The following is a 72,089-nucleotide window of genomic DNA, read 5'->3' as shown; positions in this document are numbered from 1 at the left end:
GGCTACCCACGGTCTCTTCTTCCTCCTCGCTCATCCTAAACTGTCTGTCCACATTCAGTCCTGATGTGCTGCTTATGATCTCTGCCTTAATGCCAGCAAGACAGAGATCATCCTCATTGGGACACCCACTCCCACTTTCCAACTCTCACTCTGGCCCACCTCCACTGGACCTGTGCCCCCACCCACCAGTGAGGCAAAAGATCTAGGGGTTATCTTCGACTCTACTCTCTCCTTCTCTTCTCACATCTCAAACATGTCCAAAAAATGTCAGTACCAGCTGCACCTCCTCAGAGGTATTCTACTTTTTCTCACCTTCCCTCAGATGCTCACTGTATCGAGAGCCCTGGTCCTTTCCAAAATGGTCTACTGTAAGAGTCTCTTTCTCAATCTTCCTACTTCTTCTCTTCGGCCTCTCCAACTTACCCAGAACAGAACCACAGGACTTAGCCTTGGCGGCAAGCCCAGGGACAGCATCTCTCTGGTGCAGAATTCACTGCACTGGCTCCCTGTGGCAGCAAGGATCAAGTTCAAGTCCTGCTGCATAGTCCACAAAGCTTTCTGGTGCCCAGCCCCTACTACCTACAACACTTTCTTCCCAAATATTCTCCTTCTAGAGCCCTCCGCTCAGCCTCCTCCAACTCTCTGAGGGTGAGCTGTTTTTCCAAACATAGATTTGGGGATAGATCATTATCCTCTGCCGGTGCCTCCATCTGGAACAGCCTCCCTGCCTCTCTCTGTTTTGAACCGGAACTCGTTAAGTACCGTAAACTCCTTAAGGCCTTCCTTTTCTCTTGCTCTTTCATTCTCCCTCTCCCCTGCTAACCTCCTCTCTACTTGATTTTTCCCCTCCTTCTTTCTCTTCCCCAACCTGCTCAGCTCGCTGACTGGTCTCCTGGTGCACCCCCAGTGCCCCACAGGTCCCAGGCTCCCCCGTCAGTCCTGCACTTGCCTCCGGGCCTCTGCACTTTGCTTGGCACTACTGCATTATGCTCCATGAGAGGGGCAACCACTCTGCACTTAACTCTGGCCCCTTCTGGACTGGGCAAACTTGTCCTCCTCCCCCCTCCCTTGCACTTCCTGTCTCTACGCACTTGCACAACCTTGAATGTACTCGGCCTAGCAAGTCTGCCCGTCCGGTCCTCCCTCTGTCTCCCCTCCCTAGCCAGGCCTAATACTGCAGTTTATTGTACTGTACATTCATTTCCCTCTCCCCCTCCCTTCTCTCCTCACTCTTTGTCACACACTTTCACTAGTAGATATGCCTCTAGCTAGTATGCTAGTTATTGTTGTTTGATCATTCAGAATCTTCAAGGCCTAGGAATGACAATTGTAATCACTTGTTCCCTTCCCGCCTCGAAGAGATTTGAAGCACTTCACTTGTATATAAGCGCTTCACAAATGAACAATTACTATTACCCACAAAGTAAGGGAGAGAAGGCACTTCACAAGGTAGGTGCTTGAAGGGCTCTGAATTCCTTGCTTCCATTGTAAAAGGAAGAGAAGGGGAAACAGTGGAAAAAGAACATTGCAAGATGGATTGGTAAGTGCATACAGTTCTGCTGCACCGTAGCACATAAACCACTCCCGTACAAGCTGAAAGCATGCTCCAGTGGCAGGCTAGGGGCAATTTTTGATTTTACTGCAAATGTATAATTAGATGCAATATGTAAAGCATCAACATGGATCTCAGAACACACATTCAGACAACAGTTTGTGGATACACAAGAAAGGGCTTGTTCTCAGGTGGGCTAAACTGCCCTAAAACATTTGTTTTTAGCTGTACCTTCAGATTACCTGTCACATTATTCTGAAATTGCTTGCTAGACCATGCAAAACATGTGACTCTAAGCAGATATACAAGCCTCAGAATCAAAAAAGACTTTCAAGCTTCAGTAAGAAGATTGGAATTGCACGCATCCACTCAGTCTCCCTACTTAAAAAGCACAGTAGAAAATGCAACAACACACATGCAATACATGAATGCTTCACATCAGTAAATAAATTACCTGAGGAGGTTGGCGCGTGAAGGATCCCATTAAACGTAGGATAGGGATAGTGTGACCAGAATACCGCTGTTGACCCGCCTTTTTGCAGTTTGAAAAAACAAGATGTGTCCTTTTCTGGTTTGGGATAAATCTGTCTAGTAGTTCTTTTAATATTCGATGGAGAAGGCTTTGCTCCTTGCTGCTGAAAAACGTTTGTATATCTCTGATGGTGATCTGCGGCAGAGCAGCTGAGAGGCCTTTCAGAAATGCTTGATGCTAGCCATTCCTGCGATAATACCAGGGGTATTCTAAAACGAAAAGTGGTCAAAATCCTATTTGGAGGAGGAAAATGAATGTATTCACATCATGCTAAAGGTGGGGAGGGGTAAAGAGGACAATATGTGAACTAGTGGACTTTGGGGTGGGCTGGAGATCCCGTTGAAGGTGAAGCATTTCTGTCTTGTCGGGAGAATATCAGGGGAATGGGGGCGCTGTTGAGCAGCCGCCAATATGACTGCTTAAGCTTTGAGCTCCGTGCCCAGTAATCCTACATCGAATCGCATCGGCGGCGAAACGCCAATACCTGCTGTGGAAATACACTTTATATGTAGCGCTGATTGCGGGCTACATCTATATCCAATCTGGGGGAAAATCGGATCATCAGAGCCAGATTGCAGAGTCCTGACATCCGAGCCGTGTGGAAGGAGGGGAGCCTGGCCGGGCTGGGCCACGCTCTGCCCTGCGGTGCGACTCCCTTCCTGACGACGTGGCTTGCGGGCCTGCCATGGCGGGCCCAGCTGCGGGGCCGGAGCTGAGCCCTCCCTTCCTTCCTTCGCCCTGGAAACACTGCAGCTGCTTGACGGGACCCCCTCGCCGCCGGGGGGACGGGGGTGCGCTCTCCTGGCTGAGCTCCGCGCGAGGCCTTACCTGGCGCTGGCTCCCCTGGGGTCCTCCTGCGGGCTGGGCCAGCCCCGGTGCTGCGGGGGGTGGTCGCCTCTGGGCCGCAAATTCACTGTGCCCCTCGTGGCTGCGGGTGCCGCTGCCGCCGCGAACGCGGAGGGGCTCGCCCTGCGGCCCCGGGACGCTTCAGTCTGGAAATCGAGGTGAGGAGCTGGGGGGTTGCTGATACATGTATATAAGCCACAACCATCGGGCGCGCGGCCCCCAGCTCCTGCGCCTACCTACTGGGACGGCATCTTGTCCCTGCATCCCCACCGCAAGCTGCTGAGCTCCCGCAACCACCCTGCCACACAATGCAGCCCTCGCCCTCTGCTGGGCCCTGCACGGGAAACATAGCCCACGTGGCTGTGCCTAACAAGCAAGCATAAACATACTTATAAAGGGGGACTCCCCCCCCGGCACTGCCACAGTTGGAGTGTGGGCACCAACGGTCACCCATACCACAGCATCACCAGTCTGGGGGGGCTCTGTTCCTGATCCTCGTGCCTGGCCCCCCCTGATACGGAGAATCATACCATCTGATTTGCGGGGCTGGTGCTGTACCCGCCACTGGTTGCTGCACCCTGACACCTTAGGCCCACTTGGCCCACCTCTTGGGGGTGATTTGATCTGGTGTCCTCCTTCTGCCATGCTTGGGGGGGCCCCGGGGTCTCTCGCTGTTTTGCGGCGCTGTGCGCTGTTCCTTGCTCCCAGCCTAGCGACCCCCGCTTGTGCACCTGAGAAGAACTCCAACTGAAGGTATCCTGATGCTCTTGCTCTCCTCCACAGGGTCTGGCCCCATGCCACCTTAATCTGCTGCCCCCCCTAGCCTACCAGACTCTGTCCCTGAATCGTGGCAGCGACAGCTTCCTATATCTACACATAATACCATCTACCCTCGTAATTCCAAAGACGGGCGACCAAGACAGGGGCAATGGACAAGTTTACCAAGCTTGCGCCCAGGCTGGAGCAGGGTGCCACCACTTCTAACGACACCGACATGGAGGCCCAATGGACCCCCTGCAGCCTAACCTGGCGACAATGATGGAATCCATGGCAAAGAATTTCACCTCATTCCATGAGAAACTGGACAATATAAATGCAAACGTGGCCTCACTTAGGTCGAAATTAGACCAACATAGCACCAGGATCACCGAGGCTGAAACTAGAGTTGGGACAAATGAAGATAACATACTTACCCTACAAAATACTGTGTCTGTGTTAGTGCGTGACATGAAAAGCGTCAAGGCCAAGTGTGACGATCTAGAATCGAGGTCACACAGAAATAACATCTGTATTGTAGGGGCCCGGAGTCGGCGCTCAAGGGCCGCATGGAGCTGGCGGTCGAGACCCTTCTTAAAGATCTCCTTGGCGACTCTCTGCTTTCACCATTCTTCACAATCGAGCAAGCTCACCGATCACTCGCTCCCCGCCCCAAGCTGGGCGACTTCCCCAGGTCGATAATAGCGAAAGTCCTTAGCTATATAGACAGAGACCACATACTGCGATTGGCACGAGAAAAGGGCGAGCTAAGAATGGACTCTCAAGTCATCAGAATCTTCCCAGACTTTTCGGTGGGGGTTTAGGCGGAGCGCAAACAATTTAATGGGGTGAAGAAAATGCTTGGGGAACGGAAATTCGAATATGCAATGTTATTCCCGGCACGTCTGAAATTCACCTACCATAATAAACTATACTTTTTCACAGTCCCGGATGAAGCTGTCAAATTCATCTAATCACAGATCCTGCTGGAAGCACCGGTAAATGACTTGATGGACAATGACTGAGGTCTCCTTCATTTCATATGCAACAATTGAGACAACATCTCTCCTTGCCTGCTACCATCTGTCATTATTTCTGCAATGTAACACTGCACATTGTAACCTCAATGCTGCCCTAGAGGCGTCTTTCACGCCAAACTACTTGCTTAATTGGGTACACGGCATTAGCGATCCCCATTGCAATTGCACTACCAATTTCTTTGTTCTGTTTTCAGGTTTGCCCCCGTTGGGCAAATGGGTCAGAGTGGCCGGGTTTCATGCGGCACCCTGACACTCCTGTTACGGGTAAGGTAAATTGTGCGCTGCCAAGTTGGGGACGGCACGCTGATGGTCGCTTCACGGGAGGGTGTTATCACACTGCTAGCTTGTACCGGCGGTGAGGGTGGTGCAGTTGGGGAATGTTTTATAAAAATCGGCAGAAAGGAAATGACTGGTTTGAAAAGGGGGCATGATTGGGCCTTCGCAGCACAAGTAGTGGTAATCAGAGATGGATCCTTCTATTGGGATGTACCATAAATGGCCAGCATGTCTCCACGCCACCACAGCACACATGGTTGCAGACAGAGACAAATCCTCGTTTTGAGATGTCCCATAAAGTGGAAGCATGTCTATTAAAATGTTGACATGGAATGTTCGGGGATTGACACATTTCACAAAGTCCCGCAGGATCACAGCATATGCACAAAGACATGGGATTAAGGTACTCCTATTGCAGGAGACACATGCTCTGAAACTCCTGTCTGCCAACGTCGCACAGTCCTGGGGCCCCAATAGGTTCTATACCCAATTCTCCACCCAATCCAGGGGAGTCCTCACTCTCATCCACAAATCAGTGAAGTTTACGCTCCACACACCCCACATTGACACAGAGGGCAGGTATGTAATTCTCCACTGCACGCTGGCTAACGATGAATGCTTGCTAGTGAACCCATATGGCCCCAACACTGACTCCCCCGAATTTATAGATGCTGTGACCACCATCCTTATGAGATATGTGGAAGTTCGCATCATATGGGGGGAGACATGAATCTGATACTTGATAATGCCCTGGACAGAACAACTACCACCCGCAGGGTCACATCTCGAGCTGCCAAACGACTCCTTATGCACATGAATTCCCTAAACTTGCATGATGTATGGAGAACGATCCATCCCCAGGATAGAGATTACACTTTTTACTCAACAGTGCATGACAGCTCTTCAAGAATAGACATGTTTCTACTGTCGGGATGCCAGGCTGGTAGGGTGTCAGATGTCCAGATCCTTGCATGCACGCTCTCTAACCACGCTCCTGTGTTGCTACAGATCCATCTGGGTAATACTCTGGCCGCCCGCCCCGTCTGGCGCTTTAAATCTGAGGCTCTGTCTGATATTGTTTTTAAAGCTGAGATCCTAGCGGATATAAACATGTTCTTTGAGGTCAACAACTTGCAAGACACACCCGAGGGGACCCGCTGGGAGGCATTTAAAGTTTACATAAGAGGGATGTGCATCTCGAGGGAGGCCGGGTCCTCAAAACCATAAAGCAGGCCCTCAATAGCTCTGAAAATAAACTTAAAACTCTAGAGCAAGAGCATGCCTCCGCGCCAGATCCGGAAACTCTAGCCAAAATCAGAACGGAACTAGAACTTTTTGAATCTCATGCTCTGAGCGAGGTGCAATACTGCGCTCGCCCCGTGGCTGCCCAAAGGTATGGTGAGGGTGACAGGCCTGGAAGAACTCTGGCCAAGCTAGTGCGCGCGGAGAGAGGCAGGGCCCGTATAGATAGCATTGTAGACGAGAGCGGCCTATGGCACTGGTCTGACCAAGCCATCATTGACACCATCGCCAGTTTTTACGCCAAGCTATATGGCCCTCAGCCGGAACACACAGCCCAAGACGTAGATGACCTGCTAGAATGCATCCCCATGACCCTCATCTCCCAAAACACTAAGGAACAACTGGAAGCCCCATTCACCCTAGATGAGATTGTCCAGGTAATCTCAGACCTACCAAAGAACAAAGCCCCGGGTCCAGATGGACTCACATCTGAGTTCTACCAGGAGCACTTTGCCATTCTTGCTCCCATACTATACGGGGTCTGGACGGAATCACTCTGGTTAGCCACCCTCCCTCCTTCCCTCCGGGAAGCCCTAATCACCGTCCTCCCTAAACCAGGGAAACCCCCAGACGAATGTGGTTCATATAGGCCCCTATCACTTATCAACACGGATATGAAAATCTTTGCCAAAATAATAGCGAACAGGTTCCTTCCGTTCATGCCCCACCTGTTCCACGCAGACCAAAGTGGATTTGTTCCTGGCCGCTCTACTGCACTTAATATTCGCTGTCTATTCAATGTTATGTCCAGAATTGACCCTAAGGCAGACGCAGTGGCGGTCACGCTAGACGCCCAGAAGGCATTTGATATGGTTTCATGGCAATACCTATGGGCTGTGCTGGGAAAAATGGGAGTAGGGCCAAATATGATTTCCTATATAAAACTGCTATATACTGGCCCAATGGCCAGGGTACTGGTCAACTCCATTGTTTCCTCTCCCTTTGCGCTACACAGGGGTACCCGCCAAGGATGTCAATTCTCCCCCATCCATTTTGCGCTCGCCATTGAACCCAAGGCAGACCACATCAGGGATCGACACACTAGTAAAGGTATTCGATTACAGGATACGCCAGAAATCATCTCACTGTACGCGGATGATGTACTCCTATACATTAGAAACCCCTCCACATATCTAGACACGATCATCCGTGACATAACCAAAATAGGCATGTACTCTGGCTTCACCATTAACTACTCTAAATCTGAAATATTTCCCCTCACCGCGGCAACCCAACAACCGTCCTGTGAATTTCCCCTGCGCTGGTCCCCAGGGGGCATCAAGTACCTAGGGGTACAAATGTCACTAACCAAAACCTCCCTATTGAGAGATAACTACGAGACAACAGCTCAGCTCATCGAATCCAAGATGCTCAGATGGCGCAACCTCCCACTGTCCCTGGCGGGCAGACTGTCCCTGGTAAAAATGATAGCGGTCCCCAAGCTTCTTTATATTTTTGCCAATGTACCAGTGTGGCCCGGGAAACAATACTTCAAGAGGCTCCACTCAGTGTGTGCCCAATTTCTCTGGCATTCGGGTGCTGTCCGCAAGAAGTGGCAACATATGACCCTACCGTACGAGAAAGGGGGCTTCACAGCCCCAGACCTAACATTATACTGGATAGCAGCACAGGCCCAACATGCCACGCACTGGTACGCACACTCGAGCCCGCCCCCTCATGTCAAACTATAGAAACTGGCAGGCGATGGGATCAATATCGTGACCCTATTATTACACCGCACGTTCCAGACAGACGCCCCGGCAGACCCGGTAGCCGCCACGATTAGAGCATGGAATAAGATTTTGAACTCTAAACAAGAGCATCGTCCATATTATAAGTGGCTTCCCCTGCGGCAATTCCCAGGACTCTCCCCCACGCACGACCAGAATTTCCTGCTACACCGGGAAAACCTGGGATATCGAGCTCTAACTGATCTATACCCTGAAGGCAAATTCATCACCCCCCAGACGTGGCGGCCCGAACACTCCAACTTAGCGCTTGAGCTGCTACAGTACTTAAGGCTAAGAGCGGCAGGTCCGAGCAATGTGGCCCTCATACCCAGACGAGCCCCCTGACTCACCCGAACTGCAATACATAGCAAATTCTGCAGGTGGCAGGGGCATGGTATCCTCTCTGTATAGAATGCAGCTAGAAAAACTAGAGAATACATCCCTTAAACCACGAGAGGCATGGGCTAGGGAGCTGGAAATGGAAATCACTGATGAAATTTGGAACAAAATGTGTGCTCCCATGTGCAAAGTTTCCCTTAGCGCTCAATTTCGTTGCATACAGTATAAACTCCTCAACAGACTGTATTACACACCGCAAAGAGTGGCAAAATTTACACACACCCTGACTCAAACATGTCCGAAATGTAAATCTGAAGAAGCAGATCATAAACATATGTTTTGGTCCTGTAATGCGCTGAGTGTGTTTTTGACGGAGGTAGCGAACTCGCTCGCAGAGGTAATTGGGTCTCCAGTGGACCTTGATCCACTGGTTCTACTGTTTGGGATATGGGCTGGAGAAAATGCAAAGAAAATGTCAAGGTTTTTAAATGTAAGTACTATCGTCGCTAAAAGATGTAAATTACAATGTTGGAAGCGCCGCTCCCCCCCCCACCCTTGAGATGGGGTTGAAAGCCCTCACCTGGGTACAAATGTGTGAAGAAGAGTATATTGGATCCTTACCTATGTCATCCCGCCACAAAAATGTGTGGACCGAATTATGCAGCTATCTGAACAATAAACACAAGGTCGAGTGGAGTTCCACCCCCCCGCCGGGCCCGCCCGACACATCATAAATATGGAGCAACTCTCGCTCCCTCGTGTTGTCAATACTCCCTCCCCCCCATTTAGCCGATCCTGTGAAAATGTATGATGCAATGCCTAAATATGATGTTCTGGGTTCTGTTTATCTCTATGCAATATGTGCTATACCTGTCTTAACTTTCTGCCAATAAACAAAAGTTAAAAAAAAAAAAGAATATCAGGGGAATCCCGCAAGCTATATTACAGCTGTAACTTTGCTAGATGGGCTTTGAAAAGAAATTGCACCAAATGATATGATATGATGAGTCATTTATAACATAACGCGGCAGCACACAAGTATGAACCGAAGAGGGAAACACGGCCAAGGGCGAGGGTGCGGAGAACGCCATGGAAGAGAGTGAATCCAAGAAAAGAGGAGGGGGACACATGGTGAAGTGCAGTGCGGATGGGGGCACTCATTTTCGAGCGTTTTCACATTACTGCTTGAATCAGAAAATGTTATGTCACTGTGGGAATCTGCATACTCCTGAATGATTATTATGGTGATGGGAAGAGGGGGAAAAAGTAACTTGGACATCTTTTACAATTACAAAGTATGAGAGAAACCTGGTGCAAAGCATATGGTGTCGTCACCGTTTTGTTGCCTGTACTAATCCCAAATTGATGTATTTTCTCATTTCGGTCCGAGAAACAGAAACAGTTGACAACGTTTGTTGTTCTGTATAATTTAATGTCCCCTTGTATCCCAGGTACCCTTACCATACCACTAAAGTAGAGGGGACCTCAGAGTTCAGGTAGGTTAGCAGGTTTCTGCAGTTTCTGCGGTGCAGCCAAGTGTGACAGCCACAATATTTCCAGCAGCAAAAAGATGTACATTATGTGAATCAGACAAAATATCAACTGCCATAGAAACATAATTGATGAGTGAACAGAAGAAAGAATAGAATATCAAGAGAATTATAAGTACATTAATGCTGGCTGTTTTTGTCTGATTTTAAGGAAAATTTAAATTACTGCAAGAAGTAGTTTTGAGTGTCTACAGATTTACAGATATCAGAAATGGTGTACTTTTGATGACAGATGATCAAATGAAACGATCTCCCTTCATGGCAAGCATGCACATTGTTCAATGGAGTGTGCTCTTGTGAATCACAAAAATCATTAAAAGTACAAACATATATGCATGGAAGGTACTGAAATTACTGGTAGCTCGGGCTGTTTGGCTCCTACTTGCAGTTTAGTAGAGCCGGGTTAGCTTAGCACATCACCTGTAGCTACTCTTCGTTCTAAGACAAACAGTTCTCTTAAAAATATAAGCATGTGTCGTTATACCTGTGTTGCCAATTTCAGAGTTCCATATATTTGCATATTTACCACACTATTATGTGTGATGGTTTCATTTTTTAAACTACTGTATGTGGAATTATGTAATCTGATTAACAAATCGCCTTGTTTGTTTTGGCAATTGTCCATACTTCCAAGTCAGGTCTATATCATAGGAATACAACTTATCACATACCGATTGATTCATTTTGGATTTTTTTGTGCACAATTCTAAGAAATGTATTTGTATTCTGTATTTACCATTTAGTTCATATAGCACAAACTTAGCTAAGAGCAACAGAGCACTCTACAATTAATTTGGAATGAACAGAGATTGGAACGGGAGGTTATGCAGAGAAGGTTACGGGTTACATAAGACCTTGAATATTCCATACTAAAGGAAAGATCTATGCCTTGTGCAAGTAGCTCTAGGTGACCCTATGGGTTCCCTGAAGAGCTGGGTGTTGGTGGACTTTGCTTCAGTCTTGGTTTTCTCCTGCTGCCTCAAATTCCTTAACATGCAAATATCTTTGCAATTCAGACATCTCTTCCCGTTTGAGGTGAGATGCATAATGTTCTTCTTCAGTCAATCACATAAACTTCAGAGGCCCGGCTTCTGGATACAATTTGATTCACTGTTTGATAGAGTATTCCTCTTTTCCGACCGCATCTGGAGGAAGTCAATTTTCTTAGTCAAGTGTCAGTCTTTGGGGTGGACAATTCAGGAGCTCTGGACATGAAACTGGTAGTCATGGACAAAATGAATGAAAGAGATCAGGGGTATTTTTACTTGTACTAACGAAAAATATTGAGGTTTGCACCCAGTAACGATCAGAATGGATTACAAATCAGTGAACCTTTTTGTTATCCATTTTACAAGCAAGATTGAACCACGTGTCAATTTTCCTGATGGGGACACTGCTTAGCTTCATGATGCCACTGCATTTCCAGGAAGTCTATCACAATGTGTTGATTCTTCATCTGCCTTTTAAATGCCTGAGGTTTGTTATAGGGAAGACAAAGTAACGTAGACCAAGAAGAAAGCAAGAAATGTTTTGTCTTAGGTTCGTGGAACACAAGGGGACATGCTCATTTAACCAGACCTGGTGACGTGGATTTAGGTTTACTAGACATTATATGTCTACAAGAGACTTGGCTACAAGAGAAACCGTGCCTTGACGGCTTTGTAGTAGAAATATCTGCGGCATGCAAGGGCGTGTTAGGCCGCCCGTCATCAGGTCTGCTGACAGCAACAAAAATGGGAGTGGGCCTGGCAACACCGATAAAGTTACATGAATCGTATGAGATGCTAGTCACGCTGACCTCATGGACCGACCAATCTGAAGTACGGAAGAAGATGTACAGCAACCAAATCATCATAATAAATACATATTGGAATCCGCAAAAAATGACAACCAAAACTTATTGCGCCAAAATGGCAGAACTAATAGACTCGTTTGACGCAGAATATGAGAATGCTGTCATCATCGTGTGTGGAGACTTAAATACGGACTGTAGTGAGGGGAATAAAGTAACAAAATCGGAGAGACCACAAGGAGCAACCCGAGATAGAGGCATCACAGGGGGAGCACTGACCAAACCAAGAAACCTTCACAACATTGCAGCGCTATTCCCGAAGCAAAAGAATATTCCAACAAGGGAGAACTTGAACTGCAAAGCAACCCTGGATTATATTTATGTGTCAACCGAGTTCATACCTATGATCCAAGAGTATAAAGTCCACAGAACCACACACAGTGACCACAATCTTCTGACATGCAAATGGCGAGGAATACAAACACAGAACCACTCATACAAGTATAACCTCGAGTCAAATAACCAACAATCGAGAGTCTGTTTGTCGGAAGAAGATATTAAAAGGATAACAGAAAAATACATACTTCCAGATGTAACAAAGTCACAAGTGCCTGTAAACCGACCAAACTATCTACCGTTACTTATTCCATACAGAAAACCGGTGGGGAGTCAGCCGAGGAAAAAGTCAAGTCCAAAACTTGCCTACGATAAACTGGTGGTGGAAAAAAGAAAAGTGGTTAGGAGATTGAGAAGAATCGCAAAAAAAAAAAGTGATCTCCAGGAAGCCTGGGAAAAATGGCGTATAGAGGCTAAGAGATACAAACAGTGGCTAAAGCAACACAGACTACTTTTGTACCAACAAGATGCTGAAATTATGCTGAAATGTCTCAACACAAAGAAATCAAGCGACTTCTGGACAATAATTAAAGCAGTAAATCCGTCGAAACCAACAGAATTGGTAAACGCGGTTTCCGAGACAAGATGGAAAACATACCTAACGGTCCAATTCGAGCTTCCCAAAACACAAGTAACCAAAGACAAAGCCGAGTCTACAACCCCTTGGGTGGACATGGCTAAGGTTGCTGAAATTGCTGAAATTGAAAGGACCATCAACAACTTGAAATCATCGAGGGCCCCGGGCCCAGATGGCTTGGGCAGCAATAATAAGCAACATCTTCCCACACTGCACACAAACAAAAATGGTCCCAGAAACTTGGTTAAAGGCCATAATTGTACCGGTGTCAGGGATGGCACTCTATTAAGAGTGGCACAGGACACCCAGAAAGGGTTTGGGTGGTTGTGCCAAATAAAGTGGACAGATAAGAACACACACAGCGGAAAGGAAAGAGAACGAAGAGTAGGCAAGAGTAGCAAGGGAAAAGATACAGAATGAATACCCTCTTGGGGTGTATGCAGATATAGGAAAAGAGTATTCCACGAACCTTGGAAATACTCTAGCCTTCTGCAGAGTTTGCTATAACAGAGGCCCACGCTGATTGCTCATGACTTGGAACAGCAGCTCTGGGTGTCTGTAATGTAGAAACAGGACAAGGGAAGGGGCAGAGGTTGACTGATGGGAACCAACAGACAAGCTCTGTAGAAAAGCGTCTACAAACAGTACAAGAGAAGATACTACAGACAAATCCAGTAAATGAGGTGATAGCAAACTAGCAGAAGGAAATGAAAGGAAAGTCTTGTAACAGGATAGGATAGCAGAGGACAGTAAGGAACAAGGTTGAGAGCTCAGAGGAGCAGGAAAGCAATGATTAAGCCCACAGGGTTAGGACTGTAAGGTAGAACGCCCAGAGGAAAAGGGCTTAGGGCAGCAGAGTAAAGCAGACTGCACGGCAAGGATCCCGTAAGGGCCGGGCAGTAAGGAGTGAACCCTGAGGGACAGGGCCGATGAACGTAGAAGGTAGCAGAGGACTGTAGAGAGCTGCTAGGCCAAGAACCCAGCGGAAAAGGTAGGTAGTAGGCAGCGAAGCGGGATAAGCTGCAAAGTAGGAAGGCCCAGAGGACAAGGGCTGTAGGTAGCCAGAGAGAGGTAGGCTGCAGAGCAGGGAGCCCCAGAGGACAAGGGCTGAAGGCAGCCGGAGTGAGGCAGGCTGCAGGGCAGGGAGCCCAGAGGACAAGGGCTGAGGCAGGAAAGCAGCAGAGCGTGATCAGCTGCAATGTAGAGGGTACGCAGGGCAAGGGCGGAGGCTGGAAGGCAGCAGAGCGTGATCGGCTGCAATGTGGAGAGCCCGACAGGGCAAGGGCGGAGGCTGGAAGGCAGCAGAGCGTGATCGGCTGCAATGTGGAGAGCCTGGCAGGGCAAGGGCGAAGGCTGGAAGGCAGCAGAGCATGATCGGCTGCAATGTGGAGAGCCCGGCAGGGCAAGGGCGAAGGCTGGAAGGCAGCAGAGCGTGATCCGCTGCAATGTGGAGAGCCCGGCAGGGCAAGGGCGAAGGCTGGAAGGCAGCAGAGCGTGATCGGCTGCAATGTGGAGAGCAGGGCAAGGGCGAAGGCTGGAAGGCAGCAGAGCGTGATCCGCTGCAATGTGGAGAGCCCGGCAGGGCAAGAGCGGAGACTGGAAGGCAGCAGAGCGTGATCAGCTGCAGTGTGGAGAGCCCGGCAGGGCAAGGGCGAAGGCTGGAAGGCAGCAGAGCGTGATCGGCTGCAATGTGGAGAGCCCAGCAGGGCAAGGGCGAAGGCTGGAAGGCAGCAGAGCGTGATCCGCTGCAATGTGGAGAGCCCGGCAGGGCAAGGGCAAAGGCTGGAAGGCAGCAGAGTGTGATCCGCTGCAATGTGGAGAGCCCGGCAGGGCAAGGGCAGAGACTGGAAGGCAGCAGAGCGTGATCAGCTGCAGTGTGGAGAGCCCAGAGGAGCAGGGCTGTGAGGCAGGGAGCCTGGAAGGCTATGGCTGGAGGCAGCAGGGTGGAGCAAGCAACAAGGCAGGGTCCAAGCAGGAGTGAAGGTAAGCAGCATACAAGATCCGTAGGAAGATGCAAAAGGTGGAGGAAGACTCTCAGATGCAAGAGGCTGAGCCACTGCAGGCAGCAGCCTTTATACTGCCTAGCCCAGCACAGAGGCAGGCTAATTGGTTGCACCTGGCTAAACACAGCTACAGGCAATTGGCCACCTCCCTTTCTGTTCCTGGGCTGGTGGAAGCAGGGCAAGTCTCTAGGGCTTCTGGGTGGTGTAGTTCCATTGATAATCAATAGGAACAGCCAGGAATCAATGCTTGTAGCCAGGTGCATTATGGTATGCGTAGTTTGATGGAAATAATAATTAAGCAGCAAAGTCTCGCAAATGGGAAATAAAGTTTCCAAAGTAAATATAGATAGATCCAAGAGTCTGTTGTAAATAAATGATAAACATATAGTCAAAATTGAGCGTAAATGGATGCGCCCACGGCGCAGGCATGACAACCGGTTTATAAAAAAAGGTGGAAGAGAAGATCGGGGAAGTTACAGGCCCATAGCTCTGTTAGATGTTGTGGGCAAAATCTATGCAACGCAGCTGCTGGACCACTTTAGAATTTGGGCAAAACATGCACCCTGCTTCGACACCTTCCAGACAGGGTTCCAGAAAAATGGAAGCACGACAATAAACATACTAATGCTACATATTCTGAAAGCAAAAGCAAGAGAAGGAGCCCCTCGAGTCTACCTGGCTTTTGTAGACTTATCGAAAGCATTCGATAAAATTGACCGAGAAAAACTATGGTCTAAATTAAGCAAGTGGAAATGCCCAATGTCAATCATGGGCCCGATAAAAGCTTTACATGAAAATACGAAGATCAGGGTGAAACTGAGCAAACAAGGGATCTTGTCGGAAGAGATCACACTCCAACGAGGTATCAAACAAGGCTGTCCATTAGCCCCAGCCCTGTTCATAACTTATTTGGGGGACTATCAGAAAGAGGAGGAAAAAATAAGAGCTTTCCCCCCATAAATTGGCAATAGTTCCATCCTGGGACTGCTCTACGCAGACAACGCCATTAATATTGACCAAACCCCTATTGGTCTTCAATGAAAATTGACAAACTTGGCCAGCTACATGAGAACAAACAATTTGGAAATCAACACAACTAAAACAAAAGTGTTGGTTTTTGAGAAAACGGCAAAGAAGAGGCCGAAGCAGCTGACATGGCACTTGGAGGACTCAAAGTTGGAAGTAGTCGACAAGTTTAAATATCTAGGGGTGACCATGACCGGGTCATCTGTAGACAAAGCTATGCAAGATCAACTATGGGACAAAGTTAAAAGACTCTCAGTCCAAACAAGACAGGTCGACAAAAAATTTGGGAAATTCTCCATCGTTCCAGCGATAAAGTTTTACAAGGCTAAGGTGGTGCCATCTATTATATATGGCGTGGAAGCTTCTTTCAACATGCCAAAATCTATATGGCAAAAACTGCAGGGCCATGTGTGGAAGTCAGTAATAGGTCTACCTAAATCGACCTCTACGCCAGCAATAAGAAGGGAACTAGGCCTGGTCTCTCTCGCTTCTTCGGTTGAACAGAGCAAGATGAGACTCTACAGAAAAATCATAATGGCTGACTTGTTACCAATATATGCTGTGATCGCAGAAGAACTCAAAAACGGTACCTGTAAGGCATTCAACAATTGGGCGACAACAATCCAAGAAACTCTGAGGGAAATATCATGCTCTGAAGAAGATCTAAAAACAAAACTGGACCGAGTAAAAACTAAAATTGAACTTATGGATTGGATTCGGACAATTGATACTGCGAGGGCCAACAAGCTACTTACACATCTCCCTCTGACGTTCAACAAAGTGAAAATGCCATTAAATTACTGTACGAAATTCCCGAATAAAAAGATGCAAGGAACATTTTTGCAAGCCAGACTAAACCTCCTGATGACCCACCAAATCTTAGCAATTCGTACACCGAAGATGGACAATAGATGTCGATTATGTAAAGATAAAGAGGAAGTGGAAACACTGAAACATCTAGTCCTAAGATGCCCGAAGACACGGATAAACAGAGATAAATATCTTCAATCCTGCTTGCAAGGGGCGATTACGCTAGACGAAGAGGCGGTGTGGAACAGGTTAATCTCAGGAGAGACAACGAGATGGACCATTGCTACGGTGAAATTAATAGAGCTGGCTTTTGAAATGATTGCCAACTCACCGACCAACATATCTGCTTTAGAGGGGCTGCGATATCGACACCTCCAACCCATCTTTCTCTATTGGTAAACAGATAAGAGGGTACACAATCTAGAGATATAAGGATCAGATGACTCTAACTCAAGACTTTTCTCTCCACAAACCCAGCATTAGAGCGCTGAGGCGCATCTGAAGAAGAAAGAAGAAAGAAAGTTCTTGTAAAAATCGTTAAAATCTTTCCGATTAAAATTCAAGTAAAACAAAACAAAAAAAAACAAAGTTTTAGTTTGTTATACTTCCATCTAGGCTGTTAATAACTCCTTGTCTTGTAATTATTGTCTGGCTCCAATAATGCAATTACATGTCATCTGTTTTCATAAGTGCTTCATTTTGAAATGATCAGGGGGTGAGTATGTCTCTTGTCAACACAGTCAGAGACATTCAATGATTGTCCAATCCTTTACAGAAAAGTCAGCCATTAGTATGGCAATGGCGAGCTTTGCATGGGTAGATGGGTTCATCTACCACAGCTGGTTTCCTGGCTTAACTTAATTTATATGTAGCACTGAAAAGTGATGACTGGAAGGTTTGGATTGAATCAAAATCCACTGGCAAAGTTCTGGGCAACCCTCCATACCGTTGTTTTTCAACCTACCATGCCATGACAGAAAGGAAAAGACCATATGCAAATCAGACCTGGTCCCACCTCTAAAGGGGCAGTCTGGCCCCAACTATGAGGTAGAAAAAAGTAAAGGGCTGTAGTATTTGCTTCTTCACGTAAATTAACTTTTTCTTACTAATGTCAAGACAAATGTCCTTTTTGTCTTCTTTTTGGTTAACAATTAACCCTGTTTTATGTATGTTTTTAAACATGTTTTTTCAATTAACTGTTTTATAAATTCAAGTGTGATCATCTATAACTAGTTTCAGCAATTACTAGTTTCTGAATAGGTCTAGCCCCCCAAACACCTAAGAGAGGGGTAGCTCGGTGTCTATTCCTTTTTTGTCTTGATACCCAACTATGAGGTTACAGCATTCTGTATGAGAGCACAAGCAACCCCAGTCATATATCCGCATCATCAATGAGGTTTATCTTGGGTCTCTAAAAACAGAGGCTTGGAACCCAATTTTGGCATACATTTCACATTTGGTGTGACTAACAAAACTCTGACAAGTGATGGCTGGAAGGTTTTCAATGGATCAAAAACCACTGAAAAACCTTTTAGCAACCCTACAGAGCATAATTATTTTGGCTAGGCTTGTTCAAAACCCCAACAGGGTCAGTCCAGCCTGAACTGCTAGGCCACATTCTTTCTGCATGAGCGCACAAGATATGTTTAAGCAGTCTCATCAGTGAAGTGGAGCTTGGGTCTCAAGTACCAGCATACTTGAGACCGACCTTTGGGCATACCCATACCACGCAGACAGAAAAAGCCAGCATATTTCTCGGTCTGCTTATGTTTTCATACACATGACTTGTGACTTAGCAGCTCAGGCTGGACTACTCCCATTGGTGGGAGGATGCTGACAGGTTTGCCTCGGCCTTGTCTCCTTCTGCAGTGGTGCAGAGAAGCTAAAAAACAGGGGTGTGAAAAGTTACCCAGAGCTGCACGTCATTGATGAGGTTAAGTGAGTTAATGATACCATCAAATTGGGTACTTACCTTATTTTTTGTTTCGGGGGATCAGCTTTCAATTGGCAAGAGTCTCAGATTCAAAATCATAGAAGAAATCTTCAGGTGCATGAAATATGGTTCTGTTTTTATGTATAATTGAAAGTACAAAATACATTCTCAGTGTTTAAAGAATCTTGTGGTGGAGGGAATTGATTAACCAGTATTGATAAAAGGTTAATAACTTGTCACCAATCTACAAAAGATATTCGGAAAAAGAAAGGGGTAATCAGCTTTCCTTCTATGAGGTTAAGTAAGGCCATAACATATCTTGGTTTGCCTGTTTTTCTGTGCAGAGGGAACGTGGCAAAGCAATTCAGGATAGACTGCTCTTGTTCATTTGATCACCCATAGATATACCACTATTCAAGATCCTGTAACTGCTATCAATAGAAAGAAAGCAATGTACCAAAAATGGCAGAGAAGACATTGCAGCCGGAAAAATATTGACAGTGGCAAATATTAATTGATCGGAACAGTTCTAATGACTCCTGTGGGATTTGGAAAATTGTAATGGCCGGAAATCGGTTTCTAGTTTGATTGTGATGGGCTCTAAAGATAAAGGGGAATTTCAGATCTTTAGTGCTTTTGGTTATGAGCCACCAGAATCTTTGAAATTAATGTTGGATACTGTAGCTGGCTCTTTAGTCATACTATGAATAACATTGTTCTGATAATGAAAACAATCAAGGACTCGAGGGCTATAGAACATGATGGACTCTGTTAAGCTTTGTTAAAAAAGCAATTTGCTACATAAACTTTTTAAAGTTATTAGCTACTCAGCAATCCTGCACAAGAGCTGGGTGGAAAGCAATATTTTTTTTACATTTTTTTTTATTACATTTGTTATACGCCCAGACATCACGGCGTAGTTACAGACAATTCATAAGACTTACAAACTTAACAATTTATGGGCATAATGCAACATCCCCACATGGTTATAAGACAGAGTTACATAAATTACATTCTTGACAGTTATGGGCAGGAAATGGAAGGAGAAAGATGTATGGTCCAGCAGGTAGAAGAGCGTAGGGCTATAAGTAACTATGGACTTTTGGTGTTTTTAGAAATGGTTAATTAACCAAGTTTTCAGCGATTTTTAAATAGTTGGTGGGATTCTTCTTGTTTGATGTTAGTTGGGAGCGTGTTCCAGTGTTTTGGGGCTAGAACTTTGAAGCTGCTGGCCCCTGCTCTTGTGTTTTTGAATCTGGGGATAGCAAGGAGGCAGCTATTGCTTGATCCGAGTTGTCTGGTGGAGGCTTTGTAAGTAACAGTGTTGTTGAGATATTTTGGTGATTTGTTGGCAATGCATTTGTGTGTAATGCATAAGGTTTTGAAGATAATTCTTGCCTTAATGGGAAGCCAGTGATTGTTTTCCTGATGGTCAAGATATGCTCATTCTTTTTTTATTCCCAGTGTGGCTCGGAGTTCTTTATTCTGCATGAGTTGGATTTTGGACAGGTTGGCATTGGACGTACCTAGTAGCAGTACATTACAATAGTCCAACTTAGAGAGGACAAGGGCCCTTGCTAATGTGATGCAGTTTTTTGGTGTGAGGAATTTGCGACTTAATGAGATGAGCTTGGTGGTGTACGAGGTCGCTGAAGAGAGGGCATTGACTTGTTTGGTCATGGATAAATTGGTATAAGGTAAACAAACACCTAGAGTTTTGACCTGTTTGAGAACTGGGATCGTGGTGTCATCTATGGGGAAGGAAGAATAAGAAGGCTGAAGGGATTTTATTCTGGGGGCAGAACCAATTATGAGCAGCTCAGTTTTATCGTTGTTAAAACAGAGACTGTTGTGGGCCATCCAGTTTTGGATAAGAGCATATATTTGGTTGATAAGTAGGGTGTCTTGTTCATGGTTGCCTGATAGGGTGACAAGGATCTGGGTGTCGTCAGCGAAGTTGGTGTAAATGACACCCTTGGCATCCAGGGCTGCAAAGAGTAGCTTTGTGTATGCCTTGTAGAGGGTGGGGGAGTGGCAGGATCCTTGGGCAATCCCTATGGGGACTGGTATGGGGTCAGCAGAGGCTTTGCTGATGGATACTCTTGAGGTCCTGTCAGCTATGAAGGATTTGACCCAACTCGTAGCGTCCTTGGAGAAGTTGAAGTTATTGGAGAGGGTGGCACAGAGTTTGTCGTGGTCGACTAGGTCGATCGCGGCAGAGAGGTCTAAAAGCATTAGGAGACAAAGTTTGCCTTGCATCTCTGTTTGCGTCCATTTGTATTTTCGAATCGAGGAGGGCTGTTTCAGTGCTGTGGTTAGGGTGAAAGCCTGATTGTCGGTCACCCAGTAATTGATTTTGTTCAAGGTGGTCTTGGATTTGGGTGTATGCTATTTTTATCAATTATCTTCAGTAGGAAGGGGACCATTGTAATTGGGCAATAGTTAGTTGGAATGGAGGGGTCTAGTGTAGGCTTTTTTAGTAGAGGAGTTACCCAGGCTTCAGGCTTTTTTTATGCTGATGCGGACCGTATTGGAATTAAAGGAGGCATTGACAAAGTTGGTGATGAGAGTGGTTAGTGTGGGAGCGCGGAGTTTGACTAACTGAGGGGGGAAGTGATCTCCTTTGCAGTTGGATGCTTTTAGTTTGGCTATGGTGTCTAGTACCTCTTTTTGGGTGACAGGGGTGAAGTAGAAGGGAGTGGTGGGCTTGGTGGATGGAGCGTCCTCAAGAGTGGTGTTTTTTTTTTTTTTTTGGCCGCAATTTTATTTTGTAGTAGGAGAATTTTGGAGGCTAGTGCGTCTTGGATAGTGGTGCACCAGGTTTTGTTGGCATTGGCTGGAGGTACGGCTTGATAGGGGTTCTCTAGTTCTCTGAGTATGGAGAATAATTCCTTCGAATTGGAGGAGGCATTGGTGATTCTTTGGTTGAGAGCGTTCGCTTTATTGGTTATTATGGCTGCTTTGTAGATTTTGTTGGCGTTATTGAAGGCCTTTGCTGAGTCAGGGGTATTGATTTTTTTGTGGGTGTGTTCAAGCGCTCTCTTGGTGCGTCTTAAGGAAACTAGTTCCTCATTGAACCAGAAGCTTGTGCGTTTGTCGTTCTGCAGGTTTTAGTGATGACGGGTGCTAATGAGTCGATGATGTTTGTGAGGCAATTATTGTAATACTCTGCCAGGTCGGCAGGATGGTTACTGTCTGGGTTGGTAGCCACTAGCGACGCTTATAGGGCGGGGGAGAGGTTTTCAGCTGTTAGTTTTTTCATATTTCTGGTTTCATAGGTTTCTGGTTTGTTAGTAGCTGGATGGTCTAGGACACTATTATTCAGAGAGAAGCTAATAATGTGGTGATCAGACCAGTCTGTTGGTAGGACCGAGACGAGAGAGATTTGTGAGTTAAGTGAGAGGATCCAGTCCAATATTCTACCTTTGTCATGGGTAGGGGTGTTAACTAGTTGGACAAAACTCATGTCTTGCATGGCGGAGTAGAATGCCATTGCTGTATGATGAAGGGGGTCATTGAAGCCGAGGTTAAGATTACTGAGTATAATGCATTTGGTGTTCGGCTTGATAAGGGGGGCGAGAAGAAGAGGGATGTCCAAATCTGGATGAGTGTTTTTGTTTGGGGTTCTGTACACGACCAAGAGATTGGTAGTGGTTTTGGGGTTGGAGGTGTATTTGGCTAAAAGGAGTTTGTATCCTTGCGTAGTTTCAATGGGGCATGCTCTGATTTGAAATGAAGATTTGGCTATTAGGGCGACTCCGCCTCCTTGGGTATGGGTTCTGTCGGTCCTGAGAATGTTGAAGCCAGGGGGATGGCGATTGCTAGCAGAGGCCCTGCGCAGGGTGTAGCCAGGTTTCAGTGACTACTAAAATGTCGAGTTGTTGGTCAATGATGAGGTCATGGATTTCAATGGCGTGGGCTCCAAGTGACCGGGCATTGATGAGTGCGCAGTTGAGGTTAGGTAGGGGGGCAGGTGGAGAGGTATCCGGGCTGGCTCTAGATAGAGAGGTTTTGGTTTCATGGGGTTGTTTAGGAGGGGCTTTAGTGGGGCGTTTGTGTTGTTGGTTATTAGTTGTGGTATTAGTTGAGGTGGGAGGAAGGTTAGGTGAGGAGGGAGATTTGTTGAATTGTAGCGAGCTGGTCCGGGATCCGAGTCTATTGCTTCTGGCGAAACCTGAGATGGGTTTGGTTTTGTAGAAGGTCTCTTTGGTGGAGGTTGGGGGGAGGTGGCCTAGGTGTGTGCAGGATCTGGGTTCGTAAGGCCTTTGTTGGGAATCGTGAGGCTTCGTTGATGTGGGTGAGGAAATGCGGGTGTGGAAGGTAGAAAGGGGGTGGGGCAAGGGATGGGATGGTGGCGTTGGCAGGCTGGTCTAACTAGGCCATTGTTGAATTTGAGGAAGGTGCTGCCAGTACAGGGGATGTTGTTAGGCATGATGCAAAATGGGAACATGATAGCTAGTATGAGGCTTAGCATAGTAATGAGAATAAGGTAATGTTGCTAATGTATATAGAATAATAATCAGGTGGTGCTAACAAGCAGCGAGGGCTAGTCGGCACAATGCTAACAAGGAGCGACTTGCACTAGCAATCAAAATATCAAAGTGCTACCAGTCAGCATGGGATAGCGGGCACATTGCTAGTAGTTGTGACTCGCGCCGGTAAGCAATAGTACAAACCAGAACAGTTTGGCTAACAGATGGCGGCATGGGCATGAAAGCACTAAGCCTAACACATATTGCAAAACACTTGTCAGTTAGCCATTGCAGTCAGGCTAATGCCCCAGGCGGACTGATGTCTAAGACTAGTCTCCAGATAGGCTTGGTTGACGGTAGGAAGTCAAGTTATGCTAGTGAGAGGCATTCCCTAAAAGGTTGTAAAACAATCTAGTCATGCATCAACGGAAGGATGCAAAATACATGTGCTAATAAGGAGCAAAATTCTATATAGTATTGTATCGTATTATTATATTGTATCAACGTATAGGAACAGTATACAAGCGAGGGTCCCCGTAACGTTCCTAAAGGTTATAGAATCCTTGCCACCAGCTAAGATATTTGCTAGAATCCTAATGCTGCAACTGAATGATTGGGTTGAGTACAATCATATGTTACCCTATAACCAAATTGGATTTCGGAAAGGTTCTAACACATTAGTCAATATTATGGCATTATTCACCACAGTTGAGACTGCTTGGCACACATATCAACAACTTGTTTTTGTGGTGTTTATTGATTTCCATTTTGTCTTTGATACAGTGAATCGTAATCTATTGCGGCACAAATTCCAGGGATGGGGTATTCCCACGAGACTCCTAAATATGATTATTTCCCTGCACAATAACACCAATGTCAAGGTTAGACTCCCTGAATCTGGGAAAGCTACTGATTCTACACTTACTTATTTAGGCTTGAATCATGGATCTATACTGGCTCCCTCCTTGTTTAATCTATATGTGGCTGATCTTTCCAACAATTTTCTCTCAGATAAGGTGATGCCACCCAAATTGGGTAAGGATAGTCTAGAACGGCTGGGTTATGCTGATGACCTGATCTTGATGGATTTTACCCCTAAGGGGCTTCAACCTTAGCCTAATCATCTAGCATCTATGCTCATAAGAATGGGCTTAGCATTAATACCACCAAGACTAGGTTTGTGACATTGTTGCCCAGCAGAAGCAATTGAATTACAAATATATGTGGAGATTAAACCCCAAGGTGGTTATAGATTGTCCCACATTTTAATTATTTGGGGGTTGTAATTGGCCAAAAATGTACCTGACATTCTCAATTACAGAAGATCAAATGGACTGTTCAACAGCAGCTGGGGGCTAGTAGATATTTTGCTCCGACGCATGATGGTAACTCTGTATATGTCACCAAAATCATCTATAATGGCAAACATTTACCAGTAAAGATGTATGGAGCTAAACTATAGGGGACTCGATATGCAAAGGAAATAATAAAGCTAGCAAACAATGGCTTATCATTGATACCTAGATTATTTGGCAACTTGCCAGTGGAGTTTCTGCATGCGTCTGATTGCATCGTAGAATTACCTTTTTTGGAAACGTTTCCTTTCCCCGCCAAATACATGAATATATCAATGGCTAAGCTCGTGAGAGGCTATCCCACTGATATAATTGGTTCCAAGGGGATTGGTATTGACTGGCTAATGACAGAGGCTATAGGTTGTTGTAAGCACATTAAAAGCGATCCATCAACATTGCCATTACATTTGAAACTCTGATACAAAAAGAGAATTACTGAGTTTGATAAGAAATACATTATAGTAGACTTAGCAACTAAGGCAGATAGTGGTAATCACTTATTGAATATACTGAAGCAAAATGAAATATCCAGATATCTCTTGTGTTTGCTATTAGTACCATTTGGTGGGTCTACATGCACATTAAATGTAACATTGTGGAAACATTAGAGGTTATGTGATCCAGGCTAACACTCAATAGGGCATTCAGGACTTGAATATTCTGTTGCACACAAAGCCTGCAAAGTGTTAAACCTCTTCTTTACTTTTGCGACCACTTGATCTCATATGCAGAAGGCATTTGTTAGCACATGGTTATATGGACACCATTTTCTGTACTAGTGACACATTGTGGGACCGTTCTATGGGAAATGACATTAGTTTGGTCTATCACATAACAAGATTTTGGTGTGTAATTCAGTAAATGATGGATGAATTATAGCTTAATAAATCTATTATTGATGTTAAACTTTCTCAGATGGATTTATTCTATTAGGTATCGTATGTTTTTATGTGGGATGTTTTCATTGTTATAGCTGTATAAAAAGTAACTTTTTTGACTGTATTGTACTAAATAAGAAACAGCTAGCCTGCTAGTTTTTTAGAATACAGCCCAGGTTCTGAGTATCTTGCAATGTGCTGTGTATTCACACCTGGTTCCCCAGCGGTAGCTCCTGCTTTCTGGGTAATGCCTGACACCCAGGAGCTGGTTTTAGCTCCTGCTCATTGAACCTTCCTTTTGAACCCTGAAATGACTCCTGCTCTGTAGGAGTACCAGGGTGAGTAGTGGCTAAAGCACCTACTCATGCCTCAAAATGCTACAAAAAAAGAGTTATCCTATTTATAAAAGACAAATGGGCACTGTTGAGAGATATATGCCTCCGTCACCTTTTGTGGTAATCTTGGCAGAGGGAAAGCTACACTCTCAAGAGAGGTGTGATTGTGATCCAATACCAACCTAAACAGCAACAATACAACAGTCCCAAAATAAAGGGAGTTTCCAATCAAAGTTCTTTAACAAACCTTGTTGAAGGGATGTTATGGTTCCAAGGTAAAACCGAAAAAACAAAGAAATTCACCAGTTTTGGTAAGCAATTCAACCGCAACTCACGCCGTTGCCATGCACTGCTAAGCCTATCATCCAGGACATCAAAGATGACATCTTTATGTACCTGCATTTTGACACTTTGGAAAAAATAAAACATGTGACAGATTTGTAAAAAAGCATGCTTTCATGTCCTTGCTGATGCTCCTCACGCTAGAGGCTGTAGCGGTGAGCAGAATTTATTTTCCCATTGAAGCCTATCCCAATTTCGAAAATGTTACCACATTGCAGCCATGTCCAATGCAATCTGGCCACTGGCCATGGCCACAGGCTATGCCTCAGGTACAAAAGTTATGCCCAATTTAACCACATAGCTGGACCATGGTAGCCATGCCCACTTTAACACCAAAGCCGGGCCCTGGTGGCCACGCCAGTGGCCACATTCTCCGGGGCCTCAGGCACCAAAATGATATTACTATTTTTTTACCTACATTTTGACATTTCAAAAAATAAAACACAGGACAGATTTGCAAAAGCATGCTTTCGGGTCCTTGCAAATGCTTCTCACAAAGGTTTACTGCAAATCCATCCCGCACTTTGGGCTGCAGTTGTGAGCAGAATGATTTTCCCATTGTAGCCTATCCTGATTTTGAAAATTTCTGAACCCCCCTACAGTTTTGTCCCTCTTAACAAAAGCCCCTCCGCACAGGTGTTCAAAGTTGAGTCTATGATGCATCCAGGAATTTTAAAAAAAATGGCCAAAAAGTAGGTAAAAGAAAAATTGGGATATCAGGGTGCAGTCTGCGGACTCACTTCCAGATTAGGAGATTGTGGACACCTCTGAACCAATCGGAGAGCAGAGTGACATTAGAGGACATCGTACGTGCCCGCTGATCGGTTGGTTAAAAATGTGAGGTGCGTCAAAACCTTTGAAACGGGTGCCATGTTGGATTTGTGAACGATGCCTGTAGTACACAGACATCGCAGTAAAAACATATTAAAAAACACAGCATTCCACTTGTCAAACAAATGAAACTATCTCTAGGGAGTTGAGGGTGATGAGGATGGAATGGGATATGGACATAAAAAGCAGAAAATCTGGTGTTTCTTCTTCTCTGAAGTTTTGCAAACATCTCAGATGTTCAGGGACATTCCTGTGATGTTCGCGAACATCTTAGATGCTCAGGGGCATGGGGTGAAAAGCAGTTTTTGGATGGCGTATAACATTGGCATCACTCAATGAAACTGCATGGAGTTTTGCAATATAATGTTAGACATGATCCTGAATGCGTATGCAAAGTTTGGTGCTTTGACGCCGAGAGGGGGCAAAATTAGAGGGGGTGCCAAAAAAATGTGAAAGGCTTATAAATCTGGTGCCGTTTGACAAATGCGCACAAATGTTTGCAAAAAGATTTTAGACCCAGATTTGCATGTGTTTGCAAAGTTTGGTCAGTGGGCACCAGGGACCGGCTATGTGGTAAAGTTTTTCAAAATCGTATAGGTTTAAATGGGGAATAAAATTCTGCTTGTTGATACAGCCCGAAGTGCAGGACAGGATTGCAGAAAACTTTTGCAAGGAGCATCAGCAAGGAACGCAAAGCATGGTTTAGCAAATCCGTCCTGTGTTTTATTTTTTCTGAAGTGTCAAAATGTAAGTACAAAAATTGTGTTTCTACTCCCGTTAACGGCTACCCATTACGGGATTTTCCTACGCCCCTCAAGGGTGAAGATTTCGTCGAATCAACTTCTTGGAGGATTCCAGAAGATTCGCGGCCTACTTCAAGATGGCCCAGGACACGCGTTCGTCACCCGGACCCAAGCTGTTTCGCAGCTGCCCTGGATGCGGGCTGCAGAATGTGTTTAAGGAAGACGAACATTTGCGATGCCTCTACTCTCTTCATGGGGACAAGACTCATGTAGAGAAGGACTGCCAGTTCTGCAAGAACTTGTCGGAGCGGACCATGAGGGACCGTCGATCCCGTCTCGCTAGCTGGTTGGAGAAGGGCTCAACGGGTGAGAAGAAGAAGAAAGGGTCCGAGCGGGCTTCTAAGTCCTGTGCGGGCGACCTGGCGACAGAGGCCCAACACTCTGGGAGCGCCGAAAGGTCGGGCTCTTCGGTCGCCAGGCAGGGCGCGCCTTCCCTGGCACCGTCAACCACGAGCAAGCGCTCCGGTTCGGGGAAGAGGAAGTCCGAGACCCCGGGTAAGCTTCGGGAGAAGCCCCGTCCGATCTCGGAAGAAGGGGAGCGAGGCGTCGCCCCTCCCCCTAAGGAGAAGGCCCGGGACACACCTAAGGTGGTGAAGGCTCCTACCCAGCAGGCAAAGGCCTCTATCGAGGCGATTGCGGCGACTCTGGCCAAGCCGGCAGAGACCCCGCCAGCGGAGACTGCCTCTGGGGCTAGAATTTCCCTGCCGCCAAAGAGGGAATCCTCTTTTCAGCCCATCGCCACCATTTTGGAAGAAGCGCGGGGGGGCACGGTAGCCTCCTCAAGCTCGGAGTCAGTCTTGGAGGAGGAACTGACCGAGGCCGTGAGGAACCTGAAAGTCCAATTCGAGAAGGTTCGATCCCGTAAGGAAGATCCTCGGGAGATAACCGAGAAAGACGACAATGGCGAGGAAGAGCGGCCTTTCCTTCCGGCGCAGCCGGAACCTAGGCCTCAGGATGGCTCAGTGGCCATTTTGTCTGCGATCCAGTCCTTATGCTCTGAGATAAGGACGAGATTCCCACGGCCCAGGCCGGAAGACCCGTCGGGAAGTCCTCAGAAGAAACGACTGAGGACCCAACCCACTCCTCCACTCGCCCCCGTAAGGCCTACAGTTCCCTCCTCATCCTCCCACGAGTCAGGAGATGACGGTGCGATGGGCTCGACGACGGGTTCTGAGGGCGATGGCGACGACGACGGAATGGGTCTCCCGTCTCCCGTCGCACGGGCCTCGCCGCCCGACGAGATTGGCTCATTCCACGCCATGATCACCAGGGCGTCCGAATTGTTCCAGCTCTGCCCGGAGGAGCAGAAAAAGGAAAGTTTCTCCAGCATGGGGTCTGGCATGGATCCACATGCTCATGAATATTCCCCGTCGTCAGGCTGGGAATCCTCGGTAAAGAAAAAAACCAGTATCAGTTTCGTTTCTGATCTGTCTTTCGTAGTAATAACCAATCACTGGTCTCTGCGTCATACTGACCACAGCCAATGACTGCCCTCTACCTAAGCACCGCCTCTGGCAGCCATCTTCAGATTTTTACCGCACGTTCATGTGTTGGGATCCTCGTGCTATTGCTCTCGAGCGTTAGTGCTATTTTTTCACGTTTTTTTCTTAAAAACTTCGTTTTTTTCGGTCAAAAGAGCCTCAAGCTCCACCGACTCTCCATCCGATCAACGGGGACCCGTGTCAGATTCGTCTGCGCCCCTCAAGGGTGAAGATTTAGTCGAGCTACGTTTTTGGAGGACTCCAGAAGCTTCTCAGGCCCGGACATGGCCCTGGAGAAGGGAAGCTCGACGCCCGGAAAGCTGTTCAGGGTCTGCCCTGGATGCCAGCTGCAGAACGTCTTTAAGGAGGACGAACACTCCTTTTGTCTCTACTGCTTACATGAGGACAAGACGCACGTGGAGAAGGACTGTGCGTTTTGCGGCAATATGTCGGAGCGGACCATGAAGGACCGCCATCAACTGGCTGGAAGGGAAGAGCCCGTCAGGCGAGAAGAAGAGGAAGAAATCCGAGCGGTCTTCTAAGACCTTTGAGGACGCCCCGGCGACGGGGGTCCAACACAAGGCCAAGCACCGCGAGTCCGCTGGCACCGGGAGCGCCGAACGGTCGGGCTCTACGGGCGCCAGGCAGAGCGCACCCTCTCCGGCACCTTCAGCCACGAGCCAGCGCTCTGGGTCGGGTAAGAGGAAGGGCGAGCACCCGGCGAGGCTCCTGGAGAGGCCCCGGTCGAGCTCGAAGGCCCCATCGGAGGGGGAGCGAGGCAGTGTCCCCCCCCTCAAGGATAAGGCGGTGAGCGCACCTAAGGTGGTGAAGGCCTTAATCCATCCGGCCAAGCCCTCTATCGATACTGTCGCGGCGGCCCTGGCTCAGCCTGTGGAGGCTACACCAGTGGTGGCGATCTCGGGGCTCAGAGTCTCCCTGCCACCTCGGAGGGAGTCCTCTTTTGTGCCCATCGATAGGACCCCCGTGAAATCCCCGGCGGGGAAGAAAAAGGGGGGGCAGGGCATCATCGTAGATTCGGCTTCAACCTCGGAGGAAGAGCTGATCGAGGTCTTAAGCCACGGCCTTGGCGTGGATGAAGACCGGCCCGTCGGGATGGATCCCGACGCAGGTGACGACGACATCGTCGAGGGTGCCGACGGGGCCCCCTGATCGCCCTGATTCCCCTCTGCCAGCGCCGCAAGACAACTCGGCGGCCATTTTGTTGGCTATACAGTCCTTATGCTCAGAGATAAGGACGAGACTACCGTTGCCGACGGAGGAACCTCTCCCGTCGGGGGATCCTGAACCGGGACCTTCTGGTGTTCCCCCGCCCAAGAAAAGAAGGATTCACCCTCCACCTCCTTTTCAGCCGTCGCGACCCGTCCAGCCCTCCTCCCCGTCCACCCGAGGGGATGATACGGGGACTGACACGGCAGCGACGGGTACGGACGACGAGGTATACGACGAGGATCTACCGTCATTACCTCCCACCAGGGCTTCTCCACCCGACGAGATTGGATCGTTCCACTCCATGATCGCCAGGGCATCCGAGCTTTTCCAACTCTGCCCTGAGGAGAAGAAAAAGGAAGGATTCCTTTATCAACGGCGCGAGGCCAAGAGGAAGACGGTCCTCGCGGTGCCTCTACTGGACGACATTTGGGATGAGGGCCTCGCCCTCCTCAAGAACCCTTCCACGACGCCAGCTAGAAGAGACCGGTACGAGAAGAAGTACCGGGTCCCGGACGCGGCCCCCCTGTGCCTCCGGGCGCAGCCTACCCCGGACCCGTCGTCTCCGCGGCGGCCAGGACGAAAGCGGGGGGGTGCGGCCTCCACATCGACTTCCCCACCGGACGGCGAGGGAAAGAAATTGGACGCTATGGGACGCAGGGTCATCTCGTCTGCAGCGACGACGATTAAAGCGGCCAACGCCTTGGCTATCGTGGCCCGCTACGACAGGGAGCTATGGTACAAACTGGCTCCCCTGCTGGACTTCCTACCGGACGACAAGAGGGCGGATGCCCTGGAGATCCTACAGGAAGGTGAGGTGGCGTCGGACCACGCCATCACTATTGCGACGGACATCGCCGACACTGGGTTTCGCCAGTTGGGCAACGGCGTGTGCCTTAGGCGGCGTGGATGGCTCAAGGCTACGGACTTCCGTCAAGACGTACAGACCAGAGTCCTGGACATGCCGTTCGATGGGAACAACCTGTTTTGGAAAACAGTGGACGATTCCCTTCAAGCCATTAAAGCGGACACTGAGACGGCCGGGGCCCTTGGGGTTCTGCAGCAACGACGGATGCCCTTTCGGAGCAGCGGAGGCAAGGGTGCCTCCAAAGGTTCCGGTGGCGGTTTCTCCACCTACCGTCAAGCGGCCCGCTCGTCGTCTCAGGAGGCCTACAGAGGACGAGGCAAGACTGGCGGACCCCGCCGTCGTCGCCAAGGAGGTCAAGGTGGCAAAGCCTTGTCGAAACAGGATTGAACCGGCCGTGGGGTCGGGCCCCCACCGAAGCACCCCGGTGGGAGGCCGGCTGGCGAGCTTCATCAGCGTGTGGGAGTCCATCTCCACCGACCGTTGGGTGCTGGACGCCTTAGCCCGGGGCCACGCGCTTGAGTTTCAAAGAAGGTGCCCGCGCGTCCCCCCCATGGCCAGGAAAGAGCTTCACATCCCTCAGCTTCTCCTGGAGGTAAAGGCGATGCTCAGGAAGGGCGCCATCGAACTCGTCCCAAAGAGGCTTCGGGGCTCCGGAGTTTACTCGAGATACTTCCTCGTGAAGAAGAAGACGGGAGGATGGCGCCCCATCCTAGACCTGCGACGTCTGAACAAGTTCATCAAGGCGCAGAAGTTCCGGATGGTCACCCTCCAGCACGTCCTGGGTCAGCTGGAGGAAGGAGACTTCCTGTCGTCGTTGAATTTGGAGGATGCCTACTTCCATATTCCCATCCTAAAGGGGCACCGAAAATTCCTCAGGTTTGTGGTCCAAGGGCGTCACTACCAGTTCAAAGCCCTCCCCTTCGGACTACGGTCGGCACCCAGGGTATTCACCAAGTGCCTTGCACCGGTGGCGGCGCAGCTGCGCCGCGAGGGGATCCACGTCTACCCCTACCTGGACGACTGGCTCATCCGAGCGAAGACGAGGGAGCTCGCCGTGGAGCACACGGCAAGGACCGTCCAACTTCTCACGGACCTGGGATTCTCCGTGAAGTACGCCAAGTCCCACCTGGTACCCGCGCAAAACGCACTGTTTCTGGGAGCGAAGCTCGACACAGTGTCCCTTCTGGCCTCCCCGTCGGAGGAAAGGACCAGGTCCATCCTGGGCAAGGTACAGCGGATGTTGGTTTCCGACGCGGCCAAGGTGAGGTCCATCAAGTCCCTCCTCGGAATGATGTCTTCTTGCATCTACCTCATTCCCATGTGCAGGCTCCGGATGCGCCCGTTGCAGGAGTTCCTGGACGCGCGCTAGATCCAAACGACGGGCGGCTTTGAGGAGAGGATCACACTCGATGAGAGTTTCCGCCGAGCGGTCCGGTGGTGGGGCACCCGCGCGCATCTGACGGTGGGCATGGACTTCCAGACCCCAGACCACCAGGAGACAGTGACCACGGATGCCTCCCTGGAAGGGTGGGGAGCGCACACCGAAAATCTGCACGCGAGAGGCCTTTGGCTCCCGACAGAGAAGTCCCTCCATATCAACGTCCTGGAGCTCCGTGCAGTGTTCTGGGCCCTCAGGTCCTTCCTTCCGTCCCTCAAGGGCAAGGTGGTGAGGATCTTCACCGACAACACCACCACCATGTTTTACATCAGGAAACAGGGCGGAACCAGGTCCCCAGCACTGTCCAAGGAGGCGCAGGACCTGTGGCATTGGGCCGTCGCCCAAAGGATGTTTCTGGTGCTGTTTCATCTGGCAGGGATAAAAAACACCATCGCCGACTCACTCAGCAGGGAGCTGCGCTCGTGCCACGAGTGGGAACTACGGCAGGATCTAGTGGATCGCCTCTTCCGACGGTGGGGCACACCCCAGATCGACCTGTTCGCGACGGCGACGAACTCCAAGTGCCGGAGGTTCGCCAGCAGGTTTCCCCAGGCGAGGAGCATGGGTGATGCTTTCTCGTTCCCCTCGGATTGCCTGTTCCTCTACGCGTTCCCTCCTTTGCCACTGCTAATCCGGCTCGTCAACCAGCTCAAGAGGTCACGGTGCAGGATGATCCTCGTCGCACCTGCGTGGCCGAGGCAGATATGGTTCCCGGACCTTCTGGACTTGTCAGCGTCCCCGCCAATCAAGCTGCCGGTGGAAGCGGATCTACTCCCCAGGGAAGGAGCCGCCATCCTCCACCACGACCCGAAATCGCTGAACTTGCAGGCCTGGCTCCTGCAGCGCTAGAGTTTGGAGGATACGACATACCGGCCGACTGCAGAGAGGTTCTTGCAAAGGCCAGGGCGTCGTCGACTCTTAAATGCTACGGACACAAATGGAAGAGGTTCTCTGTCTGGTGCCACGCACAGAAGATTAACCCTCTACGGATTACGGCTCCCCAGGTACTGCCGTACCTGCTGATGCTGGCCAAAGCTGGACTGGCACACGCGTCCATCAAGATTCATCTTGCTGCGATCTCCCGATACACCAGAACCACGGGCCGGACGTCCTTGTGGTCTCACCGTCTGGTGAAAGAGTTCATGAAGGGACTGTTCAGATCGTTCCCGCCGGTGAAGGCGCCGGCCCCGGCGTGGGAGCTCAACGTGGTGCTGACCAAGCTCATGGGACCTCCGTTCGAGCCTCTGCACTCGGCCCCGTTCAAGTTTCTGTCGTGGAAAACGGCGTTTCTTGTGGCCATCACCTCCGCACGACGGGTGGGAGAGATCCAGGCCCTTTCCTGCAAGGCCCCGTACTTGACTTTTCACGACACGAGGGTAGTGCTCAGGACGCACCCCTCCTTCATGCCAAGGTACCGTCGGACTTCCATCTCAACGAACCCTTGGTGTTGCCTGTGTTCTTCCCGTCGCCTTCGTCGCCGACCGAGAGGACTTTGCACTCGCTGGATGTGGCTGGAGCGCTGAAGTTCTACGTGGACTGCGCGAAGAGTTTCCAGAGGACATCACAGCTGTTTGTGAACTTTGGACCCGTCAATCAGGGGAAGGCTCTCTCGAAGTCTTCTATTTCCAGATGGCTCTCCGGCTGCATCATGCACTGCCACCGGTTGGCTAACTGACCGCTGCCAGGCCGTCCGAGAGCCCATTCGACCAGAGCGATCGCTGCTACTACAGCGTTCCTATCTGGTGTGCCCCTGCTGGACATCTGCAGGGCTGCTACGTGGAGGTCGACGCACACCTTCACGAGATTCTACTGCGTCGATCGGGATTCCAGGGAGGAGTCCAGGGTCGGCCAAGCAGTGCTGCGCAACCTGTTCGCCTGAGGTTAGCCTGGTGAGGAGGTAAGATGCTTAATGTTGAGTTTGATGTAATGCTTAATGTTGAGCCTTTGCCACCTCCCGTGGTTGTGCATGTGTGTACTGCTATGTATTCTTTATTCATGAGCATGTGAATCCATGCCAGACCCCATGCTGGAGAAGGAACAAGTTACTTACCTGTAACTGTTGTTCTCCAGCATGGGTCTGGCATGGATTCACATGCAAACCCTCCCGCCTAGCCCTCTGCGGCTCTTCACTTGGTCATACTGCCACTTCACGTGCTTCCAAATCTGAAGATGGCTGCCAGAGGCGAGGCTTAGGTATAGGGCAGTCATTGGCTGTGGTCAGTATGACGCAGAGATCAGTGATTGGTTACTACTATGAAAGACATATCAGAAACGAAACTGATACTGATTTTTCTTTACCGAGGATTCCCAGCCTGACGACGGGGAATATTCATGAGCATGTGAATCCATGAGCATGTGAATCCATGCCAGACCCATGCTGGAGAACAACAGTTACAGGTAAGTAACTTGTTCCTTATTAGATATATGTTAAAAGAGGTAGTCCTAATAACTTATATACAGTGATGTAACATCATGAAACATTTTAATTCATAAAAACCTATGCAATTCAGTGAAAACACCTTGTTAAAGGGACGTTATGGTTAAGTTGGTCTAGTAAAAACCTATGGAATTCTGTGAAAAAAGCTTTGTTAAAGGGACGTCATGGTTAAACTTGCTCTAGTAAAAACCTATGGAATTCAGTGAAAAAACTTTGTTACAGGGACGTTACGGTTACAAGTAAAAACCGAAAACCACCAGAAATGTGTCAGTTATGGTAAGCTAAGCAACTCACGCCACCACCATGCACTGGTGAGCAATGCATTGTTGCATGGCCAACTCAATTTAAAAACATGAATGGGTAGTAATCACGGCCTTCTGTTATGGACAGTGGTCCCCACTTTCACCCATGTACACTGAATATTTTAAAACATTAACAAGCTACCAACCATAGAATTTGTCATTTACCATTGGATGCAGCTTTCAACAGTGTCCACTGTAGATTATATACAGTGAACAGGCACTAGCCATGCACTTTACCACATTACTTGCCAGTGGCCACAATCTTTGACTGTACCCACTATATATTCTAACATATAACTGGGCCACTAGCCATGCTACTAACCAGCCACTAGCAATGACGTTGCCCACTGTATATTTTAAAACAATGACAGGCTACTAGGCATGTTTTTAACCATGCACATTGGTATTTTTCAACACTTACCGACCACTAGCTGTGGACTTTGGTGCTGGCCAGTGGCCCCGGCCTTAGTTATGGCCAGGTGCATGGCCTAAAATGTTATTAACCCTTTAAGTGCCATGGGTTTCTCCCCCCACCCCAGTCCCAAGGCCTTTTTTGGTGATTTCGGTATGTCGCCATTCAATGCCTTGTAACTTTTTTGTTACATGAGATATCTCGGCCAAATTTGCCTCAGGAATCCTAAGTTGCTGTAGGGGTGAGAGAAAATAACCAAAAAGGGGGAAAATGCCAATAAAATGATCTACACAGAAGCCTGTGTTTTTTTCATTTTAAGAGCTAGGAAGAAATGGTTTGCTTTGCTGAATTTCCCAATTTCCTGGCTTTCAAGAACAGGTTTAGTGGAAACGAAAAAAAAATATGTTGATGTGGTTATCAACCGTTTTGTGAGAGGTAGGCAATTTTGGCAATTTTTGCCAATTGGACATGCATGGACAGAATGGAAGAAAAGGGTAGGAAAGCCGAAGTGGAGGACAGAAAGGCATACATTTCTGAAAAGTAGACAAAATTCCAAGTTTAGGAAGGGGTGATTTGCGCAGTTCAGGCAACAACTAGGTAGGGGACAATGCCATAGTTTGGGGAAAAAGAGTGAAAATGACCCAAACAAAAGGGATGTGATGGACACGGTTGGCTTGGTACGGCAATGGCTTCTATGAATTTTGAGAAAAACAATGCTCCGACACATTCCCCCGACTCGTGCAGTTAGGAAATAACACATTTTTTGTAGTGTTTCACAAATCAAGCAATACCACAAGCCAAACACTGAGCCATGGTACACAGGGGCTTTATGCTTATGGCCTGTACAGACATACTTAGCATGTGTCAGTCAGGAAAACCGATGTGGTGAGAAAAGGCAAGCATACATATTTTGAAAGAGCACCGGCAGACCTTTTCAAGAGTAGATGACTTGTGCAGGTTACAAAAGTGTATGGTGCCTAAAGTAGCGACTAAATGTAGGGCACATTTGAGAAATTAAAGGGTTGTGTGACAAAGGGCACCAGAAAAGGGGTTGAAACATTATGAAAACCACACAAACACAACAAATGTCATACCTTCCGCGTTCCCAAAGAAAACGGTACCTCACATGTGCTAACCCCAAGTCTATTCCGACAGCTAAATTTCACAATTTTTTCAGAAGGGCACACCATACAGATATGGGCCTAGGGTGTCCAAGCCACCAAGGAAAACAGGGAACCCCATGCATTGCCAAAAAGAAGACACCCTTGGGAATCCGCAGAGGTCTGACTTGCGCAAATCGGCCCTGAATGTATTACCCAGAAAGCCCAGCAAAGTCCGAAATGTGACAAAAAAAACACAATTTCCGCACATTTCACTCGGCTCACCAACCGAAACACACAGCCAACAACACATGGCCTACCTTCCCACGTTCCCACAGGTGTCCCGACAAAAACAGTACCTCAGATGTGTGGGAGCACCTACCTGGGGGCAAAGGGGAGAGCCAAAAATGCGGCTAACCCCAAGTCTTTTCCGACAGCTGAATTTCACAATTTTTTCAGAAGGGCGCACCATAGAACCCTATGCATTTCCGAAAAGAGGACACCGTGGGAATCCACAGAGGTCTGACTTGCGCAAATCGGTCCCTGAATTTATTAACACAGAAAGCCTGGCAAAGTACGACATGTGGAGAAAAAAACACAATTTCCGCACATTTCACTTGGCTCACCCACCAAAATATGCTGCCAACAACACATAGCCTACCTTCCCGCGTTTCCACAGGTGTCCCAACAAAAAAAGGTACCTCACATGTGTGGGTGCACCTACCTGGAGGCAGAGGGGAGAGCCAAAAACGCAGCTAACCCCAAGTCTTTTCCCACAGCAGAATTTGATTAATTGTGTGTAAAGGTGCACCATACAGATATGGGCTGTAAAGACCGGTAGGGGGTGTCTGTACCTCTGCTCCCTATATGGTAGAAGAGAGGCACAGAAGACCCCAGCCAAGATTCTCTATTATGGTAGCAATGGACGAGCAATCAAGGCCTAGCTTCTCAGGAGGTGATGCAGGCTGGTTCTTAAGTACAGTGTATCCCCAAGCCCCCACAAAGGAATGTCCACACACTGTATTACTGAAAACACAGTCTTTATATAATTAATATTCAAGGGTTATGTACACTTATCACAATAACGCACTTTGTGCTCAGGAAAATCAATAATGGTAAATATCTACAATTCTAAAGTGGTACCACTAATATTAGACCTCATTAAAGTGCATTCACAATACTGTAGAAATGGCACACAGATCAATAAGAAGGAAACCAGCAATAGAGAGAGGAGAGATAAAAGATGGTTGAAGCAATAGGCAGAATACTGGCCCTAGCTACTGGACACAGTTCTGTGTGGAGATCTCCCCCACCTGGGCAACCTGAAAAATAAAGAGATATGACACAAGCCCAGTCCATATATTGTTCAATAGTCTTATTCTCTCCTGCAATGTTTTTACCCCCCCAATGTACCTGGTGGAGTCGAGTTCTTCGAAGAGGCGTCGACAGATCCTTCTTGAATGACCCCCTTTCAAGCGGGAGTCACGGATCGTCGAGAGGCGTCGAGAAACGTCGAAGACCTCGGGGTTCGGCGACGGGGAATCGACGGCCCTTCTTGAATGCCTTCCCTTTCAAGCGGGAGGCACGGGGCGTCGAACGTCCGTCGACAAACGAGGTAGAACGATGTCAAAGAGGCGGCAGCTTCGTCCGAGCGGTGCTCGTCGGCGTCGGGGCGTCGGCGTCCTGCAAGGCGGAGGTGTGCGGGGCACCTCGATGACAATAGTTCTGGACCGCAAAGATTGTAGAGACGGAAGCCCAGCAAGGGCGTCGGGTCGTCCGAGTCTTTGAGGTCGTTGGGTGGCGGGAAACCCACCGGCAGGTTTCTCCTCGGCGCGTTGGTCGTCCTCGACTTTCTCCGGCAGGATAAAGCGGTCGACGACACGGTCGAGGGAGTCCTTCGATTGAAATGTTCTTAGGCAAGGAGTGGACGGCTCCGGTCGTCGGCGGCACGGCGTCAAGTGGTTCCCACGGCTGGGCAACACAACTTCGACGGGCCTCCAGCGGTTACACAGACCTGCGAACCCTGGTCGACGGCAATGGACTTCGACAGCGTCGATGTCCGGGTGCTTCACTTCGATCTCCTCGGCGGTCCCGTCTCGGGTCGGCAGCCTTTCGAGGGTCTGACTTCGAGGGCGCTTCGGCGAAGATTCAGCGGTGCTCGATGGTCCCTCGGAGCACGGGAAGAGGGCGCCTAGCCAGGTCCTCTCTCGGGTCAGTCCTCGACGATTTCGACAACCTTCAGTTTCTGTCGAAGCAAATGCCACAGCAAGTCTTCTTCTTCCAGCTGGACGTCGAGGATCAGCAAATCCAGTTACTCTTGAGTGGAGACTCAGCTTCTGAATGCTTCTGAACGTTCCTGAACGTTCCTGAACAATCTCCAGTGGTGAGAGGTCCCCAGATATACTATTCTGTCTCTCATCCACACTGCTGGCACACACACAGCAGCCAATCACACAGAAGGGCATTCATGCAGTCAGTCAGCCAATCAGGCACACAGTGCATTCAGGCCACACTCCTCCCTTTCAGACACTCACAACAAGGAATGTGGATTGGGACAAGTACCCAGCCATTCAACACTACACACTGCATTCAGGCCAGTTTCGGGCAGGGCTGTCTCAGTCTTTGTCTCACATGCCAGAAACCAGACAACCACAACAAGAAGTGTATATTGGTCACACACTCCATTCACCCAGGTCCCACCCACAGGAGGTACCCACAACATACAGTCAAAGGGAAGGCTCCAGTCAGTCTAGCTGGGCCTTCACAACAACACCATATATGGAACTTCCACCCAACAGCCAGTCAGGGGGAAGGTACAGAGTCAGGGCTTCCCAGGACTTTGGGAAAAACAAGACAACAGGCCATAGAAAGCAAGAGGCCACAGGGGCCATCTTGTTTTCTATCAGGAATCAACTGATCCCAATGGCAGGGCCTGGGTATCCCAAAATGGAGGACACCCAGAGCACCTGTCCAATTCAGCATGGAGCTGCCACCAGCCCATACCCTGCTCTGTGGGCCACCCACAGGTGCCCAAAAACATACACTAGGGGCACAGGGTTGTACCCCTACCCAGGGGTGCCATAAGGGTATCCCATGGGTCTGTTCACCAAACCAAACGAGAGAGCTGCACTGCCAGGAGTCGCAAATGGACTCCTGGGCAGAAAACATAACAGAACACACGATAAAAGGCAGAAAAGGACAAGGATTCAGAGGCCCTGTCCCTCTGATGCATTTCCAGCATCACAGTCGCCCCCCCCAGACTGAGGTGGAGGGTGTCTAATCTCCCACGGGATAGACACCCTCATCCAGACGGTCAACATACCTTCTGGAAAGGCCATCCGCATTATCGTGACTCTTCCCTGGTCTGTGCTCTATGGTGAAGTCTAGCCCTTGCAGGCTAATGGACCACCTGAGCAATTTCAGATTCTCACCCTTCATCTGCATAAGCCACTTCAGGGGCTTATGATCTGTTTGGACCTTGAAGGTAGACCCCGTAAGGTAGGGCCTAAAACGCCTAAGGCTCCAAACTATGCTAAAACACTCCTTTTCAACAGTAGCCCACCTAAGTTCTCTACCCTTGAGTTGTCTACTGATGAATATGATAGGATGTTCTCTCCCTTTGTCATCTAACTGGGACAAGACAGCTCCAATTCCGGTGTCGCAGGCATCCGTCTGGACGATAAAGGGTCGGCTGTAGTCAGGCGCACACAACACAGGTGCCCTACACAGACTTTCTTTCAAGCCATCAAAGGCCCTCTGACAGTCTTCGGTCCAATTAACCTTCCTAGGCTGTTTGGGTGAAGTTAGAGCTGTCAGGGGTGCAGCTATGGTTCCATAGTCTGCCATGAAATTGCGATAGTACCCAGTGAGGCCCAAAAAGGCTCTCACCTGGGTTTGAGTAGTGGGAGTCTCCCAGTTCTGTACATCCTGTACTTTACTGGAGATAGGTTGGATTTGACCCCCTCCTACCTCATGACCAAGATAGGTAACTTTCCCCTGAGCTATCTGGCACTTGGTGGCCTTGATAGTGAGGTTAGCCCTTTTCAAGGCCTGCAACACCTTATCCAGATGTGTCAAATGCTCTTCCCAGGTGGAACTGTAGACGGCAATGTCGTCTAAGTAAGCCACACAAAAGGCTTCCAGCCCACTGAGCGCATGGTTGACCAATCTCTGGAAGGTGGCAGGGGCATTCTTCAACCCAAAGGGCATGACTCTAAACTGGTAGAGTCCCTCAGCTGTGGAGAACGCCGTCTTTTCCTTAGCATGGTCCGTCAGAGCTATTTGCCAATAGCCTGAGGTAAGGTCAAAGGTGCTCACAAATTTGGCAGCACCTATGGTGTCCACGAGCTCATCAGCCCTGGGCAATGGGTGCGCGTCAGTTTTGGTGACGGCATTGACTCCTCGGTAGTCCACACAGAACCTCCAATCTTTGGTACCCGCCTGGGAACTTGCCTTGGGGACAAGGACCACTGTACTGGACCAGGGACTGGTTGAGGGTTCAATAACACCCAGATCCAACATCTTGGCGACCTCAGCCTGGATGTGGTTCTTGACGGTATCTGACATACGGTAGCACCTGCTTTTGACAGGCACACTGTCACCAGTGTCAATTTCGTGCTTACACCACGGTGTAAGGCCCGGTGTCAGTGAAAACAGAGAGGCATACTGCTGGAGCAAAGCCCTGCAGGCCCTCTGCTGCTCTGTTGTCAAATCTGGAGAGAGTTGTACTCCCTCCACTGAGCCATCCTGAGGGTTGCTATGCAGCAAATCAGGAAGGGGCTCACTCTCATCCTCCTCTTGCCCTGAAGCTAGCAAGAGACATGAGACCTCTGCTCGCCTGTGGAAAGGCTTGAGCCTGTTGACATGGAATACCTGGGGGGCTACCCCAGAGGCTCCCATGTCAACCAGATAATTGACTTCGCCCATCTTGGAGATGATCCTGAAGGGTCCAGTCCACTTGTCTGCCAAAGCTCTAGGCTTGGTAGGCTCCATCACAAGGATTTCCTGTCCCGGAGTCCAATCCACTTGCGAAGCTTTAAGGTCATGCCAGTACTTGTTCAATTCCTGGCTGGCCTTGAGATTTGCTGTTGCCTGACCCATCATTTGTGTCATCCTCCGCCTGAGGCCTAACACATAGTCCCCCACTTGCTTGGCGGGACCTGGAGGGGTGGCTTCCAAGCCTTCTCGGATCAAGGCGAGGGGCCCCCTCACGGGATGTCCAAAGAGTAACTCAAAGGGGCTGAAACCAACACCCTCTTGAGGTACCTCTCTGTAAGCAAACAGCAGGCATGGCAGGAGGAGATCCCATTTCCTCCTTAGGGGCTCTTCCAAAGCACCTAGCATGCCCTTGAGAGTTTTATTAAATCTCTCAACCAGACCATTGGTCTGGGGGTGGTAAGAGGTGGAGAACTTGTAGGTTACCCCGCACTCTTTCCACATGGTTTTCATGTAACTAGACATGAAGTTGGATCCTCTGTCAGAGACAACCTCCTTGGGGAATCCAACACGGGTGAAAATGCCCAGGAGAGCCCTGGCAACCACCTTGGCAGTAACAGTCCGAAGGGGTATTGCCTCAGGGTACCTGGTGGCATGATCTACCAAGACCAGGATGAACCGATGTCCACCTGAAGTGGGAGGGTCAAGGGGACCGACGATGTCGATGCCCACCCTCTCAAATGGTGTGCCAACCACTGGTAATGGCTGCAGTGGGGCAATGATCCTGCCTCCAGTCTTGCCAGACAACTGACAAGTGGGGCAGGTCCTGCAGTGGGACTCCACCTCTACCCCCATCCTTGGCCAGTAGAAATGGGCAGAGAGCCTCTGCTTAGTCTTCTTAGTCCCAAGATGACCAGCCAGGGGCACCTCATGCGCCAACTGCAGTAGGAAGGGCCTGTAAACCTGGGGTACCACCAACCTCTTGCGGGCGCCAGGTTCAGGCTTAGTGGGCTCACTAACAAGGAGCTCACCCTCCCAATAAATCTTGAATGTCCTAGGCACTTCACCTTGTGCCTGGGACAGGGCCTGTTTCCTCAGACCCTCGAGAGAGTGGCACTCTCTCTGTCCTTTACAGAAGTCTGCCCGGGAGGGTCCCCCTTCAGCTAACAAGCATTGAAGGTCGGGGTGCTCCTCCGGGTTAAGAACCTCTCCCACAGGAGAGTCTTCTGCCTCTTCTCCCACAGGAGTTGAGTTTGGGTTTTCCACTGGACCCAGCCCGTCCGGAGCATGGATCCCAATGGGTGCTGTCGGAACAGCAGGAAGAGAAGGTGTTCCCTCCACAGAGGTGGCCTTCTTGGTCTTCCTTCTTCTTGCCTTAGGCCTCGCCTTTGGCTCGGGTACCTGACTCATAGCCAGACCCGGTGTCGCCTGTGACCTAGTGACCGCAGCAGCAGTCAGGGGAAGACCATCCGAGATCAACCCCAACTCCACTAGATCATTACCTAACAGAATGTTAGCAGGGACATTGTCCTGAACCAGGACAGGAAGCTTTGCTGTCTTGTCTCCAATCCTGAGGGTGACTAAGGCTACAGGTGATAATTTGGGAGGCCCACCAGCTAATCTGGTGGTTTGCAGAGGAGCACCTTCATAGTCCTCTGGCTTGAGCAGGGTCCTGTCCACCACTGTCATGCTTACTCCAGTGTCTCTCAAACCAGTAGAAGGCTGGCCATTCAAGAGGACACTTCTCAAAAACCTACGGGTGTTCTGTGGGATAGTCGCCAGTACTTCTGCGTACTGGTCCCAGGCCCCAAGGGACACTAAGGAAATCTCTACCGGAGCACCAAATGTGATTCCTGTAGAGGAGGGGAGGACAGTGGCCTCCACCTCAGACACGGGGTAAGGGTAGGTCAGGCTGGCAGCCTGTACTCCAAGTGCCTTACCTTTACACTTGGGGTCACCCCTTTTGTGATCCAGAGCCCCACAATCCCAACAAGTGCCAGGAGTGCGGGGTACGGTACTGGAACCACTGGGAACCTGCTTTGCAGCAGGTGGACCACTACTCTTATTCCCACCCACAGAGGACTTATCCCCACTAGATTTTTGGGTCTTAGGAGAGGAAGGTTTTGGTTTACCCGACTGTGACTGCTTTTGGGACTCCTCAGCTTTCTGAGAGGCCCCCTTTTCTTTGTCCTTGTCCTTCCCACTGGAGTCCTTAGGGGACACCCGGTGGGAGACCCACTTGTCAGCCAACCTAGCCAGCTTAAAGGGGTCCAAAATGTTCTGGTCAGCCACATACTGACGCAGCTCTGGTGAACAGGCTTCAGAAAAATGCTCAAAAAACAAGAGGTGGGACAACTCAACAAAAGTTTTCACCTTGTATCCATCAATCCACCCCATCATGTTCATGTGCACAGTACTCACCCAGTCAACCCAAGACACATTCTCTCTTTTCTTAAATTCCCTGAACCTTTTAAGGTATTGGGTAGGTGTCTTGCCAAACTTGGCAATCAAAGCAGACTTCATACACTCATACTGACCCCTTTCTTCCACACCCAGCTTCAGAATACAGTCATATCCAGTTTGAGGCACTCTGCTTAACAAACACTTAGCCCAATCTCTTTTATCTACATCATGAATTGCACAAGCCATTTCAAACGCTTCAATCCATTGGAGGATATCTGAACCCTCCACAAACACACCAACCAAATCTTTCATAAACTTGGTGGCTGGGGACCTGACACTCTCACTGGATCTAGCTGAAGTCTCCACTCTAGCTTTCTCTAGCTGGATTCTCTGACATTCAGTGTCCTGGCTTTTGAGTTCAAGGTCCTTATTTCTGAGTTCCACTTGCTGTGCCAGCTCCTCTTTCTTAAGCTCAGCTTCTATTTCCAACTTGCGATATTCAAAGGCTAACTTCATCCTCAATAACTCAAGTTCCATGGAATTGCTGGGGTTTGGAACAGAGGCAGCAGGAATGGTGGCATTCCCAGAAACAGATTCAGTGACAACCCCAGGGGCAGAGTCCTCAGTGGTTGCATCCCCCCCTTCCTCAAGAGTTTCACCATCAGTCTGGTAATCCACCAGGGCAGCTATCAGCTCAGCCCTAGACTTATCCACAAAGTCTAACTCCCTGGCTTCACAAGCACTCTGGAGAGCCTCTAAGCTCATCCGAGTCAATTTACCATTTGCAATGGACTCCATTGCTTGTAATGCCGTTATTTGGAACACACCCGAACCTTAATCTAACAAAAGTGCGGATATTTTGTAAGTGGCACGGTTATACACTGAGTCTTAAAACCATAAGCATCCCGCCGCTGCCACCAGCTTGTAAAGACCGGTAGGGGGTGTCTGTACCTCTGCTCCCTATATGGTAGAAGAGAGGCACAGAAGACCCCAGCCAAGATTCTCTATTATGGTAGCAATGGACGAGCAATCAAGGCCTAGCTTCTCAGGAGGTGATGCACGCTGGTTCTTAAGTACAGTGTATCCCCAAGCCCCCACAAAGGAATGTCCACACACTGTATTACTGAAAACACAGTCTTTATATAATTAATATTCAAGGGTTATGTACACTTATCACAATAACGCACTTTGTGCTCAGGAAAATCAATAATGGTAAATATCTACAATTCTAAAGTGGTACCACTAATATTAGACCTCATTAAAGTGCATTCACAATACTGTAGAAATGGCACACAGATCAATAAGAAGGAAACCAGCAATAGAGAGAGGAGAGATAAAAGATGGTTGAAGCAATAGGCAGAATACTGGCCCTAGCTACTGGACACAGTTCTGTGTGGAGATCTCCCCCACCTGGGCAACCTGAAAAATAAAGAGATATGACACAAGCCCAGTCCATATATTGTTCAATAGTCTTATTCTCTCCTGCAATGTTTTTACCCCCCCAATGTACCTGGTGGAGTCGAGTTCTTCGAAGAGGCGTCGACAGATCCTTCTTGAATGACCCCCTTTCAAGCGGGAGTCACGGATCGTCGAGAGGCGTCGAGAAACGTCGAAGACCTCGGGGTTCGGCGACGGGGAATCGACGGCCCTTCTTGAATGCCTTCCCTTTCAAGCGGGAGGCACGGGGCGTCGAACGTCCGTCGACAAACGAGGTAGAACGATGTCAAAGAGGCGGCAGCTTCGTCCGAGCGGTGCTCGTCGGCGTCGGGGCGTCGGCGTCCTGCAAGGCGGAGGTGTGCGGGGCACCTCGATGACAATAGTTCTGGACCGCAAAGATTGTAGAGACGGAAGCCCAGCAAGGGCGTCGGGTCGTCCGAGTCTTTGAGGTCGTTGGGTGGCGGGAAACCCACCGGCAGGTTTCTCCTCGGCGCGTTGGTCGTCCTCGACTTTCTCCGGCAGGATAAAGCGGTCGACGACACGGTCGAGGGAGTCCTTCGATTGAAATGTTCTTAGGCAAGGAGTGGACGGCTCCGGTCGTCGGCGGCACGGCGTCAAGTGGTTCCCACGGCTGGGCAACACAACTTCGACGGGCCTCCAGCGGTTACACAGACCTGCGAACCCTGGTCGACGGCAATGGACTTCGACAGCGTCGATGTCCGGGTGCTTCACTTCGATCTCCTCGGCGGTCCCGTCTCGGGTCGGCAGCCTTTCGAGGGTCTGACTTCCAGGGCGCTTCGGCGAAGATTCAGCGGTGCTCGATGGTCCCTCGGAGCACGGGAAGAGGGCGCCTAGCCAGGTCCTCTCTCGGGTCAGTCCTTGACGATTTCGACAACCTTCAGTTTCTGTCGAAGCAAATGCCACAGCAAGTCTTCTTCTTCCAGCTGGACGTCGAGGATCAGCAAATCCAGTTACTCTTGAGTGGAGACTCAGCTTCTGAATGCTTCTGAACGTTCCTGAACGTTCCTGAACAATCTCCAGTGGTGAGAGGTCCCCAGATATACTATTCTGTCTCTCATCCACACTGCTGGCACACACACAGCAGCCAATCACACAGAAGGGCATTCATGCAGTCAGTCAGCCAATCAGGCACACAGTGCATTCAGGCCACACTCCTCCCTTTCAGACACTCACAACAAGGAATGTGGATTGGGACAAGTACCCAGCCATTCAACACTACACACTGCATTCAGGCCAGTTTCGGGCAGGGCTGTCTCAGTCTTTGTCTCACATGCCAGAAACCAGACAACCACAACAAGAAGTGTATATTGGTCACACACTCCATTCACCCAGGTCCCACCCACAGGAGGTACCCACAACATACAGTCAAAGGGAAGGCTCCAGTCAGTCTAGCTGGGCCTTCACAACAACACCATATATGGAACTTCCACCCAACAGCCAGTCAGGGGGAAGGTACAGAGTCAGGGCTTCCCAGGACTTTGGGAAAAACAAGACAACAGGCCATAGAAAGCAAGAGGCCACAGGGGCCATCTTGTTTTCTATCAGGAATCAACTGATCCCAATGGCAGGGCCTGGGTATCCCAAAATGGAGGACACCCAGAGCACCTGTCCAATTCAGCATGGAGCTGCCACCAGCCCATACCCTGCTCTGTGGGCCACCCACAGGTGCCCAAAAACATACACTAGGGGCACAGGGTTGTACCCCTACCCAGGGGTGCCATAAGGGTATCCCATGGGTCTGTTCACCAAACCAAACGAGAGAGCTGCACTGCCAGGAGTCGCAAATGGACTCCTGGGCAGAAAACATAACAGAACACACGATAAAAGGCAGAAAAGGACAAGGATTCAGAGGCCCTGTCCCTCTGATGCATTTCCAGCATCACATGGGCCTAGGGTGTCCAAGCCACCAAGGAAAACAGGGAACCCAATGCATTTCCGCAGAGGTATGATTTGCGCAAATCGGCTCAGAATTTATTGCCCAGACACCCCTGCAAAGTCTGACATTTGGGGGAAAAAAAGCATTTTCCGCACATTTCACTCGGCTTGCCCTTCGAAACACGCCACCAACAACACATGGCCTACCGTCCTGCGTTCCCACAGCTGTCCCAATGAAAACGGTACCTCACATGTGTGGGTGCACCTACTTGGGCGCCAAGGGGAAAGCCTAAAACAGAGGTAACCCCAAATCTGTTCTGACAGCAGAATTTGAGGAATTTCGTGGAAAGGCACATCATACAGATGTGGGCATAGGGTGTCCAAGCCACCAAGGAAAACAGGGAACCCCATGCATTTCGAAAAGAGGACACCCATGGGAATCCGCAGAGGTCTGACTTGCGCAAATCGGCCCCGAATTTCTTACACAGAAAGCCCGGCAAATTCCAAAATGTGGCGAAAGAAAGCCAATTTCCACACATTTCGCTCGGCTCACCCACCGAAACACGCCGCCAACAACACATGGCCTACCTCCCCGCATTCCTACAGGTGTCCAGACGAAAATGGTACCTCACATGTGTGGGTGCACCTACCTGGGGGCAAAGGTAGAGCCAAAAATGCGGCTAACCCCAAGTGTTTTCCGACAGCAGAATTTGAGGAATTTCGTGGAAGGGCACACCATACAGATATGGGCCTAGGATGTCCAAGCCACCAAGGAAAACAGGGAACCCCATGCATTTCCGAAAAGAGGACACCCGTGGGAATCCACAGAGGTCTGACTGATAAAAATGTGCTGTGCCGAAAGGCTTGGGGTTACCAGTGGGAAACTCTTTTCCTTTTGTGCCCAGGTAGGTGCACCCAAACATGTGAGGTACTGTTTTCATCGAGGTACGTGTTGGGATGCGGGATGGTAGGCCATGTGTTGTTGGCAGTGTGTTTCGGTGTGTGGCAAGAGCGAAATATCTGAGAATTGCTATATTTCCAGCCAATTTCAGAGACATTTCCCTCTGTCCACTCAAGGAAGCACGTCGCCAACAACAGATGTCATACCTTCCTGCGTTCCCACAGGTGTCCTGACAAAAACGGTACCTCACATGTGTGGGTGCACCTACCGGGGCGCAAAATGAAAAGGATAACCCACTGGCAACCCCAAGCCTTTCAGCACAGCACATTTTGTTCATGTGGGCAACCTACAGAATTGGGCCTAGGGTGTCGAAGCCAGCAAGGAAAACAGGGAACCCCATGCATTTCCAAAAAGAGGACACCCATGGGAATCCACAGAGGTCTGCCTTGCGCAAATTGCCACAGTTTTTATTAGCCACAATCCCCGACAAAGGGTGACATTTGATGGGGAAAAAACACAATGTTCACTTTGTTTGGGGTTCTGGGTAATACATTCTGGGCCGCTTCGCGCATGTCAGACCTCTGTGCATTTCCACAGGTGTCCTCTTTTGGGAAATGCATGGGGTTCCCTGTTTTCCTTGCTGGCTTTGGCAGCCTAGGCCCAAATCTGTAGGTTGCCCACTGTTAGGGAGAATTCTCATAAATGGCTAATTGCCCTTACCTACTGAGTCCCTCAGCTGCTTTGCTGGATTTCTAGGGTTTATTTTTTTCACCTGGTAAGAGTGTGAGGTAGGCCATGTGTTGTTGGCGGTGTGTTTCGGTAGGTGGCCAGAGCGAATGGCACACTTTGGGGTGGGGTAGTGTGCCATTCTGCCCCCAGGGTGCCCGAAACCTACTGCCCCACCCATTGGAGGGTCTGTCCGCCATTTTGTGGTGGCCCTCCCCCTCCTCACACCAAATGGGTGGCAGGAGCACCTAATGCAGGCCTCCGAGGGCCTCCTACAAACGGCTGCCTGAGGTAAACCCCCCCTCCATTTGGGGTGGGGGATGAGAGGGCCACCATAAATTGTGGAACAGGCCCCTCAGTGGTGGGGCAGTAAGGTTTGGGAACCCTGGGGCCAGATTGGCACACCAATGTGCCCCTCTGCGCCAAGGCAAGTTTGGTAAACAAAAAACAAAAAATGTCAGGCTACATTTTAGGGGGGCTGAGGAGGACTCTACACTGCCAGCAAATTTTGTAATGTGAAGGGGGGTGCACCTCTCCACCGCCACCCCAATTGGAGGGGCGGCGCATCTCATGTAGTCCTCCCTGGGGGCAGATAAGTGAGGGCCTGTCCTGCACTTCTCGCTGGGGTCAGGTGTCCCTGCCTAGGAGCAGATATCTGCCCCCAGGGATGCTGCATGACATGGCCGCCACTCCATTGTGGGTGGGGGAGGAGGGGGCCACCACCCCGTCCCATTAGAACATTTCCTGTCGGTTGGGAGTGCCCCACAGCCCCCCCTAAAATGCTGTCTACCATTTTCACTGTTTTCCTTTTGGTTACCCAACTCCCCTTGGCGCAGATGGGCCCAATAGTGTGCCATTCTGCCCCCAGGGTGCCCAAAACCTACTGCCCCACCCATTGGGGGGCCTGTCCGCCATTTTGTGGTAGCCGTCTCCCTCCTCACCCCAAATGGGTGGCAGGAGCACCTCATGTAGGCCTCCGAGGGCCTCCTACAAACGGCTGCATAAGGTACATCCCCCCTCCATTTGGGGTGGGGGATGAGAGGGCCACCACAAATTGTGGAACAGGCCCCCCAGTGGTGGGGCAGTAAGGTTTGGGAACCCTGGGGCCAGATTGGCACACCAATGTGCCCTCTGCGCCAAGGCAAGTTTGGTAAACAAAAAACAAAAAATGGCAGGCTGCATTTTAGGGGGGGCTGAGGGGCACTCTACACTGCCAGCAAATTTTGTAATGTGAAGGGGGGTGCACCTCTCCACCCCCACCCCAATTGGAGGGGTGGCGCATCTCATGTAGCCCTCCATGGGGGCAGATATGGGGCGGTTGTCCTGCACTCCTCCCTGGGGTCAGGTGTCCCTTCCTAGGAGCAGATATCTGCCCCTAGGGAGGGCTGCATGGCATGGCACCCACTCCATTGTGGGTGGGGGGGCCACCACCCCTTCCTAGTAGAAAATTCCCTGTCAGTTTGGGGTGCCCCACACCCCCCTAAAATGCTGTCTACAATTTTCAATGTTTTCCTTTGGTTACCCAACTCCTCATGGCGCAGATTGGCCCAATAGTGTGCCATTCTCACCCCAGGGTGCCCAAACCTACTGCCCCACCCACTGGAGGGCCTGTCTGACATTTTGTGGTGCCCCTCACCGCAAATTCGTGGCGGGGGCACCTCATGCAGGACTCCCTGGGCCTCCTACGAATGGCTGAGTGAGGTACACCCCCCCTCCATTTGGGGTGGGGGATGAGAGGGCCACCAAAAACTGTGGAACAGGCCCCCCAGTGGTGGGGCAGTAAGGTTTGGGAACCCTGGGGCCAGATTGGCACACCAATGTGCCCTTCTGCGCCAAGTCAAGTTTGGTAAACAAAAAACAAAAAATGGCAGGCTGCATTTTAGGGGGGGCAGAGGGGCACTCTACACTGCCAGCGAATTTTGTAATGTGAAGGGGGGTGCACCTCTCCACCCCAACCCCAATTGAAGGGGCGGCGCATCTCATGTAGGCCTCCCTGGGGGCAGATAAGTGGGGGCCTGTCCTGCACTTCTCCCTGGGGTCAGGTGTCCCTGCCTAGGAGCAGATATCTGCCCCCAGGGATGCTGCATGACATGGCCCCCAATCCATTGTGGGTGGGGGAGGAGAGGGCCACCACCCCGTCCCATTACAAAATTCCCTGTCAGTTGGGAGTGCCCCACAGCCCCCCCTAAAATGCTGTCTACCATTTTCACTGTTTTCCTTTTGGTTACCCAACTCCCCTTGGCGCTGATGGGCCCAATAGTGTGCCATTCTGCCCCCAGGGTGCCCAAAACCTACTGCCCCACCCATTGGGGGGCCTGTCCGCCATTTTGTGGTGGCCCTCTCCCTCCTCAACCCAAATGGGTGGCAGGAGCACCTCATGCAGGCCTCCGAGGGCCCCCTACAAACGGCTGCCTAAGGTACACCCCCCTCCATTTGGGCTGGGGGATGAGAGGGCCACCACAAATTGTGGAACAGGCCCCCCAGTGGTGGGGCAGTAAGGTTTGGGAACCCTGGGGCCAGATTGGCACACCAATGTGCCCCTCTGCTCCAAGGCAAGTTTGGTCAACAAAAAACAAAAAATGGCAGGCTGCATTTTAGGGGGGGGGGACTGAGGGGCACTCTACACTGCCAGCAAATTTTGTAATGTGAAGGGGGGAGCACCTCTCCACCCCCACCCCAATTGGAGGGGTGGCGCATCTCATGTAGCCCTCCATGGGGGCAGATATGGGGCGGTTGTCCTGCACTCCTCCCTGGGGTCAGGTGTCCCTTCCTAGGAGCAGATATCTGCCCCTAGGGAGGGCTGCATGGCATGGCACCCACTCCATTGTGGGTGGGGGGGCCACCACCCCTTCCTAGTAGAAAATTCCCTGTCAGTTTGGGGTGCCCCACACCCCCCTAAAATGCTGTCTACAATTTTCAATGTTTTCCTTTGGTTACCCAACTCCTCATGGCGCAGATTGGCCCAATAGTGTGCCATTCTCACCCCAGGGTGCCCAAACCTACTGCCCCACCCACTGGAGGGCCTGTCTGACATTTTGTGGTGGCCCTCTTCCCCCTCATCGCAAATGCGTGGTGGGGGCACCTCATGCAGGCCTCCCTGGGCTTCCTACAAACGGCTGAGAGAGGTACACCCCCCCTCCATTTGAGGTGGGTGGGAGAGGGCCACTAAAAATTGTGGACCAGGCCCCCCAGTGGGTGGGGCAGTAAGGTTTGGGCACCCTGGGGCCAGATTGGCACATCAATGTGCCCCTCTGCACCAAGGCAAGTTTGGTAAACAAAGAAAAAAATTGAAAATGGCAGGCTGCACTTTAGGGGGGCCGAGGGGCACCCTAGACCGCCGGAAAATTTGTAATGTGAGGGGGGTGCACCTCTCCACTCCCACCCCAATTGGAGGGGCGGCGCATCTCATGTAGGCCTCCCTGGGGGCAGATAAGGGGGGCTGTCCTGCACTTCTCTCTGGGGTCAGGTGTCTCTTCCTAGGAGAAGATATCTGCCCCCAGGGAGGGTTGCATGACATGGCCCCCACTCCATTGTGGGTGGGGGAGGAGGGGCTACCACCCCTTCCGATTAGAAAATTCCCTGTCAGTTTGGGGTGCCCCACAACCGCCTAAAATGCTGTCTACCATTTTCACTTTTTTCCTTTAGTTACCCAACTCTCCTTGGCGCAGATGGGCCCAATAGTGTGCCATTCTGCCCCGAGGGTGCCCAAAACCTACTGCCCCACCCATTGGGGGGCCTGTCCGACATTTTGTGGTGGCCCTCTCCCCCCTCACCCCAAATGGGTGGCGGGGGCACCTCATGCAGGCCTCCCTGGGCCTCCTACAAACTGCTGCGTGAGGTACATCCCCCCTCCATTCGGGGTGGGGGAAGAGAGGGCCACCAAAAAATGTTGGACAGGCCCCCCAGTGGGTGGGGCAGTAAGGTTTGGGTACCCTGGGGGCAGATGGGCACACCAATGTGCCCATATGCGCCAAGGGAAGCTTGGTAAACAAAGAAAAACATTCAAAATGGTACACTACACTTTAGGGCAGGCTGAGGGGCACCATAAACCTCTGGGGAATTTTCCAATGTAAATGGGGGTGGCCCTCTCCCCCCACACCAAATGAAAGGGGGGCCATCTCAATCAACCCTCCGTGGGGACGCATAAGAGGGGGGCATCTCATACAGCCGTCCCTGGGGTCAGATGCCCCTTCCTAGGAGCAGATATCTGCCCCCAGGGAGGGCTACAAGGGGTACCCCCATTTCCCCTTGGGGTGAGGGGGAGAGGGCCACCCCCCTTTTCTGTAAAATAAATCCCTGGTGGCTAGTGGCCCCCCACCAAAATGTTCATGTTTTTCATTTTGCTCCCTTCCCTGGGGGCAGATGATCAGCCATCTGCCCCCAGGGGGGCCTAACCTGCAGGCCCCATCCTTTGGGGGGCCTGCACACTTATTCCTGGTTCCCCAACGCTCCAATTGGATGCAGGGCCACCTCATGCACTCCTGCCTGGGCCGGAAATCTGCCCCCAGGGAGTGCGACAAGGGGTGGCCCCCCTTTCCACTTGGTGTGCGAGGGGGTGGGCCACCACGCTTTCATGTGTAAAAATAATCCCTGGTGCCTAGTGACCCCCCATACCCACCGCCCATCCCTGTAGCATTTTTAAAAACAAGTTTTATTCAATTTGCCCCCCTCCCTGGGGGCAGATGATCAGCCATCTGTCCCCAGGGTTATCCATATGTGCCCCCATGCTTTGAGGGTTGTGGGGGGGAGAGGGTTGTAAGCAGCCCCACCTCCCCCCGCTTCTCAGACAGATCCCTGCTGTCTAGTGGGCATTGATGGGCGCAGATCTGCCCAATCCGGGCCCAGCAATGCTTTCACAAAAGGTGTCATTGGAAAGGGGAGAACTCTGCAACCTGCAACTAAAGTTTTTTCATTGAATTTCACAGGTTTTGTTACAATGTATTGCTCACCTAAACGTCTCTGCAACTGATGTTTTTTCATTGATTGTGTATTAAATATTAAAAATACAAACAATTACACTAAGCAAAACATTGTATTATGTCTACAAAGTAAAATTAAAAGCAATTTGATAAGGACTTTTATAAAATACTTACATGTATGTGTACTGCTCATGCATATTCAAATGATACACTGTCACTATATTTAAAAATACATATTTACAACACAACTGTCCATATAGATACAGATATATATATATATATGTAAAATAAAAAAAAAGTATTGCTGCGTCTACCAAGTATATGTGCACGTAGCTGCATTGAGCAATGACTGGGGAAAGGGGTTGAACCCGTGTGTACAAAATGAGTAAAAAGAACATCGACATCCTTCAGCACTGCTACGCATCTTCATGCATAATATATCAGCCAATTAAACCGCACGATGCGGTTACGCACTTACATGTCACTCCTATACATGTCAACAAACTATCCAATCAGATGCCACGACATATCGATGCGAGTATGCTTGTGCCGTTCGACGCAACCCACGCGTAATGCATCAGCCAATCACAATGTGTGCTGAGACATTACGTCTGCACGTGGGCTTTATATGTGTCAACAAACTAACCAATCCCACGTTGAGCTCTATTGACAAGGCTACGCCCACGCTGTATGACCACAGTCGCGCATACAAATCTGTCCAATCAGATGGCGCGACAGTCTGTAGCCGCGAATAATCGCCACACCCACAAAAAATCGCTTTACATTTATCATTACTTTTTTTACTTTACCAGTGAAAAGGTAACTGCAAGCACTTTTGGCATTGTACTCTTTCAGCTCTTTATACTTTTCACCCAATTTTCCTGTACTCCTATTTTCCTTTGAATTGTCATTTGTTTGGCTTGTCTATTTTTTTTTTTAGTTTATTGTTTTCATTTTTTTTTAACTTTTTGCATTTTTTGCAAAATTGTCTTTTTTGTGTTATTATTTGTATTCTTTTATATTTTCGTCCCCAGTTGGACATACCAACATGTCTGACCATGAGAATAGGAGCAGTGAGTACTTGTCTGACCACGTGAATAGGAGCAGTGATGAGGAGGTCATCATTTGTGTTCTGAATCCTTCACCACCAAGGAAGAGACAAACTGGTATGAAAAAAACTGCAGAAAGTTGGCGCTTCTTTAAAGTAAAGGAACACTGCTCGAGAAATGAGGCGGAGGACGTGCTGTGCACCCTTGGCAACAAAACTTTAAATGTGAAAGTAGGAAAGTCCATTTAAGCCAAGTCACACGTTCCACAACGGCACCTAGTAGCCATCGCTGAAATGTCACCTCCAGTTCTGAGCCACAACAGCAAGGCATTGTGGGTCTGCAAATTAGCTCAAATGCAAACCTTTTTCTACAGGAAATTGTCTGTGTCTAAGATGGCAGTGCTACACTAAAAAAATGGCAGGAGAATCGTACACTCGGGCTCTTAGGCTCACATGCACATTAGATTTAAAAGAATGAGCGGGGTAATATTTATTGGACGATGAAAAGACCATTGCAGAGGTAACTTTTAGCCCCAATCTATTCACTACGTAATTAATATGAGGGGTCAGAAATGTGAGGCGTACACCTTTGTGAAGGTATTTCAAAAGATGCCATTTTAGTAACTCAAAAGGTTGGACAAACACCTCACAATTCCTACCCTGAGTAGATTTTCCCTTCCTAAAATAAACACTCTAACAAAAGGTTTCTGTCCCTCACATTAATGCATACAATAATGCAACAAGGTAATATATGGCAGTTCAAAAGCAACAAATATAACAGTTAAGTTTGCTATAAGATAACTGTTTCTCTTTATACTCTGGGTAAATTCTCCCTCCTCAGATTCAAGCAGGATTCTGTTCAACAGTTCCAAGAAGAGTAAGGAAATTCTGTCTGGTAAATAAGTTCTAACAGAGTTCTTTGTGATTTCAACTTATTAACAGAAAGTTCCAACAGAGTTCTTTGTAGTTCCAACTTGATAACGAAAAGTTCCAGCACTATTATTTGGCTCACATTTGTAACAGTAAGAACTCAAATACTCTTCTTTGTCTTTGTCAAGATTGTTTTTTCACAGAATGTTCGTGTAGAAACACTTATATACTTCTGCATAATTTTATATAAGACTTTCTTCAACAATGAAAGTTTGCCAGGATGATTCTTTAACACCACTTCATAGCGCGTTGTCAGGACGAGGTGGGGGGGTCTGTACTTCCGCTCTCTATATGGCAGAGGAAAGGCACAGAGGACCCCAGCCAAGATTCTCTGATATGGTAACGATGGACGAGCAATCAAGGCCTAGCTTCTCAGGAGGTGATGCAGGCTGGTTCTTAAGTACAGTGTATCCCCAAGCCCCCACAAAGGAATGTCCACACACTGTATTACTGAAAACACAGTCTTTATATAATTAATATTCAAAGGTTATGTACACTTATCACAATAATGCACTTTGTGCTCCGGAAAATCAACAATGGTAAATATCTACAATTCTAAAGTGGTACCACTAATATTCGATTAGAGTGCATCAACAAGGCTGTGAAAATGCCACACGGATCAATAGCAATGAAACCAGCAATAGAGAGAAGGGAGAAAGCAGACGGATGAAACAATAGGCAGACGACTGGTCCTTGTTACTGGACACAGCTCTGAGTGGAGATCCCCCCACCTGGGCAACCTGTAAAATAACGATATATAAAACAAGCCCCGTCCATATATTGTTCAAGAGTCTCGTTCTCTCCTACAATGTTTTACCCCCCCAATGTACCTGGTGGAGTAGAGTTTGTCGGCGAGGCGTCGACCAATCCTTCTGGAGTGACTCCCTTTAAGGCAGGAGCCACGGATCGTCGAGAGGCGTCGCGGACTCGGGGTTCGGTGTCGGGGAATCGGCGGCCCTTCTTGAATGTCGCCCCTTTCAAGCGGGAGACACGGGGCGCCGAACGTCCGACCGTGAACCGGGTAGAACGACGTTGATGAGGCCGCAGGCTTTGATCCGAGCGGTGCTCGTCGACGACAGAGCGTTGGCGTCCTGCAAGGAAGAGGCGTGCGGGGCACCTCGGTGACGATAGTTCTGGACCGCAAAGAGATGAAGAAGAACTGTGGCCCAGCAAGGGCGTCGAGTCGTCGGCGTCTCTGCGGTCTTTGGGTGGCGGGAAACCCACCGGTGGATACTCCTCGGCGCGTCGACGGTCAGGCCTTCTCCCACAGGAGACGGCACGGCGATGCAGACGAGAGCGTCCGTTGATCAAGTTAAAGTTCTTAGGCAAACGGGAGCACGGCGGCTCCGGTCGGCGACGGCGGTCGTCGACAGTGGCGGACAACAGTCCGGGCGCTTCGCTTTGGGATTCCTCAGCAGTCCCCGTATCGGGTCGGCAGCCTGTCGTAGGTCTGTCTACCAGGGAGCGTTGGCAAAGGTCAGCTGTGCACGATGGTCCCTCGTAGCTCGGGAAGAGGGCGCCTTACCAGGTCCTCTCTGGGTCAGTCCTTGGAGACACAGCCGCCTTTAGATCGTGAAGGAGAGCCACGGCAATCCTTCTCTTCCAGCAGGGCCTCAAGGTCAAGCGTCAGTTACTCCAGTTACTCGTCGTAGTGGACTTCAGCTTCTGAACAATTTCCAGTGGTGAGAGGTCCCCGGATATACTATTCGGTCTCTCATCCACACTGCTGGCATGCACTCAGCAGCCAATCGTACAGAAGGGCATTCATGCAGTCGGTCAGCCAATCAGGCACGCAGGGCATTCAGGCCACTCTTCTCCCGCTCAGACACTCACAACAAGGAATGTGGATTGAGACAAGTACTAAGCCATTCAACTCTACACACTGCATTCAGTCCAGTTTCGGGCAGGGCTGTCTCAGTCTTTGTCTCTCATGGCAGAAACCAGACAGCCACAACACGGAGTGCATATTGGTCACACTCCCCATTCACCCAGGTCCCACCCACAGGAGGTACCCACAACATACAGTCAGCGGGAAGGCTCCAGTAAGTCTAGCTGGGCCTTCACAACAACACCATATACGGAACTTCCACCCAACAGCCAGTCAGGGGGAAGGGACAGAGTCAGGGCTTCCCAGGACTTTGGGAAAACAAGGTATCAGGCGATAGAAAGCAAGAGGCCACCGGGGCCATCTTGTTTCCTATCAGGAATCAACTGATTCCAATGGCAGGGCCGGGGTACCCCAAAATGGCGGATACCCAGCGCACCTGTCAAATTCAGCATGTAGCTGCCACCAGCCCATACCCTACTCTGTGGGCCACCCACGGGTGCCCAAAAACATACACTAGGGGCACAAGGTTGTACCCCTGCCCATGGGTGCCATAAGGGTATCCCATGGGTCTGTTCACCAAACCAAAAAGAGAGCTGCACCGCCAGGAGTCCCGCATGGACTTCTGCGCGGAAAACACGACAGAACACACGATAAGAACAGAAAAAGGACAAGGATACGGAGGCCCTGTCCCTCCGATGCATTTCCAGCATCACAGTCGCCCCCCCCAGACTGAGGTTAGGGTGCCTAATCTCCCACGGGATAGACACCCTCATCCAGACGGTCAACATACCTTCTGGAAAGGCCATCTGCATTATCGTGACTCTTCCCTGGTCTGTGCTCTATGGTGAAGTCTAGCCCTTGCAGGCTAATGGACCACCTGAGCAGTTTCGGATTTTCACCCTTCATCTGCATAAGCCATTTCAGGGGCTTATGATCTGTTTGGACCTTGAAGGTGGACCCCGTAAGGTAGGGCCTAAAACGCCTAAGGCTCCAAACTATACTAAAACATTCCTTTTCAACAGTAGCCCACCTAAGTTCTCTACCCTTGAGTTGTCTACTGATGAATATGATAGGATGTTCTCTCCCTTTGTCATCTAACTGGGACAAGACAGCTCCAATTCCGGTGTCGCAGGCATCCGTCTGGACGATAAAGGGTCGGCTGTAGTCAGGTGCACACAACACGGGTGCCCTGCACAGACTTTCTTTCAAGCCATCAAAGGCCCTCTGACAGTCTTCAGTCCAATTAACCTTCCTAGGCTGTTTGGGTGAAGTCAGAGCTGTCAGTGGTGCGGCTATGGTCCCATAGTCCGCCATGAAATTGCGATAATACCCAGTGAGTCCCAAAAAGGCTCTCACCTGGGTTTGAGTAGTGGGAGTCTCCCAGTCCTGTACGTCCTGTACCTTACTGGAAAGAGGCTGGATTTGACCCCCTCCTACCTCATGACCAAGATAGGTAACTTTCCCCTGAGTTATCTGGCACTTGGTAGCCTTGATAGTGAGGTTAGCCCTTTTCAAGGCCTGCAACACTTTATCCAGGTGTGTCAAATGCGCTTCCCAGGTGGAACTGTAGACGGCAATGTCGTCTAGGTAGGCCACACAAAAGGCCTCCAGCCCACTGAGCGCATGATTGACCAACCTCTGGAAAGTGGCAGGGGCATTCCTCAACCCAAAAGGCATGACCCTAAACTGGTAGAGTCCCTCTGGTGTGGAGAATGCCGTCTTTTCCTTGGCATGGTCCGTCAGAGCTATTTGCCAATAGCCTGAGGTGAGGTCAAAGGTGCTCACAAATTTGGCAGCACCGATGGTGTCCACAAGCTCGTCAGCCCTGGGCAATGGGTGCGCGTCAGTTTTGGTGACGGCATTGACTCCTCGGTAGTCCACACAGAACCTCCAATCTTTGGTACCCGCCTGGGAACTTGCCTTGGGGACAAGGACCACTGGACTGGACCAGGGACTGGTTGAGGGTTCAATTACACCCAGATCCAACATCTTGGCGACCTCAGCCTGGATGTGGTTCTTAACGGTATCTGACATACAGTAGCACCTGCTCTTGACAGGCACGCTGTCACCAGTGTCAATTTCATGCCTACACCAAGGTGTAAGGCCCGGTGTCAGCGAAAACAGAGAGGCATACTGCTGGAGCAAAGCCCGGCAGGCCCTCTGCTGCTCTGTTGTCAAATCGGGAGAGAGCTGTACTCCCTCCACTGAGCCGTCCTGAGGGTTGCTATGCAGCAAATCAGGAAGGGGCTCACTCTCATCCTCTTCTTGCCCTGAAGCTAGCAAGAGACATGAGACTTCTGCTCGCCGGTGGAAAGGCTTGTGCCTGTTGACATGGAATACCTGAGGGGCTACCCCGGAGGCACCCAGGTCAACCAGATAATTGACTTCGCCCATCTTGGAGATTATCCTGAAGGGTCCAGTCCATTTGTCTGCCAACGCTCTAGGCTTGGTAGGCTCCATCACGAGGACTTCCTGTCCCGGAGACCAATCGACCTGCGAAGCTTTAAGGTCATGCCAATACTTATTCAATTCTTGGCTGGCCTTGAGATTTGCTGTTGCCTGACCCATCATCTGTGTCATCCTCCGTCTGAGGCCTAACACATAGTCCCCCACTTGCTTGGCGGGACCTGGAGGGGTGGCTTCCAAGCCTTCTCGGATCAAGGCGAGGGGCCCCCTCACGGGATGTCCAAAGAGTAACTCAAAGGGGCTGAAACCAACACCCTCTTGAGGTACCTCTCTGTAAGCAAACAGCAGGCATGGCAGGAGGAGATCCCATTTCCTCCTTAGGGGCTCTTCCAAAGCACCTAGCATGCCCTTGAGAGTTTTGTTAAATCTCTCAACCAGACCATTGGTCTGGGGGTGGTAAGAGGTGGAGAACTTGTAGGTTACCCCGCACTCTTTCCACATGGTCTTCATGTAACTCGACATGAAGTTGGATCCTCGGTCGGAGACAACTTCCTTGGGGAATCCAACACGGGTAAAAATGCCCAGGAGAGCCCGGGCAACCACCTTGGCAGTAATAGTCCGAAGGGGTATAGCCTCAGGGTACCTGGTGGCATGATCAACCAAGACCAGGATGAACCGATGTCCACCTGAAGTGGGAGGGTCCAGGGGACCGACAATGTCGATGCCCACCCTCTCAAACGGTGTGCCGACCACTGGCAATGGCTGCAGTGGGGCAATGACCCTGCCTCCAGTCTTGCCAGATAACTGACAAGTGGGGCAGGTCCGGCAGTGGGACTCCACTTCCACTCCCATCCGAGGCCAGTAGAAGTGGGCAGAGAGCCTCTGCTTAGTCTTCTTGGTACCAAGATGACCAGCCAAGGGCACCTCATGCGCCAACTGCAGTAGGAAGGGCCTGTAAACCTGGGGTACCACCAACCTCTTGAGGGCACCAGGTTCAGGCTTAGTGGGCTCACTAACAAGGAGCTCACCCTCCCAATAAATCTTGAATGTCCTAGGCACTTCACCTTGTGCCTGGGACAGGGCCTGCGTCCGCAGACCCTCGAGAGAGGGACACTCTCTCTGCCCTTTACAGAAGTCCGCCCGGGAGGGTCCCCCTTCAGCTAACAAGCATTGAAGGTCGGGATGATCCTCCGGGTTGAGAACCTCTCCCACAGGAGAGTCTTCTGTCTCTTCTCCCACAGGAGTTGAGTCCGGGTTTTCCACTGGACCCAGCCCATCCGGAGCATGGATCCCAATGGGTGCTGTCGGAACAGCAGGAAGAGAAGGTGTTCCTCCCACAGAGGTGGCCTTCTTGGTCTTCCTTCTTCGTGCCTTATGCCTCGCCTTTGGCTCGGGTACCTGACTCACAGCCAGACCCGGTGTCACCTGAGACCTAGTGACCGCAGCAGCAGTCATGGGAAGACCATCCGAGATCAACCCCAACTCTACTAGATCATTACCTAACAGAATGTTAGCAGGGACATTGTCCTGAACCAGGACAGGAAGCTTTGCTGTCTTGTCTCCAATCATGAGTGTGACTAAGGCTACAGGCGATAATTTGGGAGGCCCACCAGCTAACCTGGTGGTTCTCAGAGGAGCACTTACATAGTCCTCTGGCTTGAGCAGGGTCCTGTCCACCACTGTCATGCTTGCCCCAGTGTCTCTCAAACCAGTAGAAGGCTGGCCATTCAAGAGGACACTTCTCAAAAACCTACGGGTGTTCTGCGGGATAGTCGCCAGTACTTCTGCGTACTGGTCCCAGGCCCCAAGGGACACTAAGGAAATCTCTACTGGAGCACCAAATGTGATTCCGGTAGAGGAGGGGAGGACGGCGGCCTCCACCTCAGACACGGGGTAAGGGTAGGTCAGGCTGACAGCCTGTACTCCAAGTGCCTTACCTTTACACTTGGAGTCACCCCTTCGGTGATCCAGAGCCCCACAATCCCAACAAGTGCTAGGAGTGCGAGGTACGGTACTAGAACCACTGGGAGCCTGCTTTGCAGCAGGTGGACCACTACTCTTATTCCCACCCACAGAGGACTTATCCCCACTAGATTTTTGGTTCTTAGGAGAGGAAGGTTTTGTTTTATTCGACTGTGACTGCTTGGGGGACTCCTCAGCTTTCTGAGAGGCCCCCTTCTCTTTATCCTTGTCCTTCCCACTGGAGTCCTTAGGGGACACCCGGTGGGAGACCCACTTGTCAGCCAACCTAGCCAGCTTAAAGGGGTCCAAAATGTTCTGGTCAGCAACATACTGACGCAGCTCTGGCGAACAGGCTTCAGAAAAATGCTCAAAAAACAACAGGTGGGATAATTCAGCAAAAGTTTTCACCTTGTACCCATCAATCCACCCCATCATGTTCATGTGCGCAGCACTCACCCAGTCAACCCAAGACACATTCTCTCGTTTCTTAAAATCCCTGAACCTTTTAAGATATTGGGTAGGTGTCTTGCCAAATTTGGCAATTAAAGCAGACTTCATACACTCATACTGACCCCTTTCTTCCACACTCAGCTTCAGAATACAGTCATATCCAGTTTGAGGTATTCTACTTAACAAACACTTAGCCCAATCTCTTTTATCAACATCATGAATCGCACAAGCCATTTCAAACGCTTCAATCCATTGGAGGATATCTGAACCCTCCAAAAACACACCAACCAAATCTTTCATAAACTTGGTGGCTGGGGACCTGCCACTCTCAATTGGTTTAGCTGAAGTCTCCACTCGAGCTTTCTCTAACTGGATTCTCTGACATTCAGTGTCCTTATCTTTGAGCGCAAGATCCTTATTTTTGAGTTCAAGATCTCTATTCTTGAGCTCCACTTGTTGAGCCAACTCCTCTTTCTTAAGTTCAGCATCTATTTCCAACTTGCGATATTCAAAGGCCAACTTCATCCTTAATAACTCAAGTTCCATGGAATTGCTGGGGTTCGGAACAGAGGCAGCAGGAATGGCGGCATTCCCAGAAACAGATTCAGCGACAACCCCAGGGGCAGAGTCCTCACTGGTTGCATCCCCCCCTTCATCAAGAGTTTCACCATCAGTCTGGTAGTCCACCAGGGCAGCTATCAGCTCAGCCCTAGACTTATCCACAAAGTCTAACTCCCTGGCTTCACAAGCACTCTGGAGAGCCTCTAAGCTCATCCGAGTCAATTTACCATTCGCAATGGTCTCCATCGCTTGTAATGCAGTTATTTGGAACACACCTAAACCTTAATTCAATAAAGTGCAGATATTTTGTAAGTGGCACGGTTATACACTGATTCTTAAAACCATAAGCATCCCACCGCTGCCACCAAGCTTGTCAGGACGAGGTGGGGGGGTCTGTACTTCCGCTCTCTATATGGCAGAGGAAAGGCACAGAGGACCCCAGCCAAGATTCTCTGATATGGTAACGATGGACGAGCAATCAAGGCCTAGCTTCTCAGGAGGTGATGCAGGCTGGTTCTTAAGTACAGTGTATCCCCAAGCCCCCACAAAGGAATGTCCACACACTGTATTACTGAAAACACAGTCTTTATATAATTAATATTCAAAGGTTATGTACACTTATCACAATAATGCACTTTGTGCTCCGGAAAATCAACAATGGTAAATATCTACAATTCTAAAGTGGTACCACTAATATTCGATTAGAGTGCATCAACAAGGCTGTGAAAATGCCACACGGATCAATAGCAATGAAACCAGCAATAGAGAGAAGGGAGAAAGCAGACGGATGAAACAATAGGCAGACGACTGGTCCTTGTTACTGGACACAGCTCTGAGTGGAGATCCCCCCACCTGGGCAACCTGTAAAATAACGATATATAAAACAAGCCCCGTCCATATATTGTTCAAGAGTCTCGTTCTCTCCTACAATGTTTTACCCCCCCAATGTACCTGGTGGAGTAGAGTTCGTCGGCGAGGCGTCGACCGATCCTTCTGGAGTGACTCCCTTTAAGGCAGGAGCCACGGATCGTCGAGAGGCGTCGCGGACTCGGGGTTCGGTGTCGGGGAATCGGCGGCCCTTCTTGAATGTCGCCCCTTTCAAGCGGGAGACACGGGGCGCCGAACGTCCGACCGTGAACCGGGTAGAACGACGTCGATGAGGCAGCAGGCTTTGATCCGAGCGGTGCTCGTCGACGACAGAGCGTTGGCGTCCTGCAAGGAAGAGGCGTGCGGGGCACCTCGGTGACGATAGATCTGGACCGCAAAGAGATGAAGAAGAACTGTGGCCCAGCAAGGGCATCGAGTCGTCGGCATCTCTGCGGTCTTTGGGTGGCGGGAAACCCACCGGTGGATACTCCTCGGCGCGTCGACGGTCAGGCCTTCTCCCACAGGAGACGGCACGGCGATGCAGACGAGAGCGTCCGTTGATCAAGTTAAAGTTCTTAGGCAAACGGGAGCACGGCGGCTCCGGTCGGCGACGGCGGTCGTCGACAGTGGCGGACAACAGTCCGGGCGCTTCGCTTTGGGATTCCTCAGCAGTCCCCGTATCGGGTCGGCAGCCTGTCGTAGGTCTGTCTACCAGGGAGCGTTGGCAAAGGTCAGCTGTGCACGATGGTCCCTCGTAGCTCGGGAAGAGGGCGCCTTACCAGGTCCTCTCTGGGTCAGTCCTTGGAGACACAGCCGCCTTTAGATCGTGAAGGAGAGCCACGGCAATCCTTCTCTTCCAGCAGGGCCTCAAGGTCAAGCGTCAGTTACTCCAGTTACTCGTCGTAGTGGACTTCAGCTTCTGAACAATTTCCAGTGGTGAGAGGTCCCCGGATATACTATTCGGTCTCTCATCCACACTGCTGGCACGCACTCAGCAGCCAATCGTACAGAAGGGCATTCATGCAGTCGGTCAGCCAATCAGGCACGCAGGGCATTCAGGCCACTCTTCTCCCGCTCAGACACTCACAACAAGGAATGTGGATTGAGACAAGTACTAAGCCATTCAACTCTACACACTGCATTCAGTCCAGTTTCGGGCAGGGCTGTCTCAGTCTTTGTCTCTCATGGCAGAAACCAGACAGCCACAACACGGAGTGCATATTGGTCACACTCCCCATTCACCCAGGTCCCACCCACAGGAGGTACCCACAACATACAGTCAGCGGGAAGGCTCCAGTAAGTCTAGCTGGGCCTTCACAACAACACCATATACGGAACTTCCACCCAACAGCCAGTCAGGGGGAAGGGACAGAGTCAGGGCTTCCCAGGACTTTGGGAAAACAAGGTATCAGGCGATAGAAAGCAAGAGGCCACCGGGGCCATCTTGTTTCCTATCAGGAATCAACTGATTCCAATGGCAGGGCCGGGGTACCCCAAAATGGCGGATACCCAGCGCACCTGTCAAATTCAGCATGTAGCTGCCACCAGCCCATACCCTACTCTGTGGGCCACCCACGGGTTCCCAAAAACATACACAAGGGGCACAAGGTTGTACCCCTGCCCATGGGTGCCATAAGGGTATCCCATGGGTCTGTTCACCAAACCAAAAAGAGAGCTGCACCGCCAGGAGTCCCGCATGGACTTCTGCGCGGAAAACACGACAGAACACACGATAAGAACAGAAAAAGGACAAGGATACGGAGGCCCTGTCCCTCCGATGCATTTCCAGCATCACACGCGTCATCAACTTCCACCTGGTTTACTTTCATGCAAGGCCTACTACTTCAATGACACCTGGTTTAGTCCCATGCCAGGCCTCCTACTTCAATGACACCTGGTTTACTCCCATGCTAGGGCTACTAATTTGATATTCACTGTTCGGGGATACTATCCTGCCTGAACAGCATTAAATGTTATAACAACCCCTGACCTGGTATACGCCCTTGCCAGGTCAGTGAATGATAAACAATAAGTGCTTCTGTGGTCAAGTTCATCTTAAAACAATTTCACAATGTATATTGCTTCACAACACTAGGATTTAAGTAATTCTTCAGGGAAGACAAGATTCACATTGGTGCTCTTTATTACATGTTTGTAACTTTCAACACTTCTGCAAGTTATGATCCTCTCCTTCTGAACAACCTCTCCCAGAAGGGCAGCCGTCTTGCTACTTTGATTTCCTCATGTCTTCATCAACCAAACTCTGACAATGATATGATCTTTTTCTGCCTCTTCCTTGATTTTGGAAATTTTGCTTTATAATAGCTTTTGTTATGCACGTCTTCAAAGGTGGGCAATCAACTTTACACACTTTGAAATCTTCATTTCCACCCTTCTGTCTTTGGCAATGTTTGTTGGTTTTAAATTGCCTTGCTCTCACTTTCTTTTGGCGTAATTGCAGTCTGCATTAGGTTATGAAATGATTGCCCCATCATGTTGCTGTGTTTTAAATGAATGTTCATGCTTAAAGTTACAGTCATTTGATGTTACAAAATAATGCTCTCTCCGTTTTCTGCCAGTTTGGTATTGAAATCGCCTCCATCACGGAGCGTTCCGTTGTCACAACAGCTTAGTGAACTCACCAGGTTAAGCATGCACGCCCACCTCCCTCACTGCTCCCATGTCTTCTGTCCCAGCTGATGTTCTCTGTGGTCAGGGAATCTTCTGCTTCTAATCAGCCGCTGCCTGCGCCACTTGCAAATGGAGTGTCCAATGCTCCAACAGTTCTCTGATGCTCGCCCACTGCCAGAGTTAGCCAGGGGGAAACATCTTACACCGTTGCTTCCAACCGCATAGACTCTGCAGTCATGTCATCGGGGGGGGGGGGGTAAGCTTCCTTCTCTGATGCTTCCCTCTGCACAACGTCTGCAATAATAGCTTCTGGAGGTGAAGATCCTCTCAGGACCAGCTACTGCTCGACACATTCGACAGTGGTCCCATCTTCTTCCTGGTTCTCCAGTTTCTGCTTCTGCTGCAACATGGAGAGTTCACAACTCCTCCACCTACAACGGTTGCCAGACATTTGGTCGAAAAAAATTGGTCGACCAGACAAATGGTCGAACCAATTTGGTCGAAAACCAAATGGTCGAATTTTTATTTTTTTTATTTTAACCCTTTTTTTTTTTTTTGGGGGGGTCCCCCCCAACCCCCTTTTTTTCTCTAAACACCCCTTTTTTAACTAAACGAAAACCCGAAAAATAAATATATAAATAAAAAAAAATTCGACCATTTGGTTTTCGACCAAATTGCGTCGACCAAATTGTAGTCAACCAGTTTTTTTTCGACGAGTTGACTGGACACCCCTACAACTACTACTCCATTCCTTCTGCTTCCTCATGGCCTGCACCTGAGGGTTCATTTTGAGCCTCCCAGTCTCCCCCAGGTGTGGGTCATTCCCACTAAATGAGCTGCTCTTTGCAGCGTTGTTCCTCTGCAGCCCTCTTCTTCGTTCCAGTATCTTGGGAATTATGGGACTTTGAGTCCATAATACAAAAATCAGTTCTCCTAGAGGGAATGTTATTTGCATGCGTATTTCTTTTCCAAATTATATTCCTTAAAGGTATATCATGAGGAAATTTTGCCAGACTTGGTTTTACAGAGGAATAAAGATTTGTGCAGTCTAGGTTGGTATTATTTTCAGACTCTCCTTTACTATTGGTTTGGGGTGTAGGGGAGCATCCAATTTTATGAGTCACCCTGGTTCTAAAAGGGTTTTCCTTTCTTCCAATGCCTAAGGGTCTATGAATGTCTTCACCCACATTTAGATGTTCAATTTAGGAAGTAAAATGTTCTCTTTGACAACAAGCCATTACAGACTTTGTTATCATTGACATTTCTTTCCTGGGGTATGATAAATACTGTGTCTCACCCAACTGAGTCCTATAATTCCCCTGGGCACTTTCTCCTCGCTGGTGATCCTCCCACAGAGCACCACCCCCAAAGGTCATGATCAGAAAGTGTCTTCCTTTCCCTGGGAACCTAGGTGGAGACTTTAGGCAGGGTCTCTGTGAGTACTCCATAGGATTCATCACATACCTTTGGCCCAAAGACCTGACCTGTCGGTCCAGGTTCTTTTTCTCCTTCTCCACCATTTATCTCCCCAGCATTTCTAGTGTATTCACATGTTTTCCAGTCCCAGACTCGGTCATATGAAAATGTTTCTTCTGGCACCCACAAATTTTGAGGACAATATGAGGCCTATGTTTTCTCAGGTAGTTGATCAAAATGTTTTATTGACTTCAGTTTTATTTGTGCCACTCGAAAAACCCACTGATCAAAAAGTGGAATTTCACTACCTAAGATCATTGGGGTAGGAAGATTGGGTATTACTGCCACTAATACGAACATGGGTTTCCCTAGAATAGTAATATCAACTTTAGTTATGGAGTGTCCTTCTACTTGTCCATGAACACAACCAACAGTCTTTTCTCCTAGGTTTCCCCCATATGCTGGAAGCACGCTTGTACTGCAGAACATCTACTCCCTGTATCTAACTGTGCCCAGATTGATTTCCCTGCAATACTACAGGAACATGATAGATGTTCTTTTCTCCAGTACAATACATTACATTAGGGTTACCTTTAGATTCCATCCGGGGGGATTGCATGGGTATCATACTATCATAATAAAATCCATAATTTTCTTCGTCCCACTCATCCCTCAAAATAGATGGAAATTGGGATGTACTTTGATAAACAGCATGTTAAAAACTCTGACATCTCAAAGAACATAATTCCTTGGAGACATGACCTCCAGAAAATCCTGGGTCTCTGAATCCTAGAAAATGATCATCCTTACAAGATTCTGCTATCGATCTCTGAGAAGTTTTTAACTTGGAACTTTATAATAATCAGTAGATGACAATGTTGTATAGTTAACTGGTAGAAGGTTCCTGATATGGTTCCTTTTGTCATAACGGGATTGCTTGGATTCAAGGTTTAGGTCAAGGACCTGGTCAGCTTCTGAATGCCATGAATGATCAGATGGTTCTTTCTTCTTGGGCTGAAGGTTGGGACAAGAATTTTCACCCCCTTCTAATGGACCCTTTTAAAAAAAAGTACAACATATTTTCCTCCTCTCCTTCCGTTTTAACAAATCCACACTTAGTTTAATTAACTTCATACTCAGAGGGAACCGGTCTTAAACTTTTGATGTGAATTTAGGTTTATAATCTTTTCTCAATTCCAAGATTCCCAAGTGTAAGGAAGGCATGGTATCAAAGCAAGACAGGCACAGGTGATCACAGTTCAAGGGTGTTTATTAAACTATAAAAGGCGTGAGATAAATGCCTAATCTAAACTTAAATCTAAGATGGGAGCAAGCTACAACCATCAAATAATAATAATAATAATAATAATACAGTCCTAGTAGAGTCTAGTCAAATGAAAGGGCCTATACCAAAAAAACGATTGCCAATCCTTACCGCTATGCTACAAAACAGTGTGGGATAATGTTCACAAGAAAAATGTTCGCAAAATGATAAGTCAGGATGTTATGGCCGGGGTCTTCCTTCTCCGCATTTTTTAGCATGGGACAAGGCGGGACTCAGCTTCTCCCATGAGGTTACAGTTCCTTTTCATCAGTAACAGTGCCTTCTGTGTCCAAGTCTCTTTCATGCAAAGTCTCTTGCTTATGAGGCCCTGATGTGCCATAAACAACAAACAAAACGTTCCTTCTGTTAATCTTCATGTTGGGTGATCACTATTCACCCTTGGATCCCCCTCAGCCGGGCCCTGATCCTTCTATCAACGGTAGCCTCTCTCAGACGGGCTCAGGCCAACCACTCACTGTGGACATCCCCCAGTCAGGTTCACACTTGTTGTCACAATGTCCACGGGTGTATTACTATTCACCCCAATCCGCAGGCATCTCTTAGTTGGGTTCACGTTTGCCACTGTAACACAGTTCACTTTGTTTCCAAAACATTTTAAAGACTTTCGTCTGCACATGGGTTTTGGCTTGACCCTCATATGACCACTTTGACACCTCATGCCAGCCTCCCCTATGGCCTCTTGGTATTTGTAGTTTCAATCCAAGCTATTTCCATTCATTCTCTTTGTTCAGGAGAGGGGTACGAGTCAGAGCGCTACAAATGAGCACCCATGTGGCGCCAGACCACTTTGTTTCTGGTACCAATTTCACCTACAAAAGACCTCTGTCTATTATCTTCTTTCTTCATATACAATGTTGCCACTGCAACCTTGAGCCTTGTACAGACCTGTCCACTATCAGTTTCTTCCGACTCACTGGCTGTGAAGAACTCACTGGCTTCTCTTTTGCCGCTGGAGTCAATGTCGGTACCACAATGATAACCGCTTCTCCCCACCCTGGAAGGGTCCCATGTGCTGCTGACATCTATCACATCACTCGCCAGATGTGATTCCCAGTCTTACGTTTCCTTTCTCTGAGCTTTCACGGGTCTGGGTTGAAAAGGGCAAGGGCAATTCCCTCCTGGTCGTCCTCTCAGGTCGCACCACCTTTCTACTCCATTTGAACTGCCATCCTGGAATGGCTACTTCTGCAAGTATTTGGCCTTGCTCAAAGTGTGCTCTTGTGCTCCGCCTTTTATCCCTGTGGCGAAGGGAAAGGGAACACGGGTGTGTGAAGTTATCGCCAATTGCCTGACCCTTGTGTTGGGACATGTCAGGTACACAGCTATGGTGTTAGTCAGTTGTCTTTCCTCATGATGTGGGAAAGTGTTTGTGTCGGAAAAGGGGGCGGGGGTTGAGTTTCTAAATATCCTACTGGGTAGGATGGGAAAAAGGTATCATAAGGCAGCGCATACACTGCATCTCACCCTTGGTGTCCCACTTCCACTTCCCGATGCCCCCCCATCCAGGTGATCCTCCCGCATTGGTCCACCCCCAGGAACTAGATCCAATAGGTATGGCCGTGTCCTGTCCACCTGGATGACAGATCCCTGAGGACTAATGGGTGAGACACCTTCAGGTTTCTCACATAACCAACATCATATATAAGCATTTCACATCTTTCTCCTTTATGTATCTTATTAGGATTTGTTGATAGATTAAAAAGTATAACTTTAGTTCTTTGCCACTAGATATTAGGGGGCCCTTAAATATAGGTCCCTGATCAGGCATAATGCAGGCAGATATATACACAGGACATTCTACTTATAATAATAAAGAAACCAGCAGTTTATCATTCCCAGGAATAATGTAGCTCTGATGAAGGAATAGATGGTATATATTCCCTTCTACTGGCGGTCTGATTGGAATAATAGCTTGTCCTGAAAGTATAAAAAAATAATCCCACATTAATTTTAAGAGGCCACCGATTTCTATGGATCTCTCTTATTCTCCTAGTTCCTTTGATGGAAAGAGAAAGATAAATCATCTCCTCCCAACTAAGGGAGGAATTAGAACCATGAGGCATATTCTTTAAGAAGAGGTAGGGTATGGCCGTATCAATCTTCTTATGACTCAATCTCTGTCTGATCCAAATCTGTTATATACATATTAGATCTCCAGTTTGTATCAACTGATTCTGATCCCACTTATGAATTCATATATGAAGGGTCAGAAATATGAGGTGGACAACTTTGTGAAGGTTTTTCAAAGACACGCTCACTGAGCATTGGTGCATTTTTGGTTGGTAGCCGTCATGTGGTATTGAGGTATGATTGTGCTTTGTGTTTTGGGATATTTTTACACATGCCGATGCGCCCCACTGCACCCCTTTGCCAATGGGGGAAGAATCAGCCAAAAATGGATGTGCTAACCCCTGTGCGCGCAAAAATCTGGAAAATTGTGCATGGTTCATAAATCACAAAAGGCTGCACAACCCTGCCACACACAGTCAAAGTTGGTGTAAAAACAGAACTCACTGCAGGACAATGCCAGTGGGTGCTGGTACATGTAACATGAAGCAAGGCCACAGAAGTGGGCTAAAAAACAAAAATGCCTTTTAAAATGCAGCTTTCCCAACCAATTGCAACCTTCAAAGTGCTGTTTTGGCGCTCAATTCAGTCATTTTCCAAGTGAACTATTGAAATTAAAA

Source organism: Ambystoma mexicanum, chromosome 8, assembly GCF_040938575.1.
Source record: "Ambystoma mexicanum isolate Mex_15411 chromosome 8, UKY_AmexF1_1, whole genome shotgun sequence".
NCBI lineage: Eukaryota > Metazoa > Chordata > Amphibia > Caudata > Ambystomatidae > Ambystoma > Ambystoma mexicanum.
Note: the sequence above shows the minus strand (reverse complement) of the source record.